Source organism: Erinaceus europaeus, unplaced genomic scaffold (assembly GCF_950295315.1).
Source record: "Erinaceus europaeus unplaced genomic scaffold, mEriEur2.1 scaffold_832, whole genome shotgun sequence".
NCBI classification, from domain to species: domain Eukaryota; kingdom Metazoa; phylum Chordata; class Mammalia; order Eulipotyphla; family Erinaceidae; genus Erinaceus; species Erinaceus europaeus.
Window position 1 is genome coordinate 1 of NW_026648086.1, and position 56,720 is coordinate 56,720.

General features: G+C 41.0%; 1 protein-coding gene across 2 annotated transcripts; it reads right to left on the reverse strand.

Moving 5' to 3' along the window:
• Positions 1-7,223: 7,223 nt before the first annotated feature.
• ZBTB40 (zinc finger and BTB domain containing 40) lies at positions 7,224-53,518 on the reverse strand. Of its 2 annotated transcripts, XM_060184720.1 has the most exons (17): positions 52,787-53,518; positions 52,250-52,383; positions 34,769-34,961; positions 33,685-33,827; positions 29,444-29,636; positions 27,563-27,699; positions 26,819-27,020; positions 26,356-26,489; positions 24,288-24,456; positions 23,282-23,749; positions 22,067-22,273; positions 19,610-19,774; positions 16,403-16,617; positions 15,092-15,254; positions 14,277-14,363; positions 12,882-13,108; positions 7,224-11,174 (listed from the first exon to the last, which is right to left on the reverse strand). In XM_060184720.1, exons 1-17 carry the CDS (start codon positions 53,472-53,474, stop codon positions 10,980-10,982), a joined length of 3,720 nt encoding a protein of 1,239 aa, XP_060040703.1. In that variant the 5' UTR covers positions 53,475-53,518; the 3' UTR covers positions 7,224-10,979. The 2 variants fall into 2 exon arrangements, with proteins under 2 accessions (XP_060040703.1, XP_060040704.1); XM_060184721.1 differs by lacking the exon at positions 14,277-14,363.
• Between the last annotated feature and the right edge of the window lie 3,202 nt (positions 53,519-56,720).

The window sequence follows — 56,720 nt, forward strand, 5'->3', positions numbered from 1 at the left end:
GTTTAGCTGAGGAAGTGCTTTCTACTCTAACAGCTGTCAAAAGTCACAAATACAAATACAATTTCTGTTCTCAGAAGCACACTTGGCCCTGTTACTCCTCTACACAGATAGCGGCTGGTGCCTGGGCAGCTCCATGGAAGGGTGCCTTCTTACAGCAGAAGGGAAAAGGCTCCTGATGGCTTCTGTGGCACCTTCTAGCTTCACTTTACTTCTGACCAAGAGCTGGAGAGACACAGAAGAACTGGGCATTCTGATTTAATATTAATACCAGTGTAACCCTTTCAGCAAACACTGGGTAATCTTAGACAAACTTCTCAGCTTTGGAGCTTTGCTTTTTCATCTGTCAAATGGGATGAACAATAACATCAGAACTGGGATCAATTATGAGAGGAGCAGTACTGGTAATCAAGACAGGAGTACTGACAATCAGACTGATGGTGGAATAGAATAAAATGACAGCACTGACTGTTCAGAATAAAGCAAGGGATTCACCTTACTGTATGAAGCTGAGTGTTTCAAACCTTGCAGCTGATGCTGGCCACTTGAATACACTTCACTTCCAATATTAAGCAAGCACAAGCACAAATGTCATAGACTTTGGGGTCTGACCAGCCTGAATTTGAACTTCCACATAGTTCTGTCTTATCTAAATGACAGCCCACTAGCCACGCATAGCTATTATTTGATTTGGTTTCTCAGTTGCACACGAAGTGCTCAAAGCTGCATTTGACCAGTGGTTCCCACATTAGACAGCATAGAAAAGACCACTTTCCCTCTCACACAGAGTACTAATGTACAGAACTCACAGTGACCTGAATGTAGATGTGGTGCCCATACTAGGAATGATGTCTACACTCAGTCTGGCCTTGTGTAGACAGTAGCAATCAGGAGCACTCGAGCCATCCCTGAGGGGAGGATTCTGGCTGGGCCAGTTCCTTCATTTGATGGGCCTAAAATGTGTTTTTTCTTGCTAAGTGGATGGATTGCTTGGGCCAGTTGTTCTGACAGCAGTTCTGCTACTGATGCACTCACTCCCTGTCTGACCAAGTGACATTACCCCTGGGACCTCATTTCTTCATTTACAAAATAGTAATCTGGCACCCCTCCAGCCTCAGACTTGCAGCTAGAGTCAAGCAAGTGAACAAGAGATCGTGATTAGAAATATGGGAATTTTAGAAGCACAAGAGATAGAATGGTGCTGGTGGGGATGCCCATACTTGACTTATATCAAAAGCCTGAACTGTAGTTCCTGCCTGTCACAAGCTAAGGATGCTTAGGTCACAAAAAAGGTCACATGTGATAGCTCATCTAGATAGTGCATCTGCTCTGTCATGAACAAAACTCAGGTTCAAACCCAACTCCCTCTATATGGAGGAAGCTATGGTACTTTCTTTTCTTCTTTCTCCCCTTCCTTCTTTTCATTTTCCCTCCATCCCTCCCTCCCCCTCTCCTTTCTCTTTCTTTCCATCCCTCTCTTCTTCCTCCTTTCCTTCCTTCCTTCTTTCTTTCTCTTTCTATTGCCACCAGGGTTTTCATTGGGGCTTGGTGCTAGCACTATGAATTCACCAGTACTGGCAGTCATCTCCACCCCCCCCCTTTTTTTTCTTATTGGCTAGGACAGAAAAATTGAAAAGGGATGGGGAGATAGGAAAAAAGACAGACACTTGTAGAATTGCTTCACCACTCGTGTAACTTCCCCCCTGTAGGTGAAGATCGGGGACTTGAACCCAGTAATGTGTGCATTCAACCTGGTGTGATACTGCCCGGCCTTGTCTTTCTCTTTCTATCCAAAAACCATCAGCTGAGAATGGTGGACCAGTGATGACTCCCCTCTCCCCAATGTATATGGAAGTGAACTGAAAATAGCTGAGTACTACTCAAGAGTTAAGGTATTATGGAACCAGTTTATCATAAAAGCAAGGTGAAGGGGTTGAAGATGGGCCATATATCTACCACCGCCTCACCTTTCTGTGTTCCATCTTCCTTAAAACCCTTCTCCACCAGGCAAAGGCTCTCTTGTTCCAAGCCAATAAACAGGACTGGAGTAGATATGGAGCCACCAGATGGATCCAGACAACCTGTCTGGTTAATGCCAGAACAAGACACCAACTGCACTGGATCCGAGTCAGGTCCAGAGAGTCCTCTTGCATTGGTGAAATAACCCTCGGGCTGTAGGATGTTGTTTCTGCAGGCTCTGGGACACAGCAGGAGACAGCATGAGGCCCAGGATCCCTGCTCCGCTTCTGGCCTTTTAGCTCACCTAGTTATATGTCTCTCGGAACCTGCCAGCCATGTGCCAGGCAGATATCAGGGAAATGGGGGTTTAGAGAAATGACCAGGTTTTGTCCTCTGCAGAATCAGAGGTTTCTGTATTGGGGTGGGAACTGCCCTGGAGTCCTGGGTCCCAACAGCATGTTTGCCATATGTTTTATGTGCACTTGCAACATGCTATTACCACTATCAGTCTTATCTGCACTGCTTTGAATCTCCACAAGTCCCCTAAGAGCTTTTATTACCTCCATTTTACAGAACAACAACACAACCATAGTAAATAAAGTTATTCTGCAAACTCAGAATCACATATCTACAAGGGACAGAGCAGGGTTTTGAAGCCATATCTGAAGCAGAGTTCTGAATAACTAAATTTAATATCACCTTCTGATCACTCTTATCCAAGAAGATGATTGCTGTTCTTGTCTGGAAAATTTCTTTCCTTTAGGAGCTCAGTAATAGGGAAGAGAAGAGGAAGAGAAGCCAAGAAGCTTTGCAGAGCTGGCTGGAATGGGGGAACCACTTTCACACATTTGTGCCAGGCATCTGTATTGGGCCTAGTTGTCTCCATAGGAGCTCAGCAGGACTATGTATAGCTGTTTTTCTGTACTCCAAGGGAGAGAGCCCTGACTGAGCTAGTCAAGTATCAGTCAAGGACTGGTGAAACTGTAAGCAGTGGCAAGCACACAAAAAGGTGACAGCCAGAGGCTACAATCTAGTTCCAGAGTAAGGCAAAGGACATGACTCTTGTTGCCACTGGACACATTTTCAGCTGATAAGAGCAGAGGTTTAGGCCTGGCTGTATCAGGAAGGATGGATAAGGAGCATGGACACTTGGCAGGCCTCTGACAACAGTCTAGGTGTGACAGACCAGGCTGCTTAAGGACTGGAGAGTGCAGCTAACCTGGTCTTTTCTGGCTGAGTGGGCATTAAGCAAGAACAGCTTGACTGTAATGTCATGTTTAAGGACAAGTGGGGCTGAGTGGTGGCACAGCTGGCCAAGTACACATTACCATATGCAAGTAACAGGGTTTAGGCCCCTAGTCCCCACCTGCAGGGGGTAAGCTTCATGAATAGGGAAGTAGTGCTGTGGTGTCTCTCTCTTTCTCTCTCTCACTTTATGTCCCCTCTCAATTTCTGTCTCTATCCAATACATAAATATATTTTTAAAAATATTCATAGAGTAAAAGAAAAAAAGTTCTTCACCCAGTATCTAAGTTAATGAAAGCAATTATTATTATTACTTTAAGATTTATTAACTGATGTTAGAAAAGAGAGAGAACCAGTGCATCACTGCCACATGCAATGCCAGGGATCAAATCTAGGACCTCATGCTTCCACGTTGGATGCTTAAATCATTGTGCCACCTCCGGGGCTGTGCCAGTAATAATTATGAAAGTATATCAGGCATGTCAAGTCTAGAGTCTGGATTGCATGGGTTCCCTGATAGCACGACTGTTTTTTATTTCTATTTTTTTTAATTGCCACCAGGGTATTTCTGGGGCTCAGTGCCAGCACCAAGAATTCACCACTTCTGGCAGCCTCGTTTGTTTCTTTTCTTTGTATTTTATTTGATAGTACAAAGGGAAATTGAGAAGGGATAGAGAGAAGGAGAAAGATAAACACCTGCAGACCTGCTTCACTGTTTGTGAAGAGTCCCCTCTGCAGGTGGGGAGTGAGGGCTTGAACCCAGATCTTTGAGCATGGTATTTTGTTCACTTAACCTTGGGTGCACCACCACCCAGGCCGGGTTTTTTTTTTTTTTTTTTTTTTACTGTGCACTGGCTACATGCCATGCTGATATCAGAGCCTTACTGCTTTTAATCCCCACAAGGCCCCTAAATCAGCTTATTACCTCCATTTTACAGAACTGAAAGCCATAGTAAAGAAAGTTATTTAACAATTTCAAAATCACCAGTCTCCAGGGCAGAGATCTGAACATCTGAACCACAGCATGGACGTTCAGGGGCATCTCCCATAAACAGCCTGGTCAACAAAGCAACCAAACCCTAGTAGCAGGCCCCACTCACTATTTTAACCCAATATAATCTGCAGCATCTGACATGGGACTAGATACATAACAGAAACTGAGACACTTCAAAACTTTAGGTCTACAAGATTTGAGGAGGCTGGGTAGTGATGTACTTGGTTAAGTGCACATAGTACTAAGGGCAAGGATTTGGATTCAAACCCCAGTTCCCTGCCTGCAGTGGGGAAGCTTCACAAGTGTCTTTCTCCCTATATCCTCCTCTCTGTCCTATCCAATAAAATGAAAAATGAACAAACAAACAAAAGAAAACCAAAAAAACCTCTGCTAGAAGTAGTGGATTCGTAGTGCTGGCACTGAGCCCTAGTGATAACCCTGCAGGCAGGAAGAAAACAAACAAACAAAAAACATTAAAAGAGATTTGAGTTCTGATGTGCCAGACTGTGAGAGTGTGTGTGTGCTAGGAAAGAGTTAACACAATTCTTGCCCTTGGATGAGGTCAGTTTAGTGAGGGAGGATTTTAAGTCACCCTGTGACAATCTAATAATCCCATGCTCCCAAGCCCATATTCGCTTACCTGACATCTCTCATCTCCACAGCCACACAAGCTTGCACCTTTTTTTTTCTTTCAGTTCCCTGGGCTCATAGGCCACTCTCACCCTGAACTCTCTGGAAATGCTGGCTTTGGTCTGGACTCTGTGTGGAGCTCAGAGGCTTCAACCTCAAATGGAATGAAAAGCTATTTGATCCTTTGCCAGCCCACAGGTCCCCTCCTTCCACACTTGTCCATTTTTATCAGACCCTCCTGATGGCAGGTCTAGGAAATCTCTCCCAGAGAGGACTCTGGGTCCCTGGACCAACCTTGCCCTGATGTGTTTTAACAGCTGTTTCTGGCCTGCACTGGGGAAGCCAGTGCAAGAAGAGCCGGCAGGAAAGGTGTTTGATCAGAACAGTTGGGGAGCTCTGGGCTGGTAGCTGCTCTTAGCCTTCTGCTAAACTCTCCTTGGAGGACAAAGACAGAAAGATGTTCTGATAGGCTAGCTTACAGGTAACTTGGGGGAACAGCATCTTTGGCAGTGGTGAGATGAGGAAAATGGGCTCTTCTTAGGCCTCCATGAGGCTTAGAAACAAGCAGCACCATGTGGCCACAGTCCGCAGGAGGGGCATCCAAGGGTCAGCTATGTGGATGAGAAACTAGTGTCTTAGTGAACTGGGCACCTATGCTCTGCCAACACTGGGTGCCAGGGTAGGTGAGCTTAGTTTCTCTGCCCATTTTCTATACCCCCTATTCTTAATGAAGCCTTGAGTTCTGGGGCATTTTCTAATGAAGGTGAAACCCCTTGGTCTAGCAAAAGTACATGGACCAAGCTACTTGTTGTACTGCCAACAAATTCCAAAGCATAAACTCATGAAGGGCAAGGTAAACAAATAAAATCAAGAGGCAAGATGGGAAGGTCAGAAATGCTTATACACTCAGTGTTCCCATCCCCCTAGCCATCCCTGACACTCTGTCTCTACCTTTACTCAGATTAGGCCCTTCCGCTGAGGCATTGAGGGGTTCTGAGAGTCCTTGCTATAACCAGGGAGGCCCCACCACCTTTTATTACCATCCTCTCTGGGCTGGGACACAGGCTCTAAGCCTACTAGGGTGTGGTCAGAGAATGAAGTCTTACCTTGGCACTGGGCACCTCTGTGTTTAATTTCAGGCATTAGGTGTCTTCTTTTCCTTCTCTGTGATCTCCCTCCAGGGCTTTAAATACTATACAGACATTAATGGGCATCATAATGAAGCCTGAGCCCATGCCCTTTCTACTATGCTGCTTGTCGCCATACTCCCTACTCAATGCCCTCTCCTCCAATCAGGCCCAAGATACCAAGCCACTAGGGAATCAGCCTGTTTCCAAAGCCCACTCAACCATCCCTGACCCAGTGGTATGCTACCTCAGAACACATTCACCTTCATGGCTGGAACTGAACTATGTGTCATAATTAACTCCAGCTGCTTGGAACATTATCAGGGTGACTGCTCCCAATACAGTTCATACAACTCCGGTTTCTCCCCAGAGACACTGCTGAGGCAGTGGGATATTCTTTTGTAAAGGTCCTGGGAGCTCTAGACACTTGTCAATTCTCCAAGAAGAGTGTTTCATGGAGCCAGCCCCATCTCTGCTCTGTTCAATATCTGGTCAGCCAGAGCTGGAGAGCTGCAGGACCCAATATGCCCCCCACAACCATGCTTTATATGTTTCATTCTATCACAGTCATTATATACATCCTCTGTGCCTCTGCCTCTCCTGTTTTCTCCTTGGCTGCCAACAATATGACATTTTCAGCTGTTTGCCAGAAAAGGTTTCTGCTTATTTCATCATTATTCCTCAGCACTTTCTTCTTTGGGGGCGGTTGAGATTCAAGAGATAAATGAAAAGTGGTGGGTGCTATAAGGATCCCCCAAGAAATCAGTGGCAGAAGAGAGATGAACAAAGATGCAGGAATAAACATCCTCCTCAGTGCTAGAAACTCCAGGGAATGGCCATCTAGGATGTGAGGCACTTTACTAATCACAGCTAAAATGTTCACTAAAGTCAGACCTTTGATTTGCATTACAATTCTGTGCAGATAATACAATCATTTCCTTCAGTCATAGGTGGAAGTGAGTTGTTAGAAGAGAGTCCAGAGAGTGTAAGTACCTACTCTAAGGACATAGTCAGGAAGTAACCAGGTCCATGTCAAATCCTATCTCTGCATTGCTGTAGCACATTCATGTCTGGGGAAAGAGGCTTAGGAAAGGAGATTTTGATTATAGGAGGCTATACCCCTCAGCCCTAACTGTCCCTGCCTATGCCAATTTGACCAGCAGGTACACATACAAAAGCCCCTGGGGAAACAGGGCTACCAAGTCGTCTGTGTCTGTGAACACATGAAGACAAGCCTACATCAACATAATTCACTCAAGACTTGTGCAGCAGAGTTTGTTAATACATACATTTTTATTGATACAGAATATTGCAAGTTAAAAGTGAGTAATAGTTGGTAATCTGATTTATACAGGATTGTGTGCTGACCATTTGTTCTAGTGATGTATAGCAACAAGTATGCTGGCTTTAGTAAGAGAAAGCCTGGGCATGTCCATGATTTGGAAATGATCTAAATTAGTCCAAGAGAGATTTATTTGTTCTCAACAATATTACCCCTAATGTATAAATAGCTTTTCCCTTCCTTATTGACTGGATTGTGCATAGGTGCAGCAAGTTTCCAAGTTTGGGCTGTGCTTCTTGAATTTTTGGCTCAAGTTCTGCCAGCCCCAAAAGTTTTCCATGGCAACAGAATAATCATCATCTTGCCTTTGACACTCATCAAGCCCATATCTTTCTTTCACTCCCATTTTTCTCCCTACCTCCCAAAGTAACCCTGGGAGGCACTGGGTCAGAGGCAGCAAGGCAGGGCTGGGGCTGCTGTGTTTTCCCTTTAGGAGGCTTGATGAAAGCACCCCAACATTCCCTGTATCACTGTACTAACTATCTAGTCCCAATTTAACAGAAATAGTGCCTGTCCCTTAGATTACTCTATGTAATCTCAGGGGCTTCTTCCATTCCAAGTCAATTCATAAATCTCAGATACACGAGATTTCAAGGCATAGTCTTCCCTATGCTAGCTCATTAATATCACTAGCTAGTGATGACAGTAGCATCACCCAAGTGGAGGGCAAGCTCTTAGGGCCCCATCTTATCTTTCTCAGTGCTGGGAGCTTACCTGATCTGGACCACCAGTAGAGCCCTGGGCCCTTGTCTCCCCCACTCATGCCTGTCAGAGTAGTCTCATTTCATCCCTCTGAGCTCTTCCCCATGCTGTCAGCAGTGGTTGAGAGGTGATGGTCGGTCAAGATGCTTCCTCAGAAAACATGAGTCATCTGGCACCCAGATCAGCTGGCCACTCACTGGCTTCTAAGTTTTCTAACCATAAAGCTTCTGAGACAGAAGAGTCACTTTTATAAAATAAACAAAAGATCATTCTTTCTACCCCTTGGTCTGCTTACGCACTTGCAGAGTTAAGTCTTATCTAGAGTTAACTTTGCTCTTGAATCCTCTTATTTACCTGGAGTGGTCAAATTCTGCTCCATGACGCTCATGATTCCCACAGTATTAGACCTGAGTGGGGAATCTGTTTGCCTTCCCCTCTTCACTGGCTGCCTCATGAGCTCTGGCAGCAGGAAGGTTTGGGGGTTCTGCTGAATGAATCCAAGTTATCTCAGCAACTCATAGCTTCTTCCAAACCAGCACAAATGTGTAGGGGTTCAGCCCAGAGACCACAAAGGCAGCACAAATGATAAGTACTAAGGAGACCATGATAATGTCTTTCATGGCAGCAATTTATGTCTCTTGGGCAAAAGTGGGAAGAATGAGTAGAGCTAGAAAGCCTTTCTATAATACAATCTACACTGGGGAGTCTCGAGGGAATAGCCTAGTAAAATCACTGCCAGCACAGCTTCTTGCAGGGGTTCATTGAGAACAAAGTCTAGATTTGGGGCGGGGCTTTCCCCTCACTCTTAGAACCTATGTAGAGTTTGTGCCTGCTGTTGGCTATGCCAATGGGTGACTGCATTGAGCATAAAGGCTGACTTCTCTGCTCTCAGCAGAGTGAGCTACACAGCTAGTGTAGCTGCATCTGGGTCTTCACAGGGAACCCTGGACAGACTTTCTTGGTGACTGAAAGGATATGAGACTTGGATATAAAGCTCATGTTCTTCTTTATTCAGAAGACTTTTTAAGAAGGAAAATCACGTTCCCCTACAGGCCCTTGACAATTAATATTTTATTTACTTTGGTTTTTGGCTGGAAGAGTTGATGACACTGCAGTTCCCAGCCACTGCCCATGGCTTATGCAAAGCTGCACCCTTAGCTACTGGACTTGGCTCCAAGGCCTTGTAAGCACTGGCTAGTCCACTCTCTTATAGTGGGTTTATCTGCTGCCAAGGGGAGATTCAGTGCCATTTTGCCACTTGCTGACTAAGAGTTCCCTTGGTTTGACAGCTTACAGGACTGAAAAAACTTAAGAATATCTGAGTAGCCTGGGTATAAGCAGTGAGGACTTCATGTGGAGGCAAAGTCTTAAGGTTTGAGCACCATCTTCTGGTCAGTTTTTGGTTTTTGAAGCTGACTTTCCTTTGAAAACTTCATTTACAGCAGACAGGGAAGAGCTAGAGTTGACAAGCTCAAGGGATTTGCATATCAGAAATGAGACTGAAAGCTGGAGTGGTTTCCTGGGGTGAGCTGGCCCCTGCAAAGACTCACAGCCTACACTAAGAGGGCAGCCTGGTGAGCACACCGGTCCATGTTAAGGTCTAGTCTTCAGACCTTCCAGCTGCGTGTGGTGGCAGTGAAAATCTTGACCACAACAAAAATCAGCCAGCTACCACAGCTCGTATCTGGCGATGTGAAAAGTCCTTACAAACAAAGGGCAGGCTTGTCTTCTGCCAGCCTGCAGCTTGGGGCTGAATGATCTGTACTACTCTCTGCAGGGGGTCCAATCACACAAGTGGCAGGTGTGCAACTACTTGGTGTAAACACGACCCTAGCAGACTCCAGCCTTCTGGCAATGGAGGAAGGGAGATAAATGTTACCTGCTCCTTTCAAATGGCGGGAGCCTGCATCTATTGAGCTGCACTTCACAACAGATTCCACAAATCATTAAGAGCTTATGTTTTAGGAGCTGAAGATTAAAAAAAAAAAAAAGCAAATTTTATGTAATTTAGGCTTTAGAGGCTCACTGACATGCAGTCACAGTGGCAGCCTATAAGAGTGGAGACAAGATGGGGAAGACCTGCAGGAGGAAGAGGCAGGCAATCACAGGCACTGCTCCCTGGGGCTGGGTCATTTGCTACCAGACGTGCTGCAGAAGGAAGGCAAGGCTGAGAATGTGTTTTAGACGTTTGATTGGGAGCGAGGTGAGAATAACATGGACAGGCTGCAGGCTTCAGCCAAGGAACATCCTGGGAAAGCAGAGACTGTCTGTGTCACTAGATGGTCTCACCCTGAATTCTTCTAACAGAAATACTCTAAAGGCTTTGTTTGGGGAGGGCTGACCAGAACAATAAGCTGGGGCTCATCATGGAGGTAAGGGCTTCATGTGGTGACATGCTGCTGCCTATCATACTGAGACCATGAGTGGGAGCTGTGGAGGGGAGACTAAGAAGATGGGAGGAGGACTGAAGTTAGCAAGAGAAGGTGTGGTCGAGGATATAGATCCCTGTGTGGTTTACTGGTGCTTCTTTATTTTAAATGACTGGAAGGCACTGGCAGTGTTTGCAGTCCCAACTGCGGGCCAAAGTCACACCTATTACCGTTCTGCACAAAGGAAAGGCTGCTGGCATACTGTGCCTCTCTGGCTTTCCTGGCCATTAGCTGCTTTGTCACTACTCTTTCAAATCTCAGTTTAGAAGTGGTGCTCCATGCAGGACTGGACAGTGCCACAGAAGCCCCAGCAACAAGCATGCAGGGAAGGAAGCAGGTCTGTCTTCCACAGAGGGTAGTGGCACTGGTGCCGGTGACTCGAGACATTGTTGGTTCTTTGAGAATAATGACACTCCTAATGTTTTCTAGGTGAGATCACTGGTTGTTTTTAAGATGCTCACCACTCAGTAGAGCCAGGAATGGAGGGGTGAGGGCAAGCTGCAGAGCATTCTCCCTGCTGCAGATGCAGTGCCCTCCATGGCATGAGCTACCATTCACTTGGCCTCACCACAGATCAGGGTCACTGTACCATCCAGCAAATCTTCCACAGTCACTGCCACAAGCTCAGAACTGCTCTGGGCAGTCTGTGAATCTGGCAACGTCACAAACACCTGTGACCCAGCAAGCTGGGTCTCATCCAATGTAATCACCTGCTCTGTTGGGGCCACCAGCTCTGGAGTTTGGATCACCTGAAAGGAAAAGACTGTGAGGCTACACCGGACAGTGTCCACAGTAAGCTCCCAGAATTTACATGGTTTTCATCTCATGCTATAATGGTGATATTTATGTTTTCACCTGAGGAGAGCAATTACATGCGCCTAATGGGAAGAGGCAAGTCGAACACACCAGTGATGCAAAAGAGAAAGCAGGCAAACAATTTAAATAACTCTGAGCACCAGACTGCTATAATTTAGCTCAGTATGCCATCTTAGGGTACCTGGACTCTATGATTACACACCAATGAAACACACTCTGTTTCTCACGCCAGGTTTTTCCTCTCTTGAGGATTACACTGGGGAGGTGCGTGCCATATGAAAGGAATACTATTGAAGGTGGCTAGTCTCATGCTTGAAAGGTGGAAATAGGAATTAGTCAAGATGCCTCAACTTGACAAGACTTGGTCTCTGGACCTTGGTCAGGCTAAGACTTTCCTTGGCATCGACATGACTGCAGAGTTTAGGAGGAAGGTCAGGTAGGCAAAAAATGATTGATGGCTCACTCAGCTCACTCACTAAGCCTGCCAGGCTAGAGGGCAATTTCACCCTCTTCTTGCCTCCACAAGCCACATAACCCTCACCAATTGGTGCCATCTGTTAAAGATGGCCTTCCCATTCTAGGTAGAACTAGTCTGTGGTTAAGTGGTCCCAGCTCCTGCCTGAACCTCCATGTTTATACTTCAGACCTGTGGTACTCAAGACAGTCTGATGTCCCCTGATAGTTTCAATCCAGACTGCCCCACAGAGCAGGTCTTCTCTGGCTCTTAGGAACTAGCCAGGACTGAAGACCCAGCTTTAGACCTGAGTGGGCAGAGGGAAAGAAACTAATAAATAGCCATCCATGATAACCACTTTTAAACTACTATCTTCTACAATGGAATCCTTTTTCCTCTTCCATACCCCCATCTCAAAAGACATTGTGCCAAAAATCCATATATATAAAAGAGATAGCATAGCTGCTGTAGTTGACAAAGCCATGAGAACATCAGCTAGAGGCCTATCCTCCTGACTTGCCTTTTGTTCTCCCAAAGGCCTTACATAGTTTATAAAGACTGCTCTATGGGACTGGGACAGGAGGACAACCCAAGTGTGAGTTTACAACTCTTTTCCAGTCTACCCACAAATGACTGTCTATTGACAGAATGAGTGTCTCTTCCATTTTTACAGAAAATCAGTAAGAGAAAACCAGGGACATGAAGACGAGCTGGAGCAAGTTTTGCCTCCAAACATCAAAAAAGGTGCTTTTTACACAGGTAAAAGTGAGAGGTCCTAGCTTGTCCACATGTATCGTATGCACAGCCCAGATGAACTATCAGTGTTTTAACTAAAGGTAGTCCAAACAAAAAGCTCACCTACCCTTCTCTTACCATATCCCATGATATTTCCCAGAAGATGGGGACATGTGTGAATTGAGAAGGGAAACCAAGGTCCTTCCACATTGAGAAATTCCTACCCCAGGCTTCTTCTAAATAGTGATTATTTCACATATACCAGGAAACAAGATTTTTCTGTTCTGTTTGGTAAAAGATTTTTCCACAAGGTCCTTCTGGTCATGAATATATTACTTAGAGGCCACTTGAGACTCTAAGACAGAAGACTGAGTGCTGTGACACAGCGGCCTCTAGGGATGCCTTGGGCACCCCATGCTAGAACTCTCAGATCTGATGGCCCCAGAATTACCTGCACCATCTGGGAGGCTGCAACTTGGGTTTCAGTGCCTGAAAGCTTTGGGTGTTCAGATTCCATGTGAGCATCCAGCTGGGGCTGGGAGGTAAAGAGTTCCCCACAGATCTTACAGGGGAAGGTACTCTCCGTCTGCTTGAAGTGCTCTGCAGTGACATGGTGCTGCAGTGCTCCGGGAAAGCGGAAAGTAGCTACACAGTACAAGCACCTGAATGGCTGTGACCCTGGAGGAGGGGAGAGAGGAGAGACAGGCTGTGAGTGGAAGGACTGGGAGAGACATGAACAGGGAAAGGGAGAGGAATGAGTGACAAGGAGCAAGACATAAGCAGACCCAGCTTCTATGGGACATAAAGCTTTTGTATAATTGGGGGGTTGGGTGGCATATTTAGGAAAGTAACAGGAAATTACAAAAAAAAAAGATTAAAAGTGGAGCTTGGGAGGGTCTCATGCAAGTGAGGGGGTCCTGATACCACACCTTTATTAGCATTATATTTAGGCTAACTCAGCCACTACTATTTGCTCAATTGTAGATAATGATGCTGCTGATATATTTCACCATTTTTTAAAAATACATTTTAACATTTCTTCCATGGGCACAATGGTACTTTACTACTGCCGTGGTGTAGGTGGTAGTTGGGTGAGATTGTCAGTGATAACACACATATGGAACTCTGATATGGTAGCATGAAGACCTGCAGAAATATGTGTGCAGGGTCTGGAATAAAATCCCCTGGAGAAGAATGCAGAATACTTCAACTCACAGGAACCAAATAGGTTAGAAGAGAGGGTGTAAAGGGGTGGATGGATGTTCAGCTACATTTCCTAAGCAGGATTCAAAAGCAGGCCAGCTTAGTATAATGCTTGAGACCAAAGCCAGTGCCTTTACTATGCGGTCCCTCACCGGTGCTCTTAATGGCAAGAGAGTACCATGTGGAGTGACATGTTCACGGACAGTCTAAATTCTCATCTTAATAAATTTCTTGTTTTCCTTTTTGTTTATGTACATAAAGAGTGTAGAAACTCTGTGTTACATTAAGTCTAAAGCAGTGTTTAGAATAACTTACATATTTTAAGTTATAAGAAGGCACAGATCATGTGAAATGTGCGTAAGTGGCATTTCAGATTTGTTAAGCTACGGCAGCAAAATGGCAATTACAGACAATGAGGAACTATAGGTCACTGATCCCAGATCTTAACTGTCACCTATGTATTAAGACATTTAACTCCTAGTAATCTGACAGGTGGGTATTCCAGTTGTCTTGATTTTATAGGAAAGGAAACTGAGGTACAAGTTAGTTGTGGCTTAGCCTGGGCTGCACAACTGTTGCCGGTGGAGAAGAGAGTCACCAGCAGGCCACTGCAGCTCAGAATTATGCTGGAAGAAGCACTGACCTGAATGCTGGCACTTGACGTGAACTTGTAGCAAAGCTAGCGTGGGGAAGAGCTCCTTACACTGGTTGCATTCAAGGAATTTCTTATCTGTGAAGCACATAAAGAAAGAGAAAGGGAGATACAAGAATGGTTCCCTGGAGAGTAACAGGGCTGGGAGTGAGGGTGGTGGTGGTGGTGGTGGTGGATAACACTCAGCAAGCACCCACCAAGTGTGCTAAGAACCTAGTACCTATGATATGCTGGCATGACCTTCAGGTAAAGAGCACCATTTCTGGACCCAGACTGTCAGAATGCAAACAGGGTTGCTGTGAAAATCAAATGAGAAAACACACAGAGAGTTCAAAGCACTGTGCCTTGTGCTCAGGGTATTGCTTCATAACTGCTAGGTGTTGTGATTTATTCCCAGCTACCTGGAAGGTAGGTATTAACAACTCCTTTTTTTGAAGAGCCAGAAATAAGTTCAGAGGAGTCAAGTTCATGCAGCTGATTGGTGCAGGAGTCTGCTTTCCAGCCAGGCCTGCGTGCCATCCAAATTGCTCACTACCCTTTCTGTATGCCATGATTGAGCCTCCCTCAGGGGCTGGTAGGAACTCACACTGCTCTACTCTCCAGTTTTGAGTACCTCTGCCACTTCAGTCACTGTGGTGAATGAGCTCTGGGGCATTCTATTCTCTAGGTGTGCTGGCAGAAGAAAGCAATGACTGAAGTATACCACATAATAGCCGGATTTTTAGGGCAGGACCCAGAATGCTATGTCACTAAGCCACTCCTACTTATTAGCTCACATACTGAGATATTGGCATCTGTGACTTCACCTGCATGCTCTGCTTTGATGTGCTTCTTGTATTCAATGCTGTTGGAAAAGGTTTTGTCACAGGAGCTGCACTGCAGTGAAGAGAACTTGGAAGATCGATGGTTCTGAGCAGCAAACACATCAGGGTGGTGGGTCCGATTGTGGTACCATAGACCAGACAATTGCTGCAAGGATTTTTGACAAATGTTAGCTCTTACACTGCTCTAGCAAGTAGAAAAATTCACAAGGTCCTTGTGTGAGACAGAAAAACCTCCTCAGGCAAGCTTATGGACCTAAAGTCATTTATTGCTCACACTTGAGTCTTGAGGAGAGAGGAAAGACAAGTGAATACGGGAACAAGGTACCTGTAGTTTAAGTACTAAAAGGTGACTGCATGGCATGGCTTAGAAACTCACTCCCCACAAGCCTATGTTGGGCTTTTAGCATCTTTTCAGTAAGGCAGAGTCTGAGGTACAGAGGAGCTAGACTTGCCCAAGGTCATAGAATTTAGTAAATCAGGTGCAGGATGCAGAATCTGGCCTTCTGACTGGATTGTTTGTTTGTCACCATGGGTTGTTTCTCACTGCTTTACAGAGGTCCAAGGTTTGGCTGATTCTAAAGAACTCTGCTGGAGCCAGGGCATGTGCTGAGTATACTCCACAAGCAAGTAGCACCCTTGCTTCTTGAGTTCTGGAGAAGGACTGGGGCCTTCTCCCTGCAACCCCTAGGGTACCTAGAGTTGTCAGATTTTATTCAATTCTTGTAACCCTGATGTTGCAGCACAAGGCTTGGCACAAAGTCAACTCTCAATTTCTGTTGAGATGATATAGCTACTGTGCTTCTGTCAATATGTGTCCAATTTTTATAGGTGTGAGAAAGGACCATTTCCTTTGTGTGAGAAAGGACCATTTCCTTTGTGTTTCTCTTGGCTGCTTTTTAGTTCTATGGGGAATTCACTTCAATTACAGATAAAAGTCTAAGTTAAATAAAACAAAAGCATACAAAGACCCAAAACAAGAGTCCTTCCCTGGGCACTCAATAGGTTCTATAGATTGAGTACCTAAGGGGAAAGGCAGTATTCAGTTCATGCCAAGGCTCAGATCTAGAGAAGCACAGAACTCTCCACTCCAATTAATGTTCTCATCATATTGTTCTAACCAAATCATCACAGACAATCTGGATCACTACAAGCCGTATCCCTCATAGGAATCAGCAAAACCGCCACCTTCTGGAGACATGATGGGGTTTGAAGCCGTAGATATGAGAATCAAAGGGGAGTGGGGGGTAAGCAAGAGCTCCTGTTGAAACTGGGATATAAAGCTATGGAAATCACCTGGTAAGCCTTGTTGCAGATGCCACAGCTGAAGGGCTTGCCACCCACATGGGTTACCATGTGTCGCTCCAGCATGGACGGGGCACTGAAGATCTTCCCACATGTGGGGCAGGGGTGGTACTCTTTGGAGTGCACTTCGTGGATGTGCTTGCGGTGATCCTGCAGAGTAGGGAAGCTCATTCTGCACTTCTTGCAGTCATAGGGGTCTTCTATGTCTGGTTTCATGTAGGGTAGCCATGAGGAAGAACAGAGGAAAAGGGACACAACAATCAGCAGTCAGTGAGGGGTGTGTGTGTGTGTGTGTGTGTGTGTGTGTGTGTGTGTGTGTGTTTGTACATAGCTCCAAATGCAAGATGGTTTAGATGTCATGCAAGGCTGCAGTCTCCCAAGGACCAAAATCCAGTATATCACCTGACTGCCCCACCTCCAAGGCTTTGGCACTAACCACCTATGCATCACTAGTCTGCCTGACTTTTTATTTTACATCTCCCAAGTTAAATTCTATCTTACTGCTTTTCAGGGAATATCATTTTTACTCTCTCCTTGCTTATAGTGGGCATTTCTGAAGTCTCTGAAGTCTTCATGAGACTTTCAAGACATGCCCTATTTCCTATGTTGTCAGGATTCTGACTGATAGGAAGAATGCTTCCTTGTGCCCCAGTTTAGACTCAGTAACAAAAACATGTTCATGGGTAATGCTTAATGAGTGTCAAGTGACAGACATAGTCTAAGTGCATTACTTACACTAACTCACTTAATCCTTCCACTAACACTACAAGTAGGTTTCATCATCACCCTTAATTTATAGATTAAAAAATCAAGGTTTACTAAATACCCAGTATCACAAACAGGAAATGACTGAATTGGGTAGCAATCCCAGTTTTACTCCCAGAGCCATGGTCTGAGCTACCTATTTAATTGGGCATGTCAACTCTTTAGTGAGACTTCAGAAATAGGAACTAAAGCTGGTGAAGAATAGATTTGCCATCCTTATGTCATTTCTAGGGCTTTCAGTTTTTTCTGAAAGCAAAATGTTTTAATAATAAAGTCCTTTGCCCATAAGAAAGGCCCAGCCCACAAGCCAATCTTGAGTATACAGTGATTCAGATTAATTCAGTAAGTCTGACAGCAATAGCACTCAGTATCATTAACTAGTTTCCCTATGGACATGAGCTCCTGAAATTTCAGTTTTATACTGTCACTTAAGACACTTTGAAGTAGATCTCCATAAGCAATGATGTGGCCCTGAGACAGGTAAGGAACAGTCAGTATGAAAGGAGGCTGTATGCTCAGCTTGCTGTTGATGACACATTCTAAGGTTATGGCAATGTATTTTGGATCTTTTCTACTCTGAGAACTTATGTCTCTCCCCTTTCTGGTTCCTATGTGATGCTACTGGCTAAAGAAGACTAAGGCACAGTACCATTTTATCATTTATTTTTCATTGTGCATGCATGCATAAGAGAAAGCAAGAGAACAGAATATTGTTCTGCTATTTTATATATTTTATTAAAAATATTTTATATATTTTATTAAAATATTTTATTTTGGGTATCAAATCCACAGCCCCAACATGTATGGTCTATAGTCTACCACTAAGCCACCTACCCTGACTTCAGATAATTATTGAAAAGGTTAAGTAGAGGGACTGAGTGGTGGCTCACCTGGTAAAGTGCACAGGCACTTGGGTTTGGGTACCCACCACTCCCACCTGCGGGGAGGTGGGGGGGGAGGAAGCAATATGAGTGGTGGAGGAGTGATGCAGGTGTCTTTCCTTCTCTATTTCACTATCCCTTTTTAGGAAAGAAAAAAAATGATTATGAGAAATAGTGGAGTCATGGAGGCATCAAGCCCCAGAGATAACCCTAGTGGTGTAAAAAAGGAAAAAATAATAATTAAAAACAAAATAGAAGATCAAGAAGATATCAAAAGTGTGCCACTGAATACAAATCAACCTCCCTCATTTGGAAATATATTATAAGTTGTCCTTTTAGTGCAGTAGACAGAGCATCATAATCTGGAAGTCTATTACAACTAGCTGTTGTGGACAGCTTTATAAACTCCTTGAGGAGGAGGTAGAGCACTTTATATCCCTCCTGCACTGTCCAGTGTCCAGCTACAGTCTGGGCTTATAGGTTGTCTGGTAAAATCCTCTGATGACAGAACTGAATGTGTTGACATAAGTCAGGTTGTGAAGCAATATATTTGGAAACAGGCAAATAACTTCATATTAACACAACATCTCACTTAATTCTCATAAGAATTCAAGATAGTAGCACTGTTTTGTCTCATTTACTGTACCATATCAGTTTCAGTTTTAACATAGAAAAATGGAGAGAGAAAAGGATTAAGTGTGTGTGAAGAGAGGGGAATCACCAGCTCTTTTGCTCTTAATTTTTATTTTCATCCATCCAGTGTGAACAGGAGTGTGTCAGAGATCTTCTGCCAATTTCTGCCATGCAGGACACAGGAGGTTTAGGAGGCAAAGAAATTTGTTTAAGGTCTCAAGGGAGAAAAAGGCAGGGTCAAAATTCAAGTCCAGACGTGTCATTTCTGAACTCAACTCTTCGAACATCTTGCTATGTTGCGGTCTGCAAAATAACATTTCCTAAAGATGCAATGAAGAATTTGAGAATTTCCTTTTCCTTTCTCTTTATGTATATTGAAAAGAAGTATATTTTTGGCAGGCACTGCTAAGTAAGTGAACACAATGGCATTTGGAAGTGAATGGCAGGTAGAAGACTTTTAAGGGAGTGTGACCAGGAACCATTTCTGATGATATACTCAGAAAATGTCCAGGCTACTCCTATGGGAAAGGCAGGTACAACTGTAAGATAAGAGTAAGGCAAAAGGGGAGGATAGGAAATAGGAGCTCTGTGAACTGATGGGACTATCCCAGTACCTGTCTGTTACAGAAGATCGCTCCTTTAAGTATAATTTGCCTGTCAGTCCAACAGGGCCAAGTAGGCTAAAAATCAAGACAAAGCAACAGCCTACACAAAGAAATAGTCACCATGAATCAATCACATGTTAAAATGGGATTCTTCCTGAAATAGGAACAAAGAGTTTTACAGAGATAATAGGGAGGGAAAGACACCAAGTGGGACCTAGCTCTGGTGTGTCAACTTTCTGCTCTAACTGCTATATGCCTAGTCAGGCCCAGGCCTGGCACTGACAGTATCTGACATCAACAGTCTTAGTACCTACTGTGAAAGGTGTGCAGGTGGATGGAGAGGCCATTGGCTTGCCGGAAACCCTTGCCACAATCCCTGCAGACATATGGCTTGTCCCCAGTGTGGGTCCTCACATGACGTGACAGCTCAATAGACTGGGCAAACACAGCATCACAGTATTGGCACGCATACATTTTCCCTGGAAATATACACAAGCTTAATTATAAGAGCCAGCACTAAATAATTGTGGCATTGTTAAAAACAAAGTCACATTCTACGGTGTGGAGAGGGGAAAGGTAATCTGGGAGATGACATTAAAACAACAGCTTGCATCATTAGATGTCAAAATTATGGTGGTTATGGGGGTGGGCACAGGACTCTGGTGGTAGGTATGGTGACTAACACACACACACACACACACACACACACACATATGGGTATGAACTGTATCCCTGAAATATTAAAATTTTGCAAACTATTGCTAAGTTGTTGGGGCTGAGTGGTGGCACACCTCGTTGAACACACATGTTACAGTGCACAAAGACCTGGGTTTGAGCCCCAGGTCCCCTCCTGCAAGGGGAAAGATCTGCAAGTGGTGAAGCAGTGTTACAGATGTCTCTCTCCTTTTCCATCACTCCCCCTCCCTTCACTCTCTATTCAATAAATATAATAATAAAACATTGCTAAATCACTAGTAATAGAAATTATAACCCCCCCCACACACACACACAGCAGTTGGTAGTAGTAGGTGTGTGTGTGTGGGAGATCTGAGCCATCCTGGCCTATGGCACCTCACAAACAGGCTAATCCAGAGAGGACATCAGTATGGTTTTCCTATCCTGAGGAATAAGGATGCAGTTCTCATCCCCTAAGATTATTTGTTAACCAAATCACCGCAGGTATGTAAAAGTCAGTTCACTCCCAGGAGACAGATATTTCCTTATGCCCAGGAATGCCTGGATCTGGATCCTTTGCAACAAATAGCAAGAACTACAATTGCACAAAGATGTGCGAGATGTGGATTAAGAGCAGAATAAAAAGCCTTCTCCCATGACTAGCTATAAAGTTATTACAAATCACTTGTCTTCTCTTTTCTCATGAACACAATGAGAATATAATGGCCAGACTGACAAAGACTGCTAGAAAATGTAGGTGGAAAGCAAGTCTAGCAAACTGGAATTGTAAAAACTATTAGACCAACTCTATCTCCAATCCTGCTTGTGAGTGATGAAATCAAGATAAAGGTCCAGGCTTTTGACTTTAGCATAGAGTGAAACAAAATGTCATTGTGGGGTTTTGAGCAGAAGTGACCTTGCATAGTTTAGTTTTAAAAGGAGAACTTGAAGTCAACAATATTTATACACCTTTCCCATATCTGGGAACTACTCTCTTCCCTGATCCAGTTTTCTGGTCCTTCTTCTAGCCATGACATCATCTCTCCAGACAATAACCTGGATCCACCTGCCTATCAGATTTCAAGCTCAGGGAAAAAACAAAAAAACAAACAAAAAAACCCAACTAGTATAGCCACAGGCCCTAAAAACGGAGACACCCCCGCCCCCCGCCAACTCTTCATCTGCACTATTCCAGTCTTTAGGTCCATGATTAGTCAACAACTTGTTTAGCTTTATATATTAACTCTTTTTCAGCTACCAGGTTCCAGATGCTAGCATGATGCCAACCAGACTTCCCTGGACAGACAACCCCACCAAAATGTCCTGGAGCTCCGCTTCCCCACAGCCCTTCCCCACTAGGGAAAGAGAGAAACAGGCTGGGAGTATGGATCGACCTGTCAACGCCCATATTCAGTGGGGAAGCAATTACAGAAGCCAGACCATCCACCTTCTGCATCCCACAATGAACTTGGGTCCATACTCCCAGAGGGATAAAGAATAGGAAAGCTATCAGGGGAAGGGATGGGATATGGAGTTCTCTTGGTGGGATTTGTGTAGTTGTACCCCTTTTATCCTATGGTTTTGTCAATGTTTCCTTTTTATAAATAAAATACACAGAATCATCTAAGAAGCTTCCCCTGATAAACACATCTTTCCATCTAATGGAATATAACCAGACTATGTTCTGTATCTTCTTGGTATATCCACAATACACCACTGAACCCACACTGCAACTGTCCCTGTACAATAGCAAGCAGTCTCTGTATAGGAGAATCAGCTTTATGGATACAAGAATTTCAATTTGGTCACTATGTGTCTCTCACTATCCTGTCCACAGGAGGATTCTACCAGTTTCTCTCATTCTTGAATTCCACCTCAAATTCCAAGGAATGCCCAGCTTTATGCAAATTTTATAATGATAAAGTCCTCAAAGAATGTTAGCTATCTTCTCTTCAGAAACTTCCACATTAAGCATTTCATAGGCTTATGGTTTCTTAGTCATCTATGTACGGAGAGATTTTGTGTTCGGTTTTTATTCAAATCAATTTGAGGTGCATATTCCTATATAGTGCCAACCTTTTTTCATTGTTTCTTACCTTCAGAGTGTTTTTTCTTGGTGTGGTAGGCCAGAGCAGAGGCTTGGGTGAAGGTCATGAGACAGTGCTTGCACATGAATGGACGGTCTCCAGTATGAAGGCGAAGGTGATTCTTCAGGGTTGAATTGGCAGCAAACTTTGCCCCACACTCTTCACAGGAGAAAGGCTTCTCATCAAAATGCTCAGTCAGTTTGTGGTACTGCATACCTAGGGAAAACATGGCAGAGACCAGAGAGATGCTTCCTGAGTCTAGTATGAGGCCATATAAAAGCACCGTCTCAGGCCATGCTCACTTTGACCTTTTAAAGCTATGCTGCTCATTCATCTGCCCACCACCGGTACCCCCAAAGTCACCTCAGTCCTGCTCCAGGTTGGACCAGGCACAAACTGTTCTGGGGTTATATTTCCCATCTTCCCTGTCTCCCTTAAATAGGACCAGTTACCCAGAAAAAGTAAAACAAAGCTCATTTTTATTTTTCCTCAGGCTTATCAAACATCTGGGGCAAGGAAAACAATTCTGAGTCTACACCTCATGGTTTCTATAACTGTTGTTTATAATTAAGAAACAAAAGCTATATGGCAACCACAAGCAAGGTGTTCAATAGCTGGTTATTATGAGTAGTAACACCTGAGCATTGTATGCTTTGTACTAGGTGGTCATCCTTCATAAAAAAATCCCTCCAAAGGAGGAGGCAGGATACTGACTTAACAGGTGGGGAAATTAAAGCTCAGAAAGATGGTTCCAAAGTTCATGTTCTTCTTAAAATGTTACCTTGCTCCCCACCTCCCATCCCCGGTCTGGTGTCTATCTTGCTACCGACAGAGTTATCACTGGGGTTTGGTACCTGCATAATGAATCCACCACTCCTGGTAGCCATTTTCTTTTTCCTTTCCTCTCTCCCTCCCTTGCCTTCCCCATTTACTTGATAGGATAGAGAGAAATTGAAAGGGGAGGGGGGAGATAGAGAAGGAGAGAGAAAGAGAGACACCTGCAGACCTGCTTCACTACTCATGAAGCTTCCCTGTGCAGGCAGGGTTAGGGGCTTCTGCATGGTGATGTATGCACTCCACAAAATGCTCCGCCACCTTATCCTTAACTGCTCTATTTTTTATGACCATTCAAAGACAGCCCTTACCATATACCAGTTTAGATCTGGAATCTAAACCACAATACTCAGAATTATCATCCTCTAGTACTTTGCCTTCTAAATGTACCTGAGGCATGAGCAAATTCTCTTCCACAGAGGTCACAAGTCACAGGAAGTCTTTTCTTTTTCTTCTTGGGTATATTAAGTTCTCCACCTGCACCATGAGCCTCCAGCTGATGCTTCTCCAGCTCCTTCTTAGACAACTTGGTCTCACTGCACTCCGTGCACTGCACCTGTTTGCTTTTGGCCATCCGGCAGCGCTTCATGTGCACCTTTAGGCGGCAGTAGAAATGAAAACTTTTGTCACAGGCTTTACAAATGAAGCTCTTCTTGGCAGAATCTGGGGAGGCAGAAATGGCTTTCTCTTGCTGTTCTGGCAAGGAACCAGTCCCTTCTTGATGATTCTGTTTCCCATATTGGCATTCTTCTTCAGCTGACTTGGCTGCCTTTTCATCTGCTTCTTCGTTGACTTCAAGGTGAATTTTATTACTCACTTTCCACCTCCCCTTCTCTCCAGTTTCCTGAGTAAGGAAACCTGCATGGGAAAGAAATATCAGCTCTAGGAATTCTGTATTTACTGCGATTTCTAACTTTTTTTCTTAGAGGAAACTGGAGATTACATGGGATTCTCATAAAACTGCAGCATGACCCTGTCATCTTTACTTTTTTTGTTAAAAAAATATTTATTTATTGGATAGAGACAGAGAGAAATAGAGAGGGAAGGGGGAGATAGAGAGGGAGAGAGAAAGAGAGATACCTGCACTGATACTTCACTGCTCTGTGAAGCTTCCCTCCTGCAGGTGGGGACCAGGATTTGAACTTGGGTCTTTGTGCATGGTAACATGTGCTATGCCACTGCCTGTCCCCCAGCTTTACTTTTAGATAGACACAAATGATACCATTTTATATCTACACCTTTCCTATGTACTAAGAAAATGCAAAATAAATTAGGAAGCCAAGACTGAAAGTCTTTTTTTTTTTACTGAAAGTCTTCTATGAATATCTAGCTCTTCACTCCAGTAAGGAAACAATCTGGGGGGCATTGGCAGGAACCCCAACCCATTGTTTCTTACCAGTGTATGCTAACTCCTGCATGACAGGCTGCAGGCCTGGGAACGATCTGCAGATGCTGCACAAGAGATGACATATTTCAATGGCAGAGATGGATTTTTCCATGGCTCTGTTCAGCACCACTCTCAGGGAAGTTTCAGTGCTGGCCGTCTCAGAGGAAATGCTCAGAATCTAAATGAAGATTATGGGACAAAATTTTGTGCTTAGTATCAGCAGATTTTATCCATGGTTTTCAACTTGAAAAAAAAAAGTTAATTTAAGGAAAGTGTCATTCCATGCATATGAACAGTTTTTCTCATGATAAAGACCTCTTTCCCAAAGAACAGTAAAATTTATAATTTTTAAAAAGGAATTTGTAAAGAAAATATATATACACACAAAGAACCACTATTCATTCATTCTTTCTCTCTTTCCTTCTTTCTCTCTTCTCCTTTCTCCTTTGCTCTTTCTCCCCTCATTCCCGCTTTTCCTCTCTCCCTCTCTCCCTCTTTCCCTTCCTTATCACAGGAGCTCAGGGCCTACAAAATAAATTCAACACCTCTAGTAGCCAATTTTCCTCTTCCTCCTTTTATCTGATAAGACAGCATGAAATTGAGAGGGAAGGAGACAGAAAGGGAGAGAGTAGAGAGATACTTGCAGACCTGCTTCATAGATCATGAAGCTTCCTCCCTATAGGTGAGGAGTGAGAGTTTGAACTTGAGTCTTTGTACATGGTAATGTGTACCTTCAACCAGGTCACCACCACCTAACCCCTTTATACATGTTTTTTTTTCTCCAGAAACTATGAGTTTCTTAAATAACTTTTCTAGATCTTAATATTAAAACCTTAGAAGATTTTTCACTGTTGAAGTTTGTGTCTTTAAAATAAAATTATTTTTTCATAAAATGTAGTTGTTTTAATGTTTAGGAAGTACTGCATGATGAGTGGCTTCACATATTTTGATATCTCTATGTACCACTTTAAACATTTTCTTTCATAAAGAAACAGCTTGTTAAAGAAAGTTCAAATAGGGGCTTTAAAGAGGCCAAGAATATTATTTCAAAGCAGTCCTCTTTCAAAATGCTAGAGCTATCAGTAGAAAGAGTCAGCATACTGAGAAAATAAAACTAAACCATCCATAGATGGCCATATGGAATTTTCATTTTGGAAGTTATTTTATTTCTGTTCTTTTGAAGTCTATCTAAATAAACCTGATGTCCCTGGAGGCAGCCATGAGACTAATTAGTGAGGCTAAAACTGATCAACTGCAGAAGCCCTATCTCTGAAGTATGTGTTGTGCTGGAGAGAGACTAGCAAATGAATTCTTTCTCTGAAGCTGCACAAAAATGTGTGCCATCTTCTTCCCATGTGAGTCAAAGAACAGTGAGATGGGCACCTGTATGGGGAATGACAGACCAGCCCTTTGACACTCCTTTCACTCCATGTGGATCAAAAGCACTGGGGTTAAATGTCTAATTTAATCTTTTGTTTCTCTACAATTCTTCCTCACTCAACATGTAAAGGATACAGCTCTGAATATCCATGAATCTCACTCCCCTCCACCCAGTCCCCACCTGGTTTTTCTGGGATTCTGGCCACACTGTGAGAAGCCTTACAGAAAATGAGTTGGCACTTATTTGCTATCCCATATGGGCAAAAGCTTTGTTCTATCTGTGTTTATCTTGGTTGTTCCTGGAAACCAGAATAGCATGTAGTAAGAAAACTTTTACTTTCCTTCCTCTGAAAGAAGTTCCTTCTAAGAACAGTATCTTGGTTCCCTTTGAAGTTTACTTAGACTTAGAAAAAAAAATCTTAATGTGAGTCACAAGAATGTGGGTTCAAATCTGGGTTTCATTTCTGATCAGCTGGTTCATCCTAGACATGTTTCTGAATCCCCTGGAACCTGGGTTTTCTCATCTGTAAAATGTGAATGTCATTATCTGTCACTCAGAGTTGAGAGAACTAAAGGAGCAAAAGTACCCAAAGTAGGCTCAGCACACAGCAGTTAGTCTACAGGGTTGCTTTCTCTCTTAGGAACTCAGACATTAACTCCTCAAAGCCCTCTCAATGTGTTTTTATTCCCACTACACCTCTTTCACAGTCTCTGCCAGGTGCTCTTCCTCTGAGGTAAAGGACTTGACTTCAACCCTTTGCTGAATGGCTCCTAGGATCAACCTGTGATGTCTCAGGATGGTTTCTAAGATAGCACTTTCTGGAGTAGTCACTGAAAGACAGATTGGAAATACATTAGTAAAATCATGTGTACCACCCCCTCTCTCTCCCCCCCCCCCCGCTAATCTCTGCTTAATTTTCCATAATACAAATACATTCTCCTATCTCCTACCTAGAGTTAGAGGTGGAGAAAAACACACTAGTCAGAATATATTTATTTAAATAAGTTTAAACTAATAACTATTAAAAAACAAACAAACAAAAAAAACTCTGGTGTCCTTGAGCAAAACTGCTCTTCCACACTTCCAGTGTTAGAGACGACTGCTGTGACAGAGTGCTTTCTAGGAAGTTTAAAGCCCTGACAAAGGTCAGGAAACTTACCTGCTTGGAAGAAAGCACTGGCACCAGGTTCCTTTTGAATTTCCTCCATAAGCAGGTTTAATGGGCAGGTCTTTGTTTCCTGAGCTGCCAGCAGCAGTTGCCAAATGGCGACTGCAGAGAGAGTCTGTTTTTCTAGAACTGCTGACATCAGAGAACTGAAAGCACCTGCACCAGAGCCACATTTCAAGAGCTTCTCCATGACCTTTAAGATGCAACACAAACATATACATAAGGGACTTTCTGGCCACTGGCCGAGCTGCAAGTCTGAGTACCAGGCAGTGGTGTTTCAACATTGTTCATCTCTCTAAAACTGATATATATATAACTGATATATATATATATAAGTTTGTCATATATATATGACAAACTTCTTCATTCCTCCTTTTCACTGTCTTTCCTTATTAGTGCAGTAATTACAGTTGTCCTACTTGTCACTGTCCCTCAGGAATCACTTTCTATTTTGCTTCTAGTACCCTTTTCCTCTTTATTAGTATTTTGTAACATGGCTGTATATGTTTGTTTGTGTCATCACTAGGACTTCCAGGCCAACTTTTCCCAATAGAAAGAAACACAGAAGAAAGAGAGACAGAAAAAGAGAGAGAGAGAGAGAGAGAGAGAGAGAGAGAATAACACTGAAGCTTTCTCCAGTGTGGTGAGTCCAGGCGTGAACCTGAGTATATGTCCTTTTTTTTTTTTTTCCTTCTCTGATTTTATCCACCCTCCCTCCTTTTCTCCCTCTCTTACCTCTCTTTCTCCAGGGGCTAAACTCTTCACGTCTGAGATCACTGTTAGTAACATCTGGTTGTCTGTGAAAATCTCAGAGAGGTTTTCGTGATACCGTCTCAATAGCTCAGTCCCATAATCATCAGGGCTTGCTTGGACTGTAAGGATATTGGCAAAATAATAATGTTTGATACAACACAATCTACATAAGGACTTCTTCTACAAAAGACTGAGGGAGTTATAAAAGGGAGAGTGCTGCTCTTGGAGAGCAAGTGCCGCTCTTGGATTGGGTTCTCATACATGTGTGTTCAGCTCTCCTTTGGTCTACACTTATTCACTTGGTGCTTCTGGGTCACAAAAACACTCATAATTTAAAAGTCAGTGCTCAGTGGTAGAAGCAAGTGAATGCTCAACAGGAGAACAATTAGAAGGCTGCACTTACAAGAGATTCAATGTAGACATTCAAGGGTTGTTATGCACTAAGTCTTAGGTAAAGAACCCATATGGTTATCCTAAACACAGACGTGAGTCAAGATTGTGGTAGTGAGGCTGACTTATCCTTATTTTGTTTACATGCCCTTTAAGGTAATCTGTTAGGTACTTTCTTTTAAGAGGTTATATTTGTTTGAAGGCAAAGAAAAAGCAAAATCATCTAGGGTTCCCCATAGCTTTGCAAGTATCAAAAAAAAAAAAAAAAAGCCTTCTTTTTCTCGAGTAGCTCCATTTCTGGAAAGCTAACTTTAAGATATGGTTTTAATGTAAATAAAGAAACAAACAACAACAACAACAAAAATTATGTTTGAAGGTATCTGTCACTTCAAAATTTGTGATGACAATGAAGACAGTAGTAACAAATTACTGATTTCTTATTATGTGATAGATACCACATAATAGATGTTTTACAGATATTATCTCAGAGGAGCATAAAAACAAATGTGATAGGTACTATTCTTATGTCCAGCTAACAGAAGAGATACAGAGGTCTAGAAAGGTACATTATTTACTCAGGGTCAAATGACTACAAAGGGAGGATAGAAGCCAAGATAGCTCAGCAGTATATAATACTACATGCACACTCAATGATGACATGAGAAAATAATTTTATACACACCATCATAAAAACTACAATCTTCAAAGTAGAATTATAGGGAAGCTTTGTTTTTTAATGTAGATGTTAATGCTATATTGTTAAATGAAAATTATAAAATGTGATAGAATATCCTGGCATTATAAAAACTATAATACATATGTCAATGTATTATTATTCATCTAATGAGTGGCAGGATTTTAGGCTGATTTTCATTTTTAAATTGGCCCTGTTTATATACACATATATTACATTTCTAAGCCAGAGAAGTTGTCTCATTTCCCAAATATTCTTGCTCTGAAAACCATCTCAATTTGAGGTGCTCTGAGGCAGGGGGGAGTTGGCTAGAGCTGGGTTGCTTTTCTAAGGAATAAAATCTAGATTTATTTCCCCAAACTGAATGAACATGAGGGGTGGTCAATTCCAGGGACTACTGGAACCGATGAGCACTCAAACAGAGAATGGGAAAGTGAAGATCTGAGTTCTGTGGGCTTTAAGAGCCCACTTCTTCCTTAGGCATTCTCAGGGGATGCATAACATCCTGAAAAATCATCCATTAACTCTGAACCATAGAAACCTCACAAGGTAACTCAACAGAAAAGAGTAAAGCCCATATTTTAAATCTTAACTCCAAAAATCTTAGAATCCCTGGTTTGTGGCAGTTTCTGTCTTACATGATACTTCTTCACTTGATCTTAGCCAAATGGCCAAGAAGCGATGATACTTCTTAACATTATCTTATCTCCCCAGCATGGAAATGAAAGTGTTTTAATTTTCTATACCTGTGGTTTAGACAGTCAACAATTAACTAATACCTGTGGTGCTCGGCAAAGTGGCTAATTTCTGCAAGCTCTCCAGCAGAAGGTCCAAGCCTGGAAATGACATCTTCACAGCCTGAAGAAGTTTTACCAGACTCTCAGCAGTCAGATGCTTCTCTATAGACATTCTATGCAATAAATTTTCTATTGTCTCCTTGGGTGATCCGCCCTCACAGCAATTTAGAATCACCTGCAGTGGCAAATAATCAACCAAATGCTAGTCACTGGCAGTTCTAAGTGTATCTGACATACCACTGGAAAACCCAGCAAGATGACATTACACTGTCTCCACATCCTCTTATGCTGGTCCTGAACACTACCTTTTTTTTTTTTCTTTTGCTTATGGTCCTTTTTTTTACTCTGTTTCACTGAAAACTCAAAACATTCTAATAAATAAATAAATAAATAAATAATTTCCCTGAAAAATATCCTTTCTCAGTTGAAGGTCCTTAAATATTTTCTGACTTCATGAAAATATTCCTATACCAGTCCTATCTGGCAGTGCAAGTAGTTTAGATCTCACCTGACTCTTTAAATTCAGTTATTCAAACACTAAGAATGAGAAACAGACTGGCAGTTAATTCAGTGATAGTGTTTTTTGATCTCTATTCAATACAGTGGTTTAGTTTACACTTTTTTTTTATTGTATTGTAGCAATTTGAACACCCAATTAATTGACATTTCCATGGATGGTCTCTAAAAGAATAGATTTAAAGAACATTTCTGTATTAGTTTCCTTGTGGATTATATATATATAATTTATGTCTCTCATTATAAATAGCCAGGTATATCAGCTCAAGCTATCATTCTACTAACTTAGTCCCTCATTCTTCTTGTTATGCTAGAGGATGTTCAAGAAGGCAAAGTTGGGGTTGGGCATTAGCGCAGTGGGGTAAGTGCACATTGGTGCAAAGCGCAGGATCCCGGTTCGAGCCACTGGCTCCCCACCTGCGGGGGAGTCACTTCACAGGCGGTGAAGCAGGTCTGCTTTTCTCCCCCTCTCTGTCTTCCCCTTCTCTCTCCATTTCTCTCTGTCCTATCCAACAACGAACAACATCAACAACAATAATAACCACAACAAGGCTACAACAACAAGGGCAACAAAGGGGGCCTCTAGGAGCAGTGGATTCATGGTGCAGGCACTGAGCCCCAGCAATAACCCTGGAGGCGCAAAAAAAAAAAAAAAAAAAAAAAAAAGAAAGCAAAGTTTTCCAGAAAAAAAAGTTAAAAAAAAAAAAAAAAAACACACAACTATTTTACAGATATTTTCCTATTGCAATAAAACTCTTTTTCGTTCTTTCTTCTTCTTTTTTCTTTTTTAACCAGAGCAATGCTCAGTTCTGGCTTATGGTAGTGTGGGGGACTGGGGACTGAACCTGAGAGCTCAAAGCCTCAGGCATAAGTGTCTGCACAGCCATTATGCTATCTTCCCCATCCCAAAACCATTTATAACAGAACTGCAACTCACTATGCACAACTTGGCTTTTAATAAAAGTAATAATGCAGAAGATTACTTCAATATATGTAATCTACAGATTCTACAATCTTTGAGCGTTCCTTTGGGAAAATTCCAACTCTTAGGAAATACAGTCAAGCAGATCAGTCTACAGTCAAGCAGATCAGGTTAGAGGACACCATTATCAAATTACCTCCCATTTAAAAATAATGAATTTAGCTATAAAACCAGAATGATTTTATATATATGGATAATTATACAAAAGAAAGCATATATTATAAACTTGTCATATTCCTTGTCAATAATATGAATAAGAACTTCTATCTAAAAACCTTACTGGTTTAAGTGCTATTATCTTAGTTCTGAAACAATTATCAGAAGCAGAGAGATATATATATATTGTGGACATGGGCTTTAAAGTTAGACAGACCCAGTTCTAAAAGTTACTATCTGTGTGTACATGGGCAAGTTATTTAATTCTATACACCTTACTTGCCTTATTTATAAAAGAAAATGGTAATACCAATTCTTGCATAATTCTTAAGAAGATCCTATAAACTGAAGACATTTGCAAAGATTAGCATAACTCTAAAGACATGGAAGATCTTTAATAAATGATTGTGGTTACTGGTACTATTAGGAAATAGTATGTAGATGATTAAGAGAATGTGCTTTCTTTAGAAGTTTGGGTTCCAGTATTGGCCTCAAGAACCTGTCAGTCTGAGTAACATACTTAAGTTGCTGTCAAGTATAGGATGTAGATCAAAAGGTTTTCAGCACATTGTTAGGTACACAGTAAGCAAGAATCAAATAAATGGTCGCTATACTAATTTGTTTTGAAAAATGTTTTCAATCCTAAAGTTATGGTATTTCTACTTACTACTGTTTTTTGCTCTTGGTAGAGTTTCATAACTCTAAGATGACTTCTTTTCATATAGACAAAGGGAGATAGGGAAAGATGCCACAGAACTCAAGTTTCCCAGAGTGTGGTGGGGGCTAGACTCAAACCTGGTATTTACTGCTCCTTAAAGAATCCAAGTTATATAAGATCAGGACAATAACATCTATCATTAGCATCATTCTAAATGTGCATGTTCCACATGATGTCAAAACATTGTGGCTATTCAATCAACATCCACCTTTACATTCTGGCTTTATTATCTTGCTTCAATTTTCATGAGAAATAAAGTTTAATGAAGTTGTGGTGGAATCCAAATTCTAAGATGGTGTGTGTGTGTGTGTGTGTGTGTGTGTGTGTGTGTGTGTGTATGATGTATAACTAATTTAGTTTCTTCTGTTTCAGTCCTTTCTGTCAAGTAAACTAAAAGTGACAGAAGAAAATGACAGTGTGGTATGTTTCATTGCAGAGAATGAGGCTGGTTTGGGTTGTACCCATAAATGCTGTTTTACCAAGATAACAAAATAGTTCAAAGGGCACATTCAATCTAGTTAATAGGGAAAAGGTTTGAATGAGCAATCGAATGAAACCACTAAAAAAGGAACCAGGTCCTTCTAGAACTATAAGCAACTTAGTAAAACTGAATGCCTGATACTACATTCAATCTGAAGCTTAAGAAGAAAATGGGATTTAATCTTATTTTGTATAACACTTTTCTCTAAAATGTGAAAAGGAATTAAAATTTTCAGAACATAATTTTCAAAATACAATTAACATTAAAGATTGATACCATTTCAAAGAGAAAAACAGCAACATAAGCTCACTGAGAAAAAGAAAATCTAGGATCCAGTCCTCACTATCAATCCAGTACTTAACCATGACACCAGTGGCTTCTAAATATTTTCTCCCCTGAACATTTAAGTCACTTCCTACAGGTTTAAGAATTGATGCCACAAGACTTCTCTGGCCCTATTCCTTTCTTCCAGATATAAAAATTATTTTTAGCACAAAGTTGAAATCAATAGCACCAACAAACACAGTTATCTAGTTGACTTGAGAAGTCATGCCAGCAGTTTTATGAGGATTTTAGTAGCTAGCTGGTAGGAGAGCAAATTGGTACAACCTTCTTGAAGGACAATTTGACAATATATATCAAGTTCCTGAAAATGTTTATATTCTCCATTCCAAAATACCATTTCTCAGCAATTACTCTAAGGGAATAAATAATCTGAGATTTGTATATAAGCATGCTCACTGAATTTTCATTTAAAATAGAAGAGAGAGAGAGAAAGAGAAATACCTAACAATAAAGAATGCATATTGTTAGGTATGAGAATATAACATAACCATCAAGGAAATATAGTTACAATATAGTAAGAAAGCAAAGTTACAAAACTGTGTGACCTATGACATCCTATCCTGAAAGGATTCAAATGAGAAAAAGTAGAAATAGATATTCCAAAATTATCAACTCTTGAGGGTGAGATAGTGGGAGATTTGAGAATTTCATTCTTCTCACTTATTTTTCCCAATTCCCTACAGATGAACAATGTATCACTTGTTTTTATGATGAAAAGTATTGTAATTTATGCATACAGTTGTTTTATTATAAAAAATGTACTAAGTTAAAGAAGTACCATCATGTATTTTCAAACTACCTTCCATCCATCAGTGCATCTAAACACATAGCTACAATGTGTGAGACTCTAGTAAGCACTACAAGGGATAGCAAGAGGCATGCAGTAAGACTCTGGACTTGAAGGTGCTTGCTAGGCAAAATGTACAAAGATGCTGCAAGGAAAAAAAGTGCTATGTGCCACAAAAGAGGATTCTAAAAGTGCTTTGTGAATTCAGAAGGGAGGAAGAGACATTCAACACAGATACCCTTTTCTCAGAGCCAGTCAGGAATTCCTCCTTGGTGGTTTCCAGGAACTCCGTAATAGGTCTCAGCTGTGTTACACACTGGATCAGGTCTTCTTTGTGTTCAAGTAACAGAACAGACAAGGTCTTTCCCTCCTCTGTGCTCCCTGTGGGAGAGAGAGAGTTAGAGACACACAAGAGAAGGTAGTCAATTTGAAGAAAATGACAGTGTGGTTTGTCAAGATAGATCTAACAGAATTGTAAAGTGATTTCCGGCCTATTCTGAGCACCCAAATGCAGAATCTCTTTCTAGAGAGGAAAATACTTTATTATTCTGTTTAAACTTTATGAAAGGAAAAATGTTTCATTTATTGGTAGAAACACAAAGCTGCATAGCCAGCCAGAGGTTAACTTCTAGATGGCAAGGCCACTGCTTTGTACCTAACTCAAACGAGAAAAACTTCAGCCTTTAAGTGCTGTCAGTGATCCAGTTCATCCTGGGCACTCAAAACATTGGTTTGGATGTATGGCTTTTTGAAAGGCAGGAGACAACTGATGGCTTATTAACTTAGGCAATAGAAATGGTACCTCAAATGAAGTATGTTTATATTTAACAAGCAGCATCTGGAATTGCATGTGGAATTTATGTGAAAAAAAAATCACCCAACAGTAACTAGGTCAATATAGAAATGACTGAAGTAGGGGTTAGGCAGTGGCATACCCAGTTGAGTGCATGGGTTATCATGTGCAAGGACCTGGGTTCAAGTCTCTGGTCCTGACTTGAAGGGGAAAGCTTCACAAATGGTGAAGAAGTTCTACAGATTATCTTTCTCTCCCTCTCCATCTCCCCAACCCCCTTTCAATTTCACTCTGCCTTTTCATGTATAAAGGGGAATGGATAAAAAAAAAAAAAAAGAAGAAGAAAGGAAGGAAGGAAGGAAGGAAGGAAGGAAAGAAGGAAGGAAAGAAGAAAAATGGTGAGTTCATAGTGTAAGCACTAAGTTCCAGTGATATCCCTGGTGGCAATAAAATAAATAAATCACTGAATCACATTTTATAGCATCTCCTCAGAATAAATCTCAGTCACTCAGATGATACGTTTTCCTACCTTTTGGTTGTACTGCTTCGGCATCTTCTGGCTTTCTGTCTAGCAATGCACTCTTTACTGAAAGATTTGAGCCTTGGAATAGCTTCAAGAGAGAAATGACAGTCTGAGCATCAAGGCTCTCATCTCTTACTTTATCCAGGATTCTCTGGAAAGTTGAATGTCCTTCTTCACCCTCAAGACAACCCATTATGGTCTGTGGAACAAAAGTATCCAAGAAGAAAGATTATCAGCCACAAGAATCCCGGACTTCTCGGGTCTGGCAAGTGAGGCTCTCAATAATTTGATTAAATTATAATGCACTTGGCATTATAATTTAACTGTATCACAATTTCTCTCTGACGTTAATTAACACTGAAGCATTCTAACAAGAACACACCTTTCTGGCCTCTCCTTTTTAGCTTCTTCACTAGTTCTTTCAAGTTCATCACCAGAGGCATTCCCAAAGACTGGCCCAATTCTTTTATTTTTTCTCCCCTTTGGAAAACTTCCATAGATATTATTTTACCCACTACCTCTGTGCAGATAACTTTGAAACCTAACTTGCTAATCTTGAATCTCCTCACATTTAAATACCCTCCTCTAGTTTAAATTAACAACTACAACAATAAAAAAACAACAAGAGCAACAAAAGGGAAAATAAATATTAAAAACAAAAAAGAGGATAAAAGATCACTGGCAGAAAACTGGAAGCTTCATGAAAATCAGTCAGAAATCATAAAACTCAATAAATACAGTTAAAAATAAAGAAAATTCTAGGAACTAAAACTTAACTTCATGCATAGCCTTATATATAGTCTTTATTTTAGCGTTTGGAAAAACTACAATGACCTTTTGATATTTTTATTAACAATATCATAAAAGAATACATGAGCTACTATATGAGATTCTTTATTGCAAAAAGTTAAGGTTTTCTACATACAGCATGAAAGCATCTCAGAAATTCCCACTCCTACAAAAGCTCAGCTTGATAGTTAACTATAATTTCTGGTAGTATTTATATGTCAAATATCTATTTTATTTAAAGAGATTTTTTAATATAATTTTTATTTAGAGATATTTTTATGCCCTCCCCTCAAATAAACAGAAATTATAATTGAATTAGTCTTGATGTTTCCTGATTTTGCTTTAATTTGTTTTCTGATCACTAACTAGCTGTATAATGCTATGTTGATTTAAAAAATTCTTAAGTTTTCAGATTTCCAGAAGTTAAACTTGGATAGAACACTGTCTAATGAGCCAACATTTTACTGAACCAAGTTCCAGAAACTAATATAACACAGCTAGCCTCTATGTTTAAAATAACAAACATGAAATAAAGATATCAGTTACATGTATAATCCTTTCGTTCACATTTATTCAACCTTTCAGGCTTTTGTAATGCTTTTTTCTTTGGGGGTGGGGGAGGTATCATGCCTTTGTCATTCCTTAGAATGTTTTTTCTGTTATAGTAGGAAGCTTGAATAAGCAATTTTTTTTTTATTTCTTTATTGGGGAATTAATGTTTTACATTCGACAGTAAATACAATAGTTTGTACATGCCTAGCATTTCCCAGTTTTCCACATAATACAACCCCCACTAGGTCCTCTGTCATCCTTTTTGGACCTGCATTCTTCTCCCCACACACCCCAGAGTCTTTTACTTTGGTGCAATACGCCAATTCTAGTTCAGGTTCTGAGTAGGCAATCTATAAAATGTTTCCCAATATTGTCTCCAGGTATTCATGCCTCTGGACTAAATCTCACTAATGACTTGCTTCTAAGAAAGAGAATATGGCAAAAGTAATGGGATATCACTTCTGAGATTAAGTTACTATGATTTTTAACTTGAGGTAATCCCATCTCTCCCTGTCTGTTTTTGTTCTGAGGGATGCTAGCTGCCATACTATGAAGAGCCCTGCAAACTGCCCACACAGCAAGGAACTGATGTCTCTGGCCAATAGAGCTTGGAAGTGGATCTTCAGAGGCCTGCCAACAGTATGTGAGAGAGTTTATGAAAAGACATTCTCCAGCTGAGCCTTGAGATGCCTACTCCTCTGTGAGGGAGCCTAAACCAGAGACTAACCTATACCTGTATTCCTGATCCCAAGTAAATGCATCCTTTAGTTATTAAAATTTCAAGTAAATTGTTATAAAGCAATAGATAACACTAGACCTACCCAATATTCCCAATTAGTAAACATGTTTCTTCATTTTTATTTTCCCTCTTCTTCTTTCCTTTTTTTTTTTTTTAATGTGTTTTAAATGACATATAGCTATCTCATTCTATCCTAGGTCAGTTTCTGTTTAACTGAGATTCTCTGAATAACCCAAATCTGCCTCGCTCAGTATCCAATTTGTTTGGCATTATTGTTTGAGCCAGTGGGAAAGAGAAGCTTTCATCAATGGTGGCATCTGATGTGCTTCTCATTATCCTCTGCTGTTTCCCCCTCTGCAGAACTGTTCAGCAGTGAAATTAAAACATTTGTTAACTTCACTGCTCAGCAGTGATGCTAGGGTGACCATCTGGGGAGAAAGGAAGGGATGGGCTGATGAAAGGGCCAGGAGGGAACAGTCAGCTGCCTGGCCAGCCCTGCTCTTTGCTCTTTCTTCCAGAACCTACTGGGGACCTGCACCAGAGCCAGTATTGTAACTGTTACTCTGTTACTCTGTCCCTAAGCTGCCTGGGGCTCCACAATGGAGTGAGATTTTTTCTGAATTAGCATGTCTGCATAAGCAGAGGGTGTTACATATTTCGACAGGCTGGAATCCGACTGCTACATAATAGAACTCTAAGAGATGAACCAAAACAGGGCTTTGTTCTTTAACCATATAGTTGAAACTGTTCTGCTTTTCAGAGTTAAGATTGGTCAGTAAGTTCATATTTATTCAGGGTCAACAGGTAATCAAAGTACTTTTATTGATGAGTGAAATATGCCCAGTACATTTGAAGATGGATCAGTTTCTTTTTTTTTTAAATTTTTATTTATAAAAAGGAAACACTGACAAAAACCATAGGATAAGAGGGGTTCAACTCCACACAACTCCCACTACCAGAACTCCGTATCCCATCACCTCCCCTGAGAGCTTCCCTATTCTTTTTTTTTCTTCTAATTTTTATTTATAAAAAGGAAACACTGAGAAAACCATAGGATAAGAGGGGTGCAACTCCACACAATTCCCACCACCAGAACTCTGTATCTCATCCCCTCCCTTGATAGCTTTCCTATTCTTTAACTCTCTGGGAGTATGGACCCAAGGTCATTGTGGGATGCAGAAGGTGGATGGTCTGGCTTCTATAATTACTTCCCCACTGAACATGGGCGAAATTTCCTGTCATAAAACCATTAGTCCTTCTATCTGTGGCTGCATAGTTTAGACAAAAATTAGCAGAGAAGATATTTGGAAAAGCAAAACCCATCTTCAACTCTTAAAGGATTATAAAATGAATGGTATTAAAACTAACTTCTTAAGGTTTTCTAAACTGTTAGTGAACTCAGTTCACAAAATGCAGGCTTCACATCTGACAAATCTTCAAAGTAATGACACATTTGAAAACATTAGAGTCACATAGAAAAGACCTATTTGCCTTTGAAACAAACTTGAAGGAGGAAAAATAAAAGAATGCTCAGCTTTAGGAGCATTTCTAGAATTGTAAGTAAAAAGTAGATCAAGCTGTGGTAAACAGTTAATTGTATTTATATATTCTCTTTAAGTTTGGGAGCTACTGTCAGGTGCAGTAACAGTTGGTATGAATTGGGAGAAGCATGCAGGAAAGTGAGCCCCACCCCAAAGGTTCCAGGACTGGGAGAAATCTGAGTTTAAGAAGGCAATAGATAGTTACTGCTATAACCAAATTATTTGGCAATTGGTTTAACTTTAAAAATCACATTGTTAGGATTTGCTGTATCATAGAAGATCTCACCATAACTTATGTCCTTTAATGTTATTTACATATAGCTGTATCTTATTTTTTTATAGCTGTATCTTATAAAGTGACACCACCAGTTGCTTCTGATCTCCCTAGTCTAAGCTTATAGGTGATTTAATAATTGAAAGAACAAGTCACTATTAGAGATGTGTTAACAACTGTTTGATCATTGTGCTATGTTAACACATAATGAAAATGACTGTTATTGTCTTGTTCCACTATAGTTATAGAATACTGTAGTCTGAAGTTGATTCTGTGTGAAATTGAAAATTGCTTGTGCTCAATAAGTGGACTGCAATGTCTTAGCTGTGAGTGCTATACCAACTCCTAGACAGCAGAGATTCTTCACTTTCTCTGGCATAGTCAAACTGAGAAGGAATGGGAGATAAAGGGGCAGGAAGAAAGACCTACCCCACTGCTTTACTATTACTTGCAGCTGAAAAAAAAAAAAAAGTTGATTCATGAAGCTCATATGAGCAGAAACATAAATGAATAATACAGAATAGCAGACCTTCACAATCCTTGGTGGTCCACATGTTTGAAATCTGTACTCTACAATGCAGACATCAAGCTGCAGATGCTACTATGATTCCACCCTGACTTTTCTGGGCAGACGACTTCACCAACGTGTCCTGGAAACTCACCTCTCCAGAGCCCGATCCCATGAGGGTAAGATAGAAACAGGCTGGGGGTATGGATCGATCTGCCAACGCCAAATCCAGTAGAGAAGCAATTACAGAAGCAAGAATGCCTACTATCTGCACCCCAAAAACAACTTTGACCCATACTCACAGTTGGGGAGAAGTGATAGGAGGAAGAGGATAAAAAGGTTCTGAACTCTAGCTCTATCAGGTCTCAGAGAGAGAGGATGAAAAGGGGAGAGTCCCCACACCTATGGACATCTAATATTTGATAAGGGGGCCCAAAGTATTAAATGGAAGAAGGAGGCTCTCTTCAATAAATGGCGCTTGGAAAACTGGGTTGTAACATACAGAAGAATAAAACTGAACCACTTTATCTCACCAGAAACAAAAATCAACTCCAAATGGATCAAGGACCTGGATGTTAGACTGGAAACTATCAAATACCTAGAGGAAAACATTGGTGGAACACTTTCCCACCTAAACCTCAAGGGCATTTTTGATAAAACAAACACAATTACAAGGAAGACTAAAGCAGAAACAAACCAATGGGACTTTATCAAATTGAAAAGCTTCTGCACAGCCAAAGAAACTATCACACAGACAAAGAGACCCCTCACAGAATGGGAGAAGATCTTCACATGCCATACATCAGACAAGAGACTAATCACCAAAATATACAAAGAGCTCAGCAAACTTAGCACCAAAATAGCAAATGACCCCATCCTAAAATGGGCAGAGGATATCAACAAGACATTTACTTCAGAGGAGATCCAAAAAGCTAACAAACATATGAAAAACTGCTCCAGGTCGCTGATTGTCAGAGAAATTCAAATTAAGACAACATCGAGATACCACCTCACTCCTGTGAGAATGGCATACATCAAAAAGGACAGCAGCAACAAATGTTGGAGAGGCTGTGGAGACAGAGGAACCCTTCTGCACTGCTGATGGGAATGTAAATTGGTCCAGCCTCTCTGGAGAGCAGTCTGGAGAACTCTCACAAGGCTAGACATGGACCTTCCATATGACCCAGTAATTCCTCTCCTGGGGATATACCCAAGGATTCCATAATGCCCAATCAAAAGATAGTGTACACCTATGTTCATAGCAGCATAATTCATAATAGCTAAAACCTGGAAGGAACCCAGGTGCCCAACAACAGATGAGTGGATGAGAAAGCTGTGGTATATATACACAATGGAACACTCTACAGCTATTAAGAACAATGAACCCACCTTCTCTGACCCATCTTGGACGGAGCTAGAAGGAATTATGTTAAGTGAATTAAGTCAGAAAGATAAAGATGAGTATGGGATGATCCCACTCATCAACAGAAGTTGAGAAAGAAGAACAGAAAAGGAAACTAAAACAGAATCTGATTAAATTGAGAGAAGGGCAACAAAGTAAAAAACCCTGTGGTGAGGGGGAGGGTGGACATTCAGCTTCCTGGGTGGTGGTGGGGTTGGGGTGGGGCAGTGGGATGGGACACAGTCTTTTGGTGGTGGGATTGGTGTTTATGTACACTCCTATTAAAGTGTAGTAATATAAACCACTATTCAATTAATATGAAAGAGGAAAAATTGATCATGTCTAGAACTTTTTAAAACACAGAGTCTTTTTAATACATATAGGCTGAGTCTTTTGATATGTGGACTCTCTCAAAAGCCTAGACCAGGGAGAACAGAAGCAACCGTTGGCACCACTATATACAAGATGCTGGGTATTATACAGCAAATCTTAACAAAGGGACTTTTCAAAGTTAACCTAATTACCAAATAATATGATAACAATAACTATCCATTGTCTTCTTGAACCCTAAGACAGCAGGAACCTCACATTTCCATTATAGAGCCTATATTTCCCCCGGTCTTGGAACTTTAGGGTGGGGCCCACTTTCCTGCATGCTTCTCTCAATTCATATCAAATAATACTGCATCTGCAGATTGTAACCTAATCAATGCAACGAGTGCCAACCCAGCATGCTTCACTTCAGACTGTGTCCAGAGACTTCAGGTGTGGAATGACAACCCTTCAGCTTCATCACTTGGGTGAGACCGTTCCTTTCATAGTATTCTCTAATTCTATTCCAGGTGTTCCACTCCCCAATAAAGTCCCTAAACCCCTGAGATAGAGCATATGTTCACACGTGTCCATAAACCAGGGAAAAAATATACCTGAAAGCAGAAGTACACAAGAGTCTGCAGTGAGTACCCCCCCCACAACACTTCATCTGCACTATTCCAGCCTTTAGTTCCATGATTGCTCTACAATTTGTTTGGCTTTGTATGTTAACTCTCTTTTCAGCCAACAGGTTCTGGATGCCAGCATGAAGCTGACCAGACTTCCCTGGACAGATAACCCCACCAATGTGTCCTGGAGCTCTGCTTCCCCAGAGCCCCACCCTACTAGGGAAAGAGAGAGGCAGACTGGGAATATGGATCGACCAGTCAACGCCCATGTTCAGCGGGGAAGCAATTACAGAAGCCAGACCTTCCACCTTCTCCAACCCACAATGACCCTGGGTCCATGCTCCCAGAGGGATAGAGAATGGGAAAGCTATCAGGGGAGGGGATGGGATATGGAGATCGGGTGGCGGGAATTGTGTGGAGTTGTACCCCTCCTGTCCTATAGTTTTGTTAATGTCTCCTTTCTTAAACAAAAAAAAAAAAAAAAGAAAAGAAAGAAAAGGAAAAAAGAATAATCAAAAAAGAAAAAGAAAAAAAAGAAAAGGGGAGAGTATTTGGATGCAGTAATAGGGTTATGTGTGGCTTGGAGGGGAAAAGAGGATTGAACCTAGAAGAAAAAGGGGGCAGTTACATAACTGAATGTAGACAGAGAATTGTAGAGATGACAGTTAACCCATGTCTGCAACTTTGAGAGAACTGAGGTAGTTTGCAGTGGAGGGACTTGGTACTCAGAAGTCTGGTGGTGGGAATGGTGTGGAATTATACCCCTGTTGACAAGTAATTTTGTAAATCAATACTGAATAGCTAATAAAAAAAAAATCCCTACTCTCACCTGCTCTGTTCCTGCTCTCTGGTTCCTATTTATTAAGCATTTTGTCCTACTTCATATCTTAATTGCATTTTAGACACTGTGTCACAGATGCTATGATTCCATCCTGACTTCCCTGGGCAGATAACCTCACAATTGTGTCCTGGAATCTCACCTCTCCAGAGCCCTACCCCCCTGAAAAATAGAAATAAGCTGAGGGAGGGGGGGGGGTATGGGTTCACTTTCCGATGCACATGTCCAGCAGAGAAGCAACTACAGAAGCCAGAACTCCCATCTTCTGCACCTCAAAAACAATTTTGGTCCATGCTCCTAGAGTGGGAGAAATGTTAGGGGAAGATGACTAGAGGGCACTGGAATCCTATTCCATCAGGACTCAAAAAGAAAAAAAGAGAAAAGGAAAGCCATTCCAAAGTAGTAACAGGTGTAGGTGTTGACTTAGGAAGAGAAGGCTGAACCATAGGGAAAAAATGGGCAAAAATATAAATAGATAGTTACAGAAATAATAGTTAACCCCTATCTGTGACCTTGGGAGAAGCACTGCAGTTTCCAATTTAGGGAATGGGGACACACAACTCTGATGGTAGGAATGATGTGGAAATTACCTGTTATCTTGTACTTTTATAAACCAATATTCAATTACTAAAAAAAAATTTTTTTTAAAAAGTAGATTTGGGGGTTGGGCGGTAGCGCAGAGGGTTAAGCACATGGGACGTGAAGTGCGAGGACTGGTGCAAGGATCCCGGTTTGAGACTCCCGGCTCTCTACCTGCAGGAGAGTCACTTTACAAGTGGTGAAGCAGGTCTGCAGGTGTCTTTCTCCTCCCCTCTCTGTCTTCACCTCCTCTATCGATTTCTCTCTGTCCTATCCAACAATAACGAAAGCAATGACAACAACAATAATAACAACAATGATAAACAACAAGGGCAACATAAGGGAAAAAATAGCCTCCAGGAGTAGTGGATTCATAGTGCAGACACTGAGCCCCAGCAAAAACCCTGGAGACAAAAAAAAAAAAAAAAAGTAGATCTAGGGCAGGAAGGAAGATAGCATAATGGTTATACAGAAAGGCCTGTGACAACAGAGGTTCCTGGATCAAACCCAAGTACCACCAGAAGCCAGAGTTTAGCAGAACTCTGATAAAACAGAGATAAAAAGAACAAACAAACAAACAAACAAAAAAACCCAAGCCTGAGCTCCTGATGTCTCAGGTTCAATCCCCAGCACCATAATAGGCCAGAGCTGAGTAGTGCTCTGGAAATAATTTTTAAGTGAAAAAAGTAAAAAAATCAATAGTAGAAAATAATTATCTTATTCTAGTCAAAGACTCACTTTGCAACATATATAAGTGGAAGGAGATAGGCAAGAATAAAGTGAGAAGATAACTAAAGTTATAGCATAAAAGCTAGATAAAGTAAGTATCTGCCTTTAAATAAAGATTTTACTTAGCTCAACCAGAAAGTCTCTTAGGTCAGTATCTAGTTTTTTCTAATGGGTAGGGGATATTACATTGCAATAAAGACAGACAGAAGACACTTTCCCATACCAGTGCCCAAGAGATTTCTCCTTAATCAGTTTTGGCTTTGGTTTCACACAATTCAAGAGGCTGGCCTCTTCTCATATTGCTGCAATCACTGCTTAGGGAATGGCTTTGCCACTTTTCATCATGTACCTCAAGAAATAAAATTATCAGGACACTGGTTTGTGGTAGCCTCTCTAAAATCAATCCAGGTCAGTTGCATACCCCATATCTGTATTTCAGAAAAGGAGTCCACTGGTTCATCTCAACCAGAAAATCATTCATAGGCATTTGTATAGCACTCCTAAGGGAGAAGTATTTTTAATGTTATGCTGTTTCAAGTTCTATTAAAATTAGGCAAGTAGCAATAATGACCAACAACAAAAAATATATCAAAGTTATTTTGGAGTTTAAAATGTATAAACAAAAAAGCAAGAATAGACAGGTGTAAGAAAATAATCCTAAAAGATTTACAATTGTAGCTGAAATGTAGACTGATGTTCCAGGCTGGGTGTTGGTGCACCTGGTTGAGTGCACACATTATAGTGCATAAGGACTCAGTTTAAGCCCCTGGTACCCACCTGCAGGGGGGGAAGCTTCATTAAGTGATGAAGTAGTGTTGCAGCTCACATATCTGTCTGCCTACCTATGTCTGTCTGTCTACCTATCTCCCCTTCCCTCTCAACATCTCTGTCTCTATCCAAAATAAAATATAGAATGATGTTCCAAATTAATGGTTCTTAAAGTGTTTGCAACAATGAGATTTTTTGGTGATTCCTGTAGTTGGGTGGCCCCTGTGTACACTTTCCAAAAAAGTAATATGGCAAGGTCTCTCCGCTGTCAAGACTCTTTAAAGATAGAAATGTAGTCTTATTTATGCTTGCTTGCCTCATGAATAGCTCAATGCCTGACACATACCAGTTACTCAGGAAATACTTGGAAAATCAAGAGGTAAACAAAGAATACCACTTAGAAAAATGGATATTCAGTGGCCCCTCAAAACTTTGGTAAAGGAACCCTCCTGCACGCTGAGGGAATGTCAATTGCTCTCCCTGTGGAGAGCAGTCTGGAGAACTCTCAGAAGGCTAGAAGTGGACCCTGCAGTTCCTCTTTTGGGGATATACCTAAGGAACCAAACATACAAAAAGATTTGTGTATACCTATGTTCATAGACGCACAATTTGTAATAGCCAAAAGTTGGAAGCAACCCAGGTTTCCAACAACAGATGAGTGGCTGAGTAAGCTGTGGTATATATATTCAATGGAATACTACTCAGCTATTAAAATGGTGACTTCATTTTCTTCATCCCATCTTGGGTAGAACTTGAAGGAATCATGTTAAGTGAGATAAGTCAGAAACAAAAGGGTGAATATGGGATGACTCACTCATAGAAGTTGAACAAGATCAGAAGGGAGATACTAAACAGAACTTAAGACTAGAGTTGCTGTATTACACTAAAGTAAAAGTCTCTGGGGTGGGTGGGGGAGGGTTCAGGTCCTGGATCATGATGGCATAGGAGGACCTAGTGGGGTTGAATTGTTATGTGGAAAACTGAGAAATGTTATGCACGTACAACTATTGTATTTTACTGTCAACTGTAAACCATTAATTCCCCCAATAAAGAAATTTAAAAAAGAAAAAAACTTTGGTAAGTGCCAGCATAGACACTGTGACATCTTCCATTGTAGTCTAATTTTGTAGATCATTAATTTTTCAATACTGCTTCTCAAAATATGATCTAAAATACAAAGCAGCAACCAGTTGGGGAAACACTTAAAGATGGAGATTCTTTAGCCTTATCACAGGTTAAGAATCAGAATTTATAGAAATGCAATCTAAAGGCTGTTCAGAGAGATAGACAGAAAGAGAACACAGCACTGACGAGTCTTTCAATATGGTGGGGCCAAGCTTGAACCTGGGTCCATTACATGGTAAAGCAGCACACTACCCAAGTGAACTAATTCACTGGCCTGGGAGGTATACAGTTTACTAAACACACCAGATGATCCTGAATCAATTTTCAGGAAGCTTCTTCCAAGTGGGTAATGATAGCTATTTGAAAAAATGGATGGCAAATTAAACTTGAAGTAAATGCAAACCATGTGAAGTGTCAAAACAAATAACCACAGAACTAAGGTGTTAAGTGAAAAAGAGATTTCAAGGTTATTTCTATAAGTACTGTGTTAATGTATAAACAAACAACAGTAGCTACTTCTATGTGCATGGAATTTATTGTGTCTTCTATAACTTATCTTAATTAATTTCATGATGATCCTATAATATGAGGAATAAAATTCCCATTTTACAAAATGTAAAATCATGGCTTACAAGATTAAGTTGCCCAAGGTCACCATGCTAATAAGTGGTAGAGCAAGATAAATAGTGTTATTATAACAACGGAATACTGCTTAGCAATAAGAGAATAAACATTCAACAACATGTATGGACCTTAAAATAACTATGCTTCACAAAAGAAGTAAGCACAAATGAATATAGACTCCATTTACATAATATTCTAGAAAATGCAAGTTAATCCACAGAGGTAGAAAACAGAGCAGTACTTGCTAGGGGTGAGGGGAGTGGGAAGGAACAGGAGAGAGGGATGGCAATGGGACATGAAGAAACTTCTAGGGGTGGTGGACTATGTTCAACTACCTTGACTGTGGTGATGATCTCAACACCTAGCAAATTATGTACTTTAAATATGCACATCATATTATACCTGCACGATTATTGTATATTAGTCATACTAGAATAAAGCCGAGTAAAAGAAAGAGAAGAAAAAAAAAAAGAAGTGCAGGATAAGTACACAGCAGCACCTCCCTAACAGGGTTTTATTTAGTGTAGTCTTATATTCTTAAAGTATCTACTCCCCTTTTCTTTCTGCAGCTGAATTTATTATAAAATATAACAAGATCAATTTTTAATATAGCCACCAAGTAATTTCTAGAGCTGTTACTATGACCTCCAAAACCAAGAAAGAAATAACATAAGCCTATAATGATCACCAGCAGTGAATCAGTGTTCTTTCAAACCACTATTAATGTTACTGTCATCAAAGATTAAGACAAGAATTGAGGAAGATAAAATAAATGCTGAATGAATTCATGCACTGCAAAAATTTCTTGAGCACCAGTTATGTGCCAGATACTTTTAAGTACCAACATTTAAAAAAAAATTGACTAAGATACAGTTTAAGTACAGTAGTGACAATAAGTACTGCTGACCCAGGGAATGATGTGCCTCTGTAACCAAAGTCAAGTGGAAAGGAAGTCCCAAAAGAAAATGAAGAGGTGTAATTGGAGTCTGTCAAGGTGACAAATTAGTAACAAAAATGATGGAGTGTACAGTTATAAGAACATCCATACTCCCAGAGAGATAGAGAATGGGAAGGCTATCAGGGGAGGGGGTGGGATGTGGAGATCGGGTTATGGGAATTGTGCGGAATTGTACCCTTTTTATTCTATGGTTTTGTTAATGTCTCCTTTCTTAAATAAAAAAAAAAAAAGAACATCCAAGTGCAAAAACATAAAGCCACAATGTCCTTCAGTATAATCAGTAAAAAGTATAGCAGGTCCTCAAGTAATATCATTTTGCTGTAAAGTTGATAACAAAAACAAAATGAGTGCCTAGCCAGGGCCACTGTCCGTGTATAGTCTGTATATCCACCCCATGTCTACATGGATTTTGTTTAGCCTTTAGGTTTCCTCCCTCCTCCCTGAGATGTTCAATTGGTGTATCTACGTTGTCCTAGTCTGAGTTAAGTGTGGCTGTGTGCCTATGATGGAATGGTTGTCAGGGGGGCTTCTGCCTTGCACCCCGAGTAGGTGGGGAGGCTTTGGCTACCCACAATCCTGAACAGGAATAATCATGCTGGGAAATAAATACAAATTTATTATTTAATATTAGAAGTGCTTAGGGTCTTTATTTAGAAGCTTAGTGGTGTTTTTGAGACAAGAATACATTGCAGGAACTCAAGTCTTGTTTTTTTCTTTTCCTTACTTTTTAATCAATAAACCTATAATAAAAACTCATTTCATTATATGAATTTTTATTTCTCAGCTTCCAAGGGTCTGTCAATGACAATGTTGAGTGAAGACTTACTGTACCATGAATTTACTAACTGAAATTTCCCTAAGAGAGCAGAATCATCAGGGTTAATCCAGTTTTGTAAATAGCGTGTCCCTCCTAAGAAAACAATTTATAGATAACTGTGATTCACCATAGTTATATTTGACTTTGAATTTTTTTCAAGTTATTTGCTGTAAGTAAAGGGAATATCTGAATGTTAGAAGGCATTTATTGCTTAAACTAATGGTAACTAAAGACACAGAACTGCTGATAGCAAACAAGAGAAACCACCTTACACTATACCACAAATCAGCACAGCAAGACTACAGGGCCAGTGCACTTTCACTATGCTAGTAGGCTGTCAGAACAGGAGGCATGGTTGAGAGGAAGGTGAAACAAGGGGAGTTCTAAAGAGGATATAGAATCAACTCTGCAGTGCCAAGTGAGAAATCAGGAAAGGAAGAAGCCGATGGGTGGGTGTGCAAGAGAATAAATATAAAAAATTAAAGTCTGAAAAAAAAATGAGACTCTAGGGTTACTTGCATTTTTCTTTTTTTTTTTTTTTTTTGATGTTTTTAAAAAAATATCTATTACCTGAAAACACCTAGAATTGCCAAGACCATCTTGAGGAAAAGAAACAGAAATGGAGGCATCACACTCCCAGACCTTAAACTATATTATAAAGCCATCATCATCAAAACAGCATGGTACTGGAACAAAAATAGGCACACAGACCAGTGGAACAGAACTGAAAGCCCAGAAATAAATCCCAACACCTATGGGCATCTAATCTTTGATAAGGGGGCCCAAAGGATTAAATGGAAAAAGGAGGCTCTCTTCAATAAATGGTGCTGGGAAAACTGGGTTGAAACTTGCAGAAGAATGAAATTGAACCACTTTATCTCACCAGAAACAAAAATCAACTCCAAATGGATCAAAGACCTAGATGTCAGACCAGAAACAATCAAATACTTAGAGGAAAACATTAGTAAAATACTTTCCCACATACACCTCAAGGACATCTTTGATGAATCAAACCCAATTGCAAGGAAGACTAAAGCAGAAACAAACCAATGGGACTACATCAAATTGAAAAGCTTCTGCACATCCAAAGAAACTATTAAACAAACAGAGAGACCCCTCACAGAATGGGAGAAGATCTTCACATGCCAGACATCAGACAAGAAACTAATCACCAAAATATATAAAGAGCTCAGCAAACTTAGCACCAAAAAAGCAAATGACCCCATCCAAAAATGGGCAGAGGAAATGAACAAAACATTCACCTCAGAGGAGATCCAAAAGGCTAACAAACATATGAAAAACTGCTCTAGGTCACTGACTGTCAGAGAAATGCAAATTAAGACAACACTAAGATACCACCTCACTCCTGTAAGAATGGCATACATCAAAAAGGACAGCAGCAACAAATGCTGGAGAGGATGTGGGGACAGAGGAACCCTTTTACATTGCTGGTGGGAATGTAAATTGGTCCAGCCTCTGTGGAGAGCAGTCTGGAAAACTCTCAGAAGGCTAGACATGGACCTTCCATATGATCCAGTAATTCCTCTCCTGGGGTTATACCCCAAGGACTCCATAACACCCAACCAAAAAGAGGTGTGTACTCCTATGTTCATAGCAGCACAATTCATAATAGCTAAAACCTGGAAGCAACCCAGATGCCCAACAACAGATGAGTGGCTGAGAAAGCTGTGGTATATATACACAATGGAATACTAAGCAGCTAACAAGAACAATGAACCCACCTTCTCTGACCCATCTTGGACAGAGCTAGAAGGAATTATGTTAAGTGAACTAAGTCAGAAAGATAAAGATGAGTATGGGATGATCCCACTCATCAACAGAAGTTGAGTAAGAAGATCTGAAAGGGAAACTAAAAGCAGGACCTGACTAAATTGTAAGTAGGGCACCAAAGTATAAAACCCTGTGGTGAGGGGTAGACATGCAGCTTCCTGGGACAGTGGAGGGTGGGAGTGGGTGGGAGGGATGGGTCACAGTCTTTTGGTGGTGGGAATGGTGTTTATGTACACTCCTAGCAAAATGTAGACATATAAATCAGTAGTTAATTAATATGAGAGGGGGAAAATCAGTTGTACGTCTCAAAGTTTCTCAAAACACAAACTGAATCTTTTTAATATATAGGCTGTGTATTTGATATGCGGACTCTCTCAAAAGCCTAGACCAAGTAGATTAGAAGCATCCAATAGCACAGCTATATACAAGATACTGGATACTGTACAGCAAACCATAATAAAAGTTAACCCAATTACCAAATAATGTGATGATAACATTAACTATCGATTGTCTTTTTGAACCCTAAGACAGCAGGAACCTCACATCTCCACTATAGAGCCCCTACTTCCCCCAGTCCTGGAACCCTTGGATAGGGCCCACTTTCCCGTATGCGTCTCCCAATCCATACCAAATAATATTGCATCCACCGATCACAACCTAACCAATGCAACGATTGCCACCTCAACATGCTTCACCTCAGACTGTGTCCAGAGACTTCACGTGTGGAATGACAACCCTTCAGCTTCATTACTCGGGTGAGACCTTTCCTTTCATAGTACACTCTAATTTCATCTCAGGTGGTTCACCTTCTAACAAAGTCCCATAACCTAGATATACACCAGTTTCTGTGAGCGAGAGCTTATGTTCACACGTATCCATAAACTACTGCAAAATATATACCTGAAAGCAGAAGTACACTAGAGTTTGCAGTGAGTACCTCCCTAACACTTCCTCTCCACTATTCCAAGCTTGGGGTCCATGATTGCTCAACAAATTGTTTGGCTTCGTATGTTAACTCTCTTTTCAATCACCAGGTTCCAGATGCCATCAGGATGCTGGCCAGGCTTCCCTGGATTGAAGACCCCACCAATGTGTCCTGGAGCTCAGCTTCCCCAGAGACATACCTTACTAGGGAAAGAGAGAGGCAGACTGGGAGTATGGACCGACCAGTCAACGCCCATGTTCAGCGGGGAAGCAATTACAGAAGCCAGACCTTCTACCTTCTGCAACCCTCAATGATCCTGGGTCCATGCTCCCAGAGGGCTAGAGAATGGGAAAGCTATCATGGGAGGGGGTGGGTTAAGGAGATTGGGTGGTGGGAATTGTGTGGAGTTGTACCCCTCCTACCTTATGGTTTTGTTCGTTAATCCTTTCTTAAATAAAAAATTAAAAAAAAAAATCTATTTATTCCCTTTTGTTGCCCTTGTTGTTTTATTATAGTTATTACTGTTGTTGTTGTTGTTGGATAGGACAGAGAGAAATGGAGAGAGGAGGGGAAGATAGAGAGGGGGAGAGAAAGACACTTGCAGACCTGCTTAACCACTTGTGAAGTGACTCCCCTGCAGGTGGGGAGCCAGGGCTCGATCTGGGATCCTTACGTGGGTCCTTGCGCTTTGGCCACATGCACTTAACCTGCTAGGCTACCACCTGACTCCATTCTTCTTCTTCTTCTTCTTCTTTTTTTTTTTTTTAACATGATTTGGTACTTTTAAAAAAAGATTTCTTGCTTCATGGGAGTGGGGGTGGTGGCACAGTGGCTAGAGTACTGCATTTATAAGCATGAGGTCCTGAGTTTGATTCCCCAGCATCACATGTTTCACTAATGACCTGGCTCCCTCCTATCTTCTCTCTTGTTAATTAAAAACAAAAAAACCCATTCATTCATTTTTATAATTTTCTTTACATTACTTTATATTTTATATATTAAATAGAGACTGAAAGAAATTAAGAGAAGAGGGAAAGGAAAAGAGAAAGAAAGACACCTGTTGGCCTACTTCACCATCCATGAAGCTTGCCCTTTCCAGGTATGGATTGGGGGCTTGAACCTGGGTCCTTGTACATGGTAACGTGTACTTAACCAGCTGTGCCACTGCCAGGCTCCTCAAAAAAAAATCTATTTTATCAGAGAAGAGTCCCCAAAGTACCCATCTGACATATGTAGTGCCTAGAATAAAACCGGAGCATCACACATGCAAGCCCTGTACTCTAATTGCTGATCTATCTCCCTGACCACTATTTTATTTTAAGAGTTCACATTTTCTTTCTTTTTTAACAAAATATCTTATTTTATTTTAATAACAGAGGGTAAGGGAATGATAAGAGAACAGAGCACTGTTCAGCTCTGGCTTATAGTAGTGCCAAGGATTGAATCTCAAACTTCAGAGCCCCAGGCATGAAAATCTTTTATATAACTATTATGCTATCTGCCCAGCCAGACCACTATTTTACCTGTTCATATTTCTGCCCCATGTAAATATTAAGTTAGCACAGAAACAAAGCTCACAGTACCCACCTCCTTCTGTGCATCTTTAATTTCAGAGCATCCTTCCAGTCTCTTTAAAACATCCTTGGTGATCAAGAGTGCATTTGAGAAGACATCTTCATTTTCTATAAGAAACTTCAGCTCATAGTGTTTCTTCTCACACTCTGAATGTAAAACAAAACATTAGTAATCCATCATTTGAGATGAATTTTTAAAAGTTCAAGATTTTTAAGAAGCCTTAGGTCACAGTCACATTAAGCTGATACAATCCATATCAGCTCTAAGTAGTAGACAGAATGTGCCATCCACATCCCAGTTAAAAATAGTGGCTAAAAGTAAAACATGGTATACTATAGTTTCAACATTGCTTTTCTGTCTTGAATTAATCTTTAAAAATTCTAGCACTCAAAACCAAAAATACTTCTAAAAGAGTGTCCAAGTAGGAGTCTTATGTATATAATATTAATTTTGTTCTGTTTATCAGTAAAGTTAAAAAAAATCAAAGAGTCACTAGCCTAGTAATTTATAATAGAAGGACAGATAACAAAACTATTAAATGAGTATTACCTGGCTCTGTGCTTGCCTCCTTGGCCTCATTAAAAGTGTGTACAGCAGGAGAGGGGGAACAAACTTCAACTGTCTCCACGGAGATGTCAGCATTCCCCTGCATCTCCTGGGTAGTGGAGGGACCCACACTCATCTCTTGTAAAACAATATGGCTTGCTTCCTCAGTGTCAGCTTTTATGGGGCCCTCTGAAGAAGCAGTAACTTCTAAGGAAGAGTGAAGTTCTCCAGCACCTTCCAAGGAAAAGACTTCTACCCCAGACTTCTCCAATTCCTTTCTGGATGGTTCTGAGGATGCCACAGAGACATCTTTTACCACCTGACCCTGAACAGAACAGTTTACAAGGCTAGTGAGTAGATTTTTACAGCTGACAGCCACGTCAAACATCTGTAGGCTGTCAGCCAGAGAGATGATTTTGGAGAAGTTGTGCTTGCCCACAGGTAGTTTGCCAGTGTACATCATTTCTAGCAGGAGGGCAAACTCCTCGGGGCTCACCACAGATGCATCAATAGATATGGTGTCAGTGTTGTCCAGCAGGGTTTTAAACAGGAGGCTGGCAGCAGCCAGGACAAGTTTGTGGGCCCTGAAGTAGATGGTACCAATGGAGATGGTGCAGTCACAGAACTGCTGTTCCTTGCATAGAGTGTAGAGCTGCTGCAGCAGCTGCCGGCTATAGCTGGGGAGCTCCATGGCACCAGCTCTGCCTCAAGGATTTCTCTTCTTCCAGAGCACTAGAGCCTAGGGAAAAGCAAATATATCATGTTAGAAGTTCATAAGTGAGGCCAGGTGGTGGTGCACTTGGTCAAGCATACATATGACCATGTGTAAGGATCTGGGTTGGAGGTCCTCTCCCCCGCTTGTAGAGAGGATGCTTCAAAAGCAGTAAAGCAGGTCTGTAGATGTCTATCTTTCTCTCTCCCTCTTTATCTCCCCTTCCCTCTCAACTTCTCTATGTTATGTCAAATCGAAAAAATATATATAGAAAGAAAAAAAATGGCCACCAGGAGCTGTGGATTCATAATGCCAACACTGAGCCTCAGAGATATTCCTGGTGTGTGTGGGGGGACAATTCATAAGCATACCAAGAAACATGTTTTTCTTCTTTTTTTTTTAAATACCATTATAAATCAAGATACTTCTTAGTATTTTAATCAACTAAAATATTTTCAAGTTTTAGTTAAAAATAATCAAATTCTTTAATACTAAAGCAAAAAAGAAGTTCACTCTTTCATTTAACAAAACGGTTATCCAACATGGAAGCACACTGTGCCAGGTATACTATATCAATAAGGAGGATGATAATTGCAAAGATTATGCATTTAAGGGGCCAGGCAGTGGCGCACCTGATACAGTGCATGTGTAAGGATCCAAGTTTAAGCCTCCAGTCCTCACCTGCAGAGAGAAAAACTTCACAAGTAGTGAAAGCAGTGCTGTAGGTCTCTCTCTTTCTCTCTACTTTCCCCTTCCCTCTTGATTTCTCACTATCCAATGAATAAATTACTAAGAGATTATGTCTTTAGTTAAATAAATGGGGTAGAACTTAATACTTCATCTGAAAGATCACAGTTGATACAACAACTCTTTGGAAAAAGATTCTTATATCTTTCCCATTTCAGATGCAACTAAAGCTCAAAGGAATCAATAAAAACCAATCTAAGGAAAAGCAGCCATTAAATGGAATGCCCATAAAACACCAATTTCAAAGTTGTAATTACAGCACTGTACACTGTTCCTTCTCCCAGGAGTTCTCATCTAACTGAAAGACATAGGCATACACAGGAAATTCATTAATACAATGTCCTCCTCGTCTTATTCAACTTCTGCAACACTGAACATGAATCATCTTAAAACATTTTTCACTTGGTTCTGCTCCCCTTGCTTCTTCTATTGATACTTCTTCACAAGCCATGTTTTCCAATGCTTTTGTTGAATCCTCTTTATCACTTGGTTTCTGAAGTTTGGCCCTAGGATTCTATCACCTCTCCTCTGTCTTATCTTCTCATGTGATTCCATGCCTTTGAAAAAATATCATCTATAAACTAAAAGTCTGGCTGAGACTGCTTTGCTGAATTCCAGATGCACATTTCTAACTATGTATCCAACATCTCCAATCAGAGGTCTGATAGACTTCTTAAATTTATATCCCAGGTTCTGCTGCATCTTCCCTACTTCACAGTAATTGTTATTCTTGCTGTCCACACTAAAAAATTACATATCAGTTTTAACTCCTCTGTTCCTTCCTCATACCTCTTATCTAACCCTTTATAAATCTTATTAGGTCTATTTCAAAAGGTATCCAAAATCCCATTTTTGTCACAATCTCTACTGGCTCTTCTCTTGGTCAGTTCAAGCCACCATTAAATTTTACCTGGATTATTGTAACAATCTCCAAATGTTTCTCCATGCTTCTGCTCCTCCTAGCAATATCCCTTTTTTCTTTACCCCACCTTATTCCAGTACAATGATTGCTCGAGCATAAGGTCAGATCTTGTCATTCTTCATAGCTTCTAGTTTCAGAGTAAAAGCCAAAAGCCAAAGTTCTTCACAAACCACAATCCTTTCATAATCCAATGTCACTAGGTCTCTGATCTCATCAACCACCTGTCCTCTTACCCATCTGGTTCAAAGCAAATTGTCTTCCTCAATGATCCTAAACATACCTGGAATGATACAGTTCATGCTCTCACTTCATGGGAAAGGTGGGTGGTGGTTTTCATCTCTGCTCAGGTCACATTATCAGTGACTTGACCATGTTTTCTAACTGCCACCTATTCTCTACCTCCAAACGAACATACTATCCCTCTTACTCTGCTTTATTTTTCTTTTTTTATATTTTATTTATTTATTCCCTTTTGTTGACCTTGTTGTTTTATTATAGTTATTATTGTTGTTGTTATTGATGTCATTGTTGTTGGACAGAGCGAAATGGATAGAGATGGGGAAGACAGGGAGAGGGAGAGAAAGATAAGACACCTGCAGACCTGCTTCACCACTTGTGAAGTGACTCCCCTGCAGGTGGGGAGCCGGGGGCTCAAACTGGCATCCTTACACTGGTCCTTGTGTTTTGCACCACGTACGCTTAAACCACTGCGCTACCACCCGACTCCCTGCTTTACTTTTCATCACAGTATTTGTCATGCTGTCATCCTATACTTTAACTTGGTTATTATGTATCTCTCTTCACTAGAATGTAAGCTCCATTATGGAAGAGTCTCTTTTCTTCTTGTGTGGCAGGGCCTTGTGCATGTACAATTCCACTACTCCCAGTGGACTCCCCTCTCCCCTTTAATTTCAGAGAGAGAGAATAAACACAGCACCATTATTCCCCCCATACTATGCACAGCACTCCTGTGTGATGCTGGGAGAATGAACCCAGGTCTTTGTGTATGGGAAAGTATGATCTCTATTGAGTGAGCTATCTTCAGCCTGGGATTGATTCTTTTCCTTTTAAATCACCTTTGTGCTCCAGTGCTTAAAATTCTGTTTGGCACAAACACTGTTAGTTGGTGGAAAAAAACAAATGGAGAGAACTATAAATAAAAATATGCATATACAAATCCAATTTGGGGATTAGGGACCAGTTTAGAGTAAGGCTTTGAGGGGGAAAGCTAAAGCCTGACCTATATTAGTAAATGAGTAGGCACTGATAAAGTGAAAAAAATGGAAGAGAGATATCATAAGCAGGGAGCCTACAAGAGGCACACAAATAAAAAAACAGGAAGGAGGATTAGGTGGTGGGAATATGTGGCATTCTGTGATACAGGAACATAGAGCAGAGGACAGGAAGATGAGTCTGGGGAAGCAGGCAGGTGTTCTGGTCACAGAGATATATACAGGCCATGATTAAGAGCTTGGATTTATCCTAAAGGCAGTGCGGAGACACTGAGAGATATGAAGGGCTTTGTACGAAAAAGTAAAAAAGGTCAGATATCCATT

What these genes read in the sequence shown, in the direction of transcription:
- ZBTB40 (XM_060184720.1), bottom strand. Translation starts at nt 53,474, where the DNA reads ATGGAGCTCCCCAGCTATAGCCGGCAGCTGCTGCAGCAGCTCTACACT. An exon ending in CAAGAAAAAACACTCTGAAG is followed by an intron (nt 19,775 to 22,066) that starts GTAAGAAACAAT and finishes GTATATTTCCAG; the next exon opens with GGAAAATGTATGCGTGCCAA. An exon ending in TCTGCAACAAGGCTTACCAG is followed by an intron (nt 15,255 to 16,402) that starts GTGATTTCCATA and finishes AAATCCTTGCAG; the next exon opens with CAATTGTCTGGTCTATGGTA.